Below are 72,089 nucleotides of genomic sequence, written 5' to 3'. Positions count from 1 at the left end.
TTCAGAGCCTCCCAAAAAACCACAGTACAGAAAGCAGTCACCCCTTTGTGATGGAAAAACCACTCACAGATTCAGTCTTAAGGTTTGGAGAGAAGTCTTCCTGATGCACCACCTCCAACCATTAACTGTCTTTATCTACTATTCTCTGAAGAGTTTATGGCACTAGATTGTAGCTCCAGAGAGGGAGATAGGTCTCTCAAGATCATATTCCATCTGAATCAGTCCACAGCTACAGAAAAATTTCATTTCCTAAAGATGATCCCCAAGAAAACACCTCAGATTATGATGTAACCTAAATGAAAATTTGCATCATATTTGCTTCATTCAGAAATAATAGCCTACTGTCTTATTTAACTCCTATTTATGAGTTCCAATATTCAATAAGCTTTGCAAACTGCCCCCCTTTCTGCAACTGGCCTGAAATGGTCACTCACAGAAGTAAATCTCATCTCTGTAATTGGGAGTTGAAGTTTTACTTTTGTAAGTCTATATATTTATATAAACACACAAGCATTAATATAAAAATGAGTATTCACTTATTAGTGTGTGCATGCAAAGATGGGTGGTAGAAGATAGTAAAAAAACAATAGCAAAAAGAAAACAGTGAAGAACGGCTCTTTGAACATTGATACCTCAAAGACTGATGAATTGAATGTAACTCAGGAGGGGAAGTTACTTTTTTCATATGTTTCAATTTATACATATGGGAGAAACGCCGCATAGGAATTTGGAAAGGGAGATCTATGGTTCACTCTTCACTCTAGATATTGTGGCCGATGGTACAGATTATCCTCCTCAAGGTAAGAGCTGAACCTCTGAAAGGGCCTGATGTCACACTCATACCATAGTTCTTCTCCACTTGGTTTATATATATAAAGCAGTCCTGAATAACAAAAAGAAAGACTGACCTGGATTTCTCGTTGTGGCACAGCGGTTAACGAATCCGACTAGTAACCATGAGGTTGTGGGTTCAATCCCTGGCCTTGCTCAGTGGCTTAAGGATCTGGCGTTGCCCTGAGCTGTGGTGTAGGTCACAGACATGGCTCAGATCTCGCGTTGATATGGCTCTGGCATAGGCTGGCGGCTACAGCTCCCATTAGACCCCTAGCCTGGGAACCTCCATATGCCACATGGGTGCAGCCCTAGAAAAGACACACACAAAAAAAGGCTGACCTAAGTCATCGTAAGAGATGTTATTTCATTATGATTCCAGCCTGTGTCATGGGAACAGTTAAATGTAGTGTCTCTTGCACAATCCAGAAAAGGTAAGTTTCACAAATATTTAAGTATAAACCTTTATTAATTATTATAATACCTACCTTTCCTAAATGTGTCTTATATTATCATTATAACAACTCATTCCTAATGTCTAACTTCATCAGCAAAAGAGGCTGCAGGGGAAAACACTTGTATTTAACCTTCGTAAAGCATCTTCTGGTCATTTTATGGTCACACCCACAACTTATGGAAGTTCCCAGGCTAGGGGTCAAATTGGAGCCATACTTATCAGACACAACTTAGAATAGATTTACAAGGAGATCCTGCTGAATAGCATTGAGAACTTTGTCTAGATACTCATGTTGCAACAGAAGAAAGGGTGGGGGAAAAATGTAATTGTAATGTATATATGTAAGGATAACCTGACCCCCTTGCTGTACAGTGGGAAAATAAAAAAAAATTATAAAAAAAATGCACAACCTGAAAAAAAACAAACAAACAAATTGGAGCCATAGATGCCTATGCCTATGCCTATGCTAAAGCCATGCCAGACCCATGCCCTGCAGCAATGCCAGATCCTTAACTCACTGAGCAAGGCCAGGGATAGAACCTGCATCCTCGGGGATACTAGTCAAGTTCTTAACCTCCAGAGCCACAGTGGGAATTCACTGTAAGCTATCTTCTTTTCAAATATCTTAGTCTATAACATCTCAAACAAACCAACGTTTCCAACAATTCCCAACATACCATTTTTCTGTAATGATTTGACTTAGTGTGCTGATCTAATAGTGTAGTTCATGTGCATAAGCATCAGTGACATTCTGCTAACCATGAAGGTTCCTGCTCAGTAAGATGGAATATCTCTTAATTCATTCTTCCAGCAGTTGCTGTGGGTCTGTCACTCACTCAAACTAAGGATCACTTTCTAGGGAAGGTTCTCTGTTTCTCCTGAAGCTTGCCCCTTACCTCTGTCCATTTCCAGTTCATATGTAGCTTAGCACACACAGGACTTGGGCATTGAGCCTTAGAAACTTAAAAACTACTGAGGTGTTCTAGTCCGCATGGTAATGTAGAAAATAGAGCATAATTCTGGCTGAGGAAAAATTTGTGATATAACAGAAAGAATGAAAAAAAAAGAGAAATCAGAAATCTTATGATTTTTGACCCAGCTTTACCATGTGTTTTCTGTATCAGCTCAGAAAATAGAAGAGAAAGGGCCTCAGAGGTTAGTTGCGGGGCAGAGGAGACCTTCGAGCATGACTGTTCTGGGCCCCAAAGCAAAGTTCTGTGGATAGGAAGTGTGAAGCAGTGCACAAGAGCAAAGCTGTCTCTGTTATGCAGATATAATGCACATGATATGCCTGGCCTGGCCAGGTACTCTCAGTGCAGACTAATCTTACCTGTCATTCCTCCACTTTAATACCTGGAATTGATCCCTCTTGCCCATTTAATTGTACAATTAAGATTCCTTAGCTCTACACAGTGCTCTTTACTTTATGAAATTCAACTCTTCTGTCTAGTTTTCTTTACACCAATATCCTCTCTTCCTGCCATGCATGACCATGTGGAGTTGTTCACCACCCTCTGATTGGCAAGTACTTCTTAGTACCTCTGCCCAACATTTCTTTCATTTTGTCTATTCCATGATAGATAGTGTTCATCATTAAGGTTCTGACTCTCATGTAAGTTTTCCTGCAAAGCCTTCCTAGAGCCCTCAAGGCAGAATTCATACCTCATGGCTCTGAGCTCTTATTGCATCTGTGTGAATGTCACAGATACAGTTTTATGATGGAATGGTTAGGAGAAGTTCATTAAAGTCAGACTGACTGGACTCTAATTCTGACTCTGCCTTTCCTACATGTGTGGCATTTAAGAAGGTATTTAACCTCTCCATGCCTCTGTCTCCTCATGTGTATAACGAAGATATTAATATCTACTATACAATTTAGTTATGAGAATTAAGTATATTAATAAATATGTTTCAGTTAATGCCTCACACATAGTAAGCTCCATGTAAGTGTTTACTATTGCTATCACTATACTTTATTATATAATTCTATATGTGTCTGGTTCTTCATTAATTAGTGAACTTCTATAGGTTGAAGATCATGGCTGGGTTGTCTTTATAGAATTAATGATGAGCGTTATGTCTGAAACAAAGTAGGCAACTAGTAAAATGATTTTAAAATGATGGCTTTTTTCATAAGTGATCTGAACAATTTGGTTCATCTTTGACCAAATTGTAATCCAGAGCGAAACGTGTCTTAGATATTTTCTCTTCTGCATTTGTGGTACTCCTCCTCTCTAAAACATGAACAGAGACCTTTTTTTCCTGGGGAAATTATTTCACTTTTTCTCTAATAATTTGAATTTGAAATGAGGTTTTAAAAGCTATAAACACATTATTTTGTAAAGGCAGAATTCAGACATTCATCTGTAGAGCTCTGACCTACCCAGTCTCCATCTCCCTTGGTCCACTAGACTAGGAAGAACAAAAATAAGTACCAATGATGGAGTTACCATAACTGTAAGTTTTTAGGCCATGCTTCATGTTTTGCATGGCCTACTGTCAGAGCTTAGTCCATGTCTTCCTCTCAGCAAGCATCAACTAATGTGGGCATACAGTAATAAGATGAAATAAATGCTAAATGAATTAAATAATTGGCCTTATCATCATTTTTTGTTGTTGAAGAAAATCTGAAATATTTGTAAAATTTTTAAAAGTTTGTCTTTTTAAAGAATTTTCAGACTAGAATTAGATAGATTAGTGTGTATGTGGAATAGGAAAGAGTTTCTGTGAACAGAAACTCCTGTGAGATTCTATAATTAGCATTTCTTTTGTATATACATGTATATGTAAAAGAATAAATATATATGTGCATATGTATATTACACATATAATTGATTTATTCAACTTAATGTGTGTGTGTATGTGTGTATAATGGCAATTATTGTAGAAACTCTTTTCCCAAAAGTGAAGAAAAGAAGAAATGAAAACATGGTAAACTACCTATAGATTTGTCTCTTTTTAAATAACTAGAAGAGCTTAAATCAAAGATTTTCTATTCTGCCATTTTAAAGTTTATAATCAGATATGAATATAAGTATAAAATGAGAGCATATTAGAATGAATTAGGAGATAAATGGATGCTTTTAGGTTGAAAATAACAATTAATTGAAGTTCCTTGACAAGGGATTTTTAATGTAGTTAATACTGGAAAGTCTTCTACATCCAGTAATGCAATTTATACGCTTTTTTTCTACAGAGGATTGCACATTAAAACAAATAAACAAAAAAAACAGACTTAGCTGAATTAGTGATCAAGATCTCTAGCAATAAAATGTACATAATAAATAGCTTTCAATCTATTTTTTATTTAAAATGCACATCACTTTTTTAGCTGAAATTTATTGTGCTTTATTGAGATACAATAGAAATACAATTATCTGTTCATTTTAAAAATACACAACTTTGTACATGCTATCTATATCTATCTATCTCTGTATCAATATATATATGTGTACAGAGAAATACAAGTGCATACACTTAGCTAAAACCATTACCACAATCAAGCTAATGAGCTCATATTCCATAAACTTTTTTCCTGTTTCTTTGTAATCCCCCATTTCTGTCCCCAGACAAACAGTTTTTCTCCTTTCTGTCATTATAGACTAGTTTGATTTTTCTAAACTTCTATATAGATGGAACCATATAAGTGTATTTTTTTGGAGGATGAATTGTCTGGCTCCTTCTCCCTAGCATAATTATTCTGAGATATACCCATGTTGCTTTGTGTATCAACAGTTCATTGTGTTTATTGATGAGCAGCATTTCATTTGACAATAAACCACAAAATATTTTCTATTGATGGACATTTGTGTCATTTCCAGTATTGGGCTTTTATGAATAAAGCTACTATGAATCTTCATATATAAATCTTTGTGTAAACTTACGTTTCATTTCCCTTAGTTATGTGCTATGGCAAATGGAAGTTCCCAGGCTAGGGATTGAACCCCCGCAGCAGCCCAAGTTGCTGCAATGCTCCTTGCCCACTGCACCCCATCGGGATCTCCTATTCAACATTTTAAGAAAATGTATAAATGTTTTTTTAATTAACTGTAACATTTCAGATTGCTCCCAGAAGATTACAATAGTTCCAGTCAATCCACATCCTTGCTCACACTTTTAATGTTACTCATTCTATGGGTATGTAGTGATAGCTTTTAATATATTTATTGGTATCCATATCTCTTCTGTGGTAATTCATATTATTTTGTCTATTTGAGGGGTTGCTTTTTAAAATTATTCTTGAGTTTTGACAGTTTATGTATATTCTAGATACAAAACTTTCATCAGATACATGGCTTACAAATAAGTTCCATGACTGTCTTTTATTCTCTTAAAATGTCTTTGGGGGAGTTCCTGTTGTGGCGCAGTGGTTAACGAATCCCACTAGGAACCATGAGGTTGCGGGTTCGGTCCCTGCCCTTGCTCAGTGGGTTAATGATCCGGCGTTGCCGTGAGCTGTGGTGTAGATTGCAGACACGGCTCGGATCCTGCGTTGCTGTGGCTCTGGCATAGGCCGGTGGCTACAGCTCCGATTGGACCCCTAGCCTGGGAACCTCCATATGCCGCGGGAGCGGCCCAAGAAATAGCAACAACAAAGACAAAAAAAAAGACCAAGAAAAAAAAAAAAAGTTAAAATGTCTTTGAAAAGCAAAACTTTTTAAATTTTTTATGAAATCACATTATAAAATTTTTTTATGAATTACGCTTTTGGAATCATACCTGTATTTTATGGGGGTAGCCCAAAGTTGGTTGTCAATACAATTTTTTTATTTTTATTTTTTTAATTGTTATTTCCCCAATACATTTTTTTCCTACTCTACAGCATGGTAAACCAGTTACACATACATGTGCTGGTTCACATTATCATGTTCCATCATAAGTGACTAGACATAGTTCCCAGTGCTACACAGCAGGATTTCATTGCTAATCCATTCCAAAGGCAATAGTTTGCATCTATTAACCCCAAGCTCCTAATCCACCCTACTCCCTCCCCCTCCCCCTTGGCAACCACAAGTCTCTTCTCCAAGTCCATGAGTTTCTTTTCTGTAGAAAGTTTCATTTGTGCCCTATATTAGATTCCAGATATAAGTGAAATCATGTGGTATTTGTCTTTCTCTTTCTGACTTACTTCACTCAGTATGAGAGTCTCTAGTTCCATCCATGTTGCTGCAAATGGCATTATTTCGTTCTTTTTTATGACTGAGTAGTGGTTGTCAATACAATTTAATGACTTGAGAAATCAGACTGTCACAAGTTACCACATCTCTGTTAGAATCTGCCAGAGAAAGAACTCAGGATCAGTAGTTTCAACCCTTGTATAGAAACATTTTATTAACTATCTTAAAGATCTTTGAGGAATTCTCCAACTTGCACTTAATCTGAACTAAAACCCAAAAAGCTATTTATAGAACTTGAAGGGGTTAAGGATGAAGGCTCCATTGGATACATAGTAGTTTTCATATAAATTTATCAGAGGAAAATAAATATCAAGAAGATTTTCAAGGTCATACTAAGTAGCAGACATTCCTCTACCTGGAGATATGGCAGCAAATCATTTGTACAGGAGGCTACCTTGATGGAGATTTCAGTCCATTGCGGATTTTGACAATGAACAGTTACAAACTAGAATAATAGATGTCAAAGAGAATGATATTGAATTGGGCATAATAACAACATATATGTTAGTAGGAAGTAGAGGAAACAACTTAGAAAATGAAGATATGTTAAAATAATGCCTTTTGCAGCAACATGGATGCAACTAGAGATTCTCACACTAAGTGAAGTAAGTCAGAAAAAGCAAGACAAATACCATATGATTTCACTTATATCTGGAATCTAATATAGGGCACAAATGAAACTTTCCACAGAAAAGAAACTCATGGACTTGGAGAATAGACTTGTGGTTGCCAAGGGGGAGGGGGAGAAAGTGTAACGGATTGGGAGTTTGGGGTTGGTAGATGCAAACTATTACATTTACAATGGATAGGCAGTGAGGTCCTATAGTTTAACACATGTAACTATATCCAGTATCTTGCAATAGAACATGATAGAAGATAATATGAGAAAAAGAATATATATGTATGACTGGGTCACTATGTTGTATAGCATAAATTGACACAACATTATAAACAACTATGCTTTAATCAAAATAAAGAAAATTAAAATATGGAGTGGGATATGGTGGGGAAGAGACTTTCCCAGACTAGAGATGTGAAAAAGATAAAGATTACAATTATCATACTGCTATGGCCTTTATTTTTTAATGGATAGAAGAAAGGGGATTGAAATAACTGCTAGAAGATATTTTCATTGAGGATTTTTTTCAATTGTATGGAAGAAAGGGTGAGGAGGTAATTAATATTGATGGCATTAGAGGGGATATGTATCCAGGTCATCCTTAGTATTTTAATCTATGTCTCAGTGATATTTATCAGAGAAAAATCTGGAGGGAAATGTCATTAAAGGCCATAGAAATAAGAAATGATGTCAATAAAATTCCACTAAGTATGTGGATATATATTTATAGATAGATATTGACATATGAGTTAAAATTAAGCATAACAATTCACACAATATAACAAGTAATAACTTAGATGAGTAAATCATATTATATCTGATCACAAGAATATTCTTCTCTCTAGCATTTTTTTTAGGGCAACAGTGACATCTTTATTCCTTAGGCTGTAGATCAGGGGATTCAGCATGGGCACAGCAATAGTATAAAACACAGAGGACACTTTCCCTTGGTCCATGGAGCTCACAGATGATGGCTGCAGGTACATGAATGCAGCAGATCCAAAGAAAACAGCAACAGCTAATATGTGGGAGCTGCATGTACCAAAGGCTTTGGACCTGCCCTCGGTGGAGCGAATGTGGAGGATGCTAGCTATGATGAAAATGTAGGAGCTTAGGATGGTCAGGCTTGGGGCAAGGATATTAATTGCACTAAAGATTAGAATCAATAATTCATTGACATATGTGCTAGAACAGGAGAGTTTTAAAAGTGAGAGAAGATCGCAGAAATAATGATTGATCACATCACATTTACAGAAATGAACCCTAAATATGCAACCTGTATGAGAGAAAGCACACACCAGGCCCACAGTATACACTCCCACAATCAGGGAGAAACAAGTCTGATGGGACATGATGACATGATAAAGCAGAGGGCTGCAGATGGCAACATAGCGGTCATAGGCCATTGCAGCCAACATGTAACACTCTGAGATAGCAAAAAGGAGGAAGAAACAGAGCTGAGTCATGCATGCAGCGTAGGAGATGATGTTCTTGTCTGTCACAAAGTTCAGCAGCATTTTGGGGGTAATGACGGTGGAATGACAGAGGTCAATGAAGGACAAGCTACTGAGGAAATAGTACATGGGTGTGTGCAGGTGGGAACTGACCCCAATCAGTAAGATCATGCCCAGGTTGCCCACCACCGTGACCACATAGATTCCTAGGAAGAGGAAGAAAAGGGGCAGCTGGAGCTCTGGCTGTTCTGTTAGCCCAGCAAGGATGAACTCAATCACTGAGGAATGATTTCCTACTGCCATTTCCCTCTGGGTAGTTCCTGAGGGAGAGACAGAAAAACATGATTGTTAGAGGGACTTCATTTTTTTTTTTCTATTTAGAGTAAGGTGCTCCTTATAAATGGTTCATGGTTTAGGTATCCTATTGATCTACATGATCACTTAACTCTGGCTCAGTTGATGTAAGCAAAATTCATCTCAAATTTAATATTTAAAGCCTCGTTTTCAAATATAATAAATGTATTTTGTATTAAATAGTTTAGCCATGTTTATAATCATTGAAACTAAGTGTCTATTCCTATTTTGAACATTTTAATGTTCCTCAAGCGATATTTCTAAGTAGAGACTCACAAGATTAAGTATTTAGAAAAGCCAATGTAAATGAGTAAAACTAGCTGAGTGACAACTTGGGGAGAGCAAACCCTGCCTAATAGTGGTAGCCTTTAATAACTGGAATTAATTTCTGGCAGTGGGGAACAGAGACCTTATTGTTTTTATTTTATTTTATTTTTTTGCCTTTTTGCTATTTCTTTGGGCCACTTCCACGGCATATGGAGGTTGCCAGGCTAGGGGTCGAATCGGAGCTGTAGCCACCGGCCTACGCCAGAGCCACAGCAACGCAGGATCTGAGCCGCGTCTGCAACCTACACCACAGCTCACGGCAACGCTGGATCGTTAACACACTGAGCAAGGGCAGGGACCGAACCCGCAACCTCATGGTTCCTAGTGGGATTCGTTAACCACTGCGCCACGACGGGAACTCCCTGAGACCTTATTGTTTTTAGACCTTTCAAAATTTAAAATAATTATCCTGAAATCTGAACTAGTACACAAAATCTTTAGGTGTTCAAATATTATTATTAAGGTGAAACAATACACACAGCAATCATTGTGCAATCTAGTAGCAGCTGGGTTGGCCCACATTTAGTGTGTTATGGTATGTGGACCAAGTACTTCTGCCTTTGCTGAGAAAAGCAGCATGAGTAATGGTTAAATGGACAAGCCTTAAAGTCAAAGTGTCTGTGTTCAGATTTTGACCCCATAATTTACTAGCTGATAGACCCTTGAACAAGCAATGCAACCTCTTTGTGTCTTGATTTCCAGATCTATAAAGGAGAAATAATAGTATTACCTTTTAATGGATTTGGGAGGGACTTATCAGTCAGAAGGCCAGCATGATCATTACTGTGTTATTGCTGCGACCTGATAATATTTTATCTATTGGAAAATAAAGTATAAAATTGCTCACTTAAAATTACAGAAACAGAAATCTTAATATCTCAATCACCCTTTCTCCTCCTCCATCTTTTGTGCAGAGCAGAAGCATAAAATTAGGAAACATACAATTACAAATGTGGGTTCCTACTGTTAATTAGTCTATTCACTAATATCTATTCTAATTTAATCATGACAAGAACCAAAGTAAAATTTTCAAATGGGTTGGAGTTGAATTATAAAAATATATACAAAATATAGAAAATCTAAAAATTTCTCATTCACCAAAATCAACCTAAAATGGTGGATTTGACAACAAACCCTCAACTATGAAACATCTGGAAGAAAACACTAAAGAAAATATTTTATTTAGATCATAGAGTAGTTTAAGATGTTTTATAAAAGACATACATGCACACACAAAACTAAAAAGAAAAGCAGAACAAATAGACAAAAAACATTTTAAAAAGGTTAAATTATACTTCTAAAAATTAAAAACTGCCCTTCAAAAATACTATTAAGAAACTAGGAGTTCCTGTTGTGGTTCATCAGGTTGAGAATCCGACACAATGCCTGTGAGGATGTGGATTCTCTCCCTGGCCTCACTCAGTGAACTAAGGATTCATGGTTGTGGCATAGGTCATAGATGTGGCTCAGATCCAGCGTTGCTGTGGCTGTGGCATTGCCCAGAACCTGCAACTCTGATTCCCAGCCCAGCAACTTCCATATGCCACAAGTGCAGCCCTAAAAAGAAAAAAAGAAAGAAAGGGAGAAACTGAAAAAGTAATTATCTGACAAAGGGGTTTCATCTAAAATATGTAGGAGTTCCCATTGTGGCTCAGTGGGTTACAGACCTGTCTAGAATCCATGAGGATGTGGGTTCAATCCCTGGCCTTGGTCATTGGGTTAAGGATCTGGTGTTGCTGTGAGCTATGGTGTAGGATACAGATGTAGCTCAGATCCTGTGTTGTTGTGGCTGTGACATAGGCCAGTAGCTGCAGCTCCAGTTAGACCCCTAGCCTGGGAACTTCCATATTCTGCATATGTGGTCCTAAAAAGCAATCAATCGATCAATCAATATGTAAATAATTATAATTTTAATATACATACGGGCAAATTTTAAACTTTTAAAATATATGAAAAGAATATATGAATAATAAATGACTCAATGCTGTCAGTCATCAAGAAAATGAAAATTAGGAAGTTCCTGTTGTGGCACAGCAGGAATGAATCTGACCAGTATCCATAACGATACAGGTTTGATTCCTGGCCTCGCTCAGTGGGTTGGGAATCCAGCATTTTCATGAGCTGTGGTGCAGGTCGCAGATGTGGTTCAGATCCCATGTTGCTGTGGTTGTGGTGTAGGCTAGCAGCTGTAGCGCCAATTTGACCCCTACCCTGGGAACTTCCATATACAGCAGGTGTGGCCCTAAAAAGAACAAAAAGAAAAGAAAATGAAAATTAACACCATAATAAGACACATATGTAGGAACAAGTAAAGCAAACAAACCAAAAAGACCCCTGGCAATACTAATGTTGATGTGAAGCAATTGTACTTATCCTACAAAGGTAAGGGAGATGTGAAATTGTTCAACCACTTTGGAAAACAGCTTGGTAATTTCTTACACATTTCTTACACATTTAGACATTTAATCCAACAATTCAGTTGTACTCAACACTGTAAATCTATTATACCCTAATAAAAATATATTAAAAAAACAAATTCAAATTGATCTACTTAAACCAATAATTCTTTTTTCTTTTTTTTTTTTTTTTTTGTCTTTTTGCTATTTCTTTGGGCCACTCCCGTGGCATGTGGAGGTTCCCAGGCTAGGGGTCGAATTGGAGCTGTAGCCTCCAGCCTACGCCAGAGCCACAGCAACGCAGGATCCGAGCCACGTCTGCAACCTACACCACAGCTCACAGCAATGCTGGATCGTTAACCCACTGAGCAAGGGCAGGGACCGAACCCACAATCTCATGGTTCCTAGTGGGATTCGTTAACCACTGCGCCACGACGGGAACTCCTAAACCAATAATTCTTGTCCTCAGTATTTATCTGAAAAAATGTAAACATTTGTATATAGAAAGTCATTTATTCAAACAATCCAAAATTGGAAATAATCAAATGTATGTTCGTCAACTGATAAATAGATGAATAAGTTGTATATTTACATACATACATACATATATATATATATATATATATACACACACACACACACACACACACACATACACACACACACATATACACACACACTAAAAATATATCTCAAAAATATTGTGGGTCTTTTTTAGAATAAATTACACAAAATTTACCTTGAAAGTTTAAAAGTATTTACCAAAGTAGTCACCTAGATGGGTGGTCTTCTTTGTATGAGAATTTTTAGTTAGGGACTGGATTTATGTAATAGATTTCTCTGATTCAGGTTTTATCTTCTCAGCTTTCCTAAGTTGAAATTTCAAAACATTTATCCATTTTTAAAATTATTAAATGTGTTGTACAGGTTTTTTACGCTGATTTCTTTAATATTTAAAATAATATTTATAGAATACATAGAAGTTTCTGTTTATTCATTGCTAAAATCAATAAATTGTGGTTCTGCTTTTCTCTTGACATCTCTATACTATAAATTTTCAATTTTATATTGATTTAAGTAAACTAACTTTTAGTTACATTGATTTTTATAAATTATTTATTTTCTATTTAAATTATTTCTAATAATTATTTTATTCACTTCTTTGGTATGACTTTCTGTTCTTTTCCTAACTTCTTGATATGAAAGCTTAGATCAGTGTCTCTATTGTTTTTTCTAATATATACATATAAAGTATAAATTCTCTCTAAGCTCCACTTCAGCTGCATCTTACAAGTTTTGATATATCAAATTTACATGTCATTTATTTTAAAATATTTTTAAATTTCTGTTTCTTTTTTTTCATTGTCCATGGATTTATGGAAGTAAATTTGTAACTTTCCAAAAGCTGAGCTTTTGAAAAATTTATTTATTCACTTATTTATTTATATATGTTTTTATTTGTTATTTGTTTTTAAACATCTGTCTTAATCTCATTGTAGTCAATAAACATACTCTGATTTATCTAGATTATTGCAAATTGCTAAGAATTCTTTATAATAAAGCATAGATCAATTTTTTAATAAGTATTGTATTAACGCATCTTAAAATGTACTTTTCAGCTTTGAGGGTTCTATCATGTATATATCTGTGGGCTGGTTGCTTTACAAAAAAAAAGTCAGATATAGAACATGCGTGAACACAAAGAGTATTAATTCAGGGATTTCTCAGTACGTTTGATTACCAGAGTCATCTAGGGAGATTACAGTATTTACAAAAAAATGATGAGTATAAAAATATAAACATAATGATAATGAAAAACAAAAGTTCCTGAATCACTCCCCCCAAGCTCTTAGTCTTGTTCCCTAGAGGTAATGTAATCTCTGCAGACTAGTTCTAAAATATGGGTTTTTTTCTATTTCTTCTGAAGGTTACCTCCACAATTCTAATTACCTTTCCCTATTTCTGTTTTTAGAATTATCAACTTTGAACATTAAATAAACTTTTCAGATTACCTGTGGAGTACTTTAGTTAAACTGGTATCATCACCTCCTCTGTGATTCTCATACTTGGTAGTTGTTTATCAACTCATCTGAAGAATTTTTTTTTGTTTAATATAGATTTCTTACCCCAAACTCGACATGTGAATCAGAATCTCTGAGGATGTGGTTTTGAGATCTGAACTTTCTAAAAATAAAATAAAAACAAAATTATCAAGTAATTTTGATGACTGTTTTGGAACAACTGGATTAAGAAATTAAAACCACTTTAGTGGTTCAAGCAGAGAGCTTCAGGACTCAATCTCTTTGTGTGCGTGTGTGTCTCTCTGTCTCTATCTCTCTCTCGTTGAGCAAATATTGAGACAACAAAGTGCCAGACAATAAGATGAGGTATAGAGATATAAAAAGTAAAATGACACATTTCCAACCACAGTATAAATAAAAATCTAAGTTCTATACTGCTACATATTTTCCAAAACTTTCTAAAGTTTAATATGTAAATGTTGTGATCATCTAATGATTTACAGAGTAAATAAAATTGGAAAGAATACCAATATGATCAGTAGTTGAATTAATACAATACTAATACAACCCAATAGTCCTGAGTTAAGAAGTAGAGAAATATTATTGTGTAGAGACTTGATTTTTAAAGAGGTCTAATATTTGTTATAAATGAGGCATAATGTGGCAATAAGATCAAAGTGAAGTCAGAGAGGTATATACAAGTTTTTGAATGGTTACTCTGATTCAGAGTTTTGAAGCTAAATACATTTAAACTTTTATTTATTTAAAAACATCTTTTCTGTTATTTGTATGCCATTACCTAATGTCCAGAGGATCAATATGAGGCTCTGAAAAAAATATCTTTGCTTGTGAAACAAACTATGTTCCCCATTAAGATAAAGACAACTTAAGCATATAGGGCTCCCTGTCTGTTATATTCCATTTGGTAGTTAAGAATTGGATGTATATGACCCTGGCAATAAAAAGTCTGGCCAGAGCCAGTTAAGTGGGATTATAAATCATGTACTATCAAAGAATGGCATAATATTACTGAACATCATAAATATCAAAAGCTTTTCTTTCTACACTTTTACTTACTTGAATTGTAGTGGTCATGTAGAGAGTACAGCTGGAAAGAGTCATATGGAGTTGAACTGTCAAATTTTCACTTGATATACCTTGGATATAGAGATTGCCAATCCCCCATGGCATGGTGTACTCCCTGAAGTCAACAATACTCCCATATTATTTTAACTTCAGTCCTAAAGAACTACAACAACCAGGAAAATGAATCCAGACACTGAAAATAGTTCAAACAAACAAGTTAAAATTTAGGAGAGAAAATAGTTAACTTCTAATATGACTTAAAAAATAATTTCCACATACAAGATATCTAGTTTGAATACAATTCCTATAAAAATGTAAAATAAGTATCTCCTTTACTGTTAACTCAATGAAGCCCATAAAATAGTGGATGATGAAAAAAAGCAATAGATTTTTACTTCATCTACAAAATACTAGTCTGTGATGATCAATAATCTGCATAAGATATATAACATAGCTTCACAATGCATCTGTTGTGGAACTGAAATGTCATTAATGGATCACAATAGTACTGAGGTATTGATTCTTAGCCTTTGGGGTCATAAGGTTAAGCCTGTGACATCGAGTCTCTTAGCTGGTCACTGTCTCTCTTATCCACTTACCCTATTATGCCATATCAATATTATCATTTCTGTGTGTGCCATGAGGTTTGGATGGACTGTGTTAGACTTATATCTGGAATTCTATATTTAGTTATGGATATCTTTTTGGAAAAGGGACAAAATGGAAGACATATTGAAGCTGTCAAAGCTTGGAAAATATTTGAAGGTAATGGGATAATTTCCAAACATTTTCATATATCCTAAGGTAAGCCAAAATGGAGAGAGTTTATTCTGTGTATGGTGTTTGAAAGTTTTACAAACACACTCTTTAATAAAAGTAAAAAATATTTTAACATTTGAATGCTTAGAAGTGGAATGAGCTATTCTTTTCATAAAACATACTCAGCTGCAAACCAGATGATGACCCATATTCAGGGATGAAGGGGGAAAGATTTTCTTAAATGGTTTTAGAATAACGTACAGAATTCCACACTCTACCCCCTCCATTGTTTTTTTTTTGTTTGTTTGTTTATTTGTTATTTATTTATTTTTGTAATCATATTCCTCTAGTACAGAAGATGTGGTTTTGTTCCGTTCCTGGAATATGTCATGTTGTTTTCTCAGCTGTCTGTTTTTTCATTTGCTCTTTTCACATGAACTAGTCTTACCAACAACCTTATTTCTATTGACTAGTGAATATGTTCCTTTTTCTTTTCAAATCTTATTTTAGTTAAAAGTCATCCTGAGGGGAGTTCCTGTCATGGCTCAGTGGTTAACGAAACTGACTAGTATCCATGAGGATGTGGGTTAAGGATCTGGCGTTGCCGTGAACTGTGGTGTAGGTGGCAGACGTGGCTCATATCTGGTATTGCCGTGGCTGTGGTGTAGGCTGGCGGCTACAGCTCCAATTAGACCCCTAGCCTGGGAACCTCTATATTCCGCGGGTGCTGCCCTAAAAGGACAAAAAAAAAAGAATTCATCGTGAAAACATTCTCCAAAATCTTGTAATTGACTGGAACTTCCTACTTCACGTTCAGAAAACTGTCATTTCTAAACAGTGCATTTTTAGATCTGAGCTATACTTGTATTTAGGGAGATAAAAAGAGTATTTTATAATCAATGCAATACGTGAATGTATTGAGGAATATTTTGCCTGAATTTTTACAGTATTATATCCACACATAGTCATCTCAAACACAAATGACAAATGAACACACTCACATTTCTTTTTCTTGGAAACTTCAATGCCATTTTTTGCAACATCCTTTCTTTAACTCAGAGAACAGTGTTATATTGGTGTTGGGAAAGATAGGTACCTAGCATTCTGCTATCTTTAGTTCTGAGAGAGCAGCCACAGCTCTCACAGAGTTACTTTTGAAGCTGGTCTGCATCATAGGTCAACAACTACATTTGTAAAATTTCAGTTTATGTTTCTCCAGCTTCAGGGTAGCAAACATCCTTACCTTTCATAGTTCTCTCCTGAGCAGCTGTGATTGCTGTGCTATGAAGGTTTGTCCTGGATCTAGATATGCCAGGCAACAAATAATGTGAAGTCAGATATTCTCCAAGGATTTCCATTTCTCAGGGAACGAGCTCCTGAGAAATGATGAAATTGCAGTTGATATATCCCATTTGTATTTTTCCTTCAAGAGGAATTCTTTGTCAATCCTGAACTTAGTAATTAGTGATAAAAATCTGTTCACAGGAGTTCCCGTCCTGGCTCAGTGGTTAACGAATCCGACTAGGAACCATGAGGTTGCGGGTTGGATTCCTGGCCTTGCTCAGTGGGTTAAGGATCTGGCGTTGCCATGAGCTGTGGTGTAGGTTGCAGACGCAGCTCCGATCCCGTGTTGCGTAGGCCGGTGGCTACAGCTCCGATTTGAACCCCAGCCTGGGAGCCTCCATGTGCCACGAGAGTGGTCCAAGAAATGGCAAAGAGACCCCCCCCCAAAAAAAAATCTGTTCACAGAATCATCTGAGGATTTTTTTAAAAATGCAGATCCTGATCCAGCAGCTCTGAGGAGCAGTTGAGATTTTAAGATTCCGTATTTCTTACAATGTGATTCCCAGACCACACTGTGAATAAAAGGTTTTAGAGGGTCAGGGCACATCCTAACATGTTATCTTCAAGTTAATAGGGCTACAGAGTTTAAAATAATGAAGTAAATCACCTTTTCCTGTATAAAATATAGTTGGTTCATTTTATATGTAAATAGGTAATGTAGATACTTAATATGAAAGTCAAATCTATATATAATTGGATTTAAAGTCATGGGGTAACAATTCAGAATGTTGATGTAATATTTACTTCGTTGAGGTCCTTGCTATTAATAATTCTAGTTGCTAAATTGTATATATAAAGAAATATTTTATTAGGAACCCATGTTTCATATTCCTTCTATTTTCTTATATGTTTTACTTCTTTTTTTCCAAAATAGGAAATTTGGAAATAGTCTTAGGTTTTATTGAATCAGGGTAAATTGTACACTCAAGTCAGAAGAGATCTTATAAAATATAGTTAGGTATATCAGGTTCAATTATTTTCACCGGGTTATACTTGCATTACATTAGTGTTCCTCAGTTTTTGATACTCATGTAAAATCATCAAGTTTTGTTTTTAATTTCAATACCCAGGGTGCAGCCTATGTCAATTAAATCAAAATTGTATTATGTGAGCTCAGATTATCAATACTTCTAAAAGCTTCACAATCTTTAATGTGCACAGGAATAACCTAAGGATCTTGTTCAAAAGCAGATTATGATAGTAAGACTCCTTATGGCTTGAGATTATGCATTTTAAATAAAATCTCTCAGGTTTTGCCTGTGCTGCTTATCTGAGGACTACTCTGAGAAACAAGGTGTTAGAGGATCTCTTGTTGTCTCTGGGTAATTTCTGAAGGGGAAAGAGAGAGGCATCAACTTTGGAGACATATCCTTGTTATTCCTCCCTTAATAAAAGGTACCTCATGTATAAAATTAATCATTTAGGTATCCTCTTGCTTTCTGTGAATAATTTTAACTCTGGAAAAGTCTACTGGAGTAATATTTATCTTAATTAAATGAAGCAAATCTGGCTTTCCAACAAAATCCTCTAAGTGGACAGTTTACGTTTGCCAAAGTCCATGAATAATAGAAACTATAGGTGGAGTTAACATTTTGTTCATTATCTGGTGGAGGTTTTCAAAATACTACTCTACTTTAGTAAAATACTGCTCCTCTAGAGATATCAGTACAATTATAACACTTCATCATTTTTATCATTTACCTACCTCCAATCTTTTCAGAGAATGAAGTCCACTATCTAAACAGTAGATCATGCTTAGAACTCACCACTCCCTGGGTCAGGTTTACTGAACACTACATTCCTTTTTCATGTATCTTTCTTCTTCTATAGCCACATTCCCTAGTTACTATGTTTTTCCTGATGCCTGGGGTATTTCCCAGTGGTTCAAGATTCATTGTTCCTGCGACTATATATATATATATATTTTTTTTAATATATATATATATATATTATGCATAGTAAATTAATTTGCTTTTCATAATCATCTTCATTGATGCTGTATTATCGTTAAAATAAAATGAAGACTCTGTTAAAATCCACAAGAATTTTTATTTTATTATATATTTTCCATACACAATCACTGTATTATAATCTCAAGTAAGTATCAAAGAAGAGAATTTTGCAGATGTATTTTTAGGGAAGTGTTACTAGAAACTACAAAAATTTCAACAATAAGCCTAATTTATTGCATATCTCAGAAAACCACATGACTATGACATCACAATATAAATTCTATTCATGAATATTTTCTACTGTCTAGAATTTTCTTCAGAGAAAATTTGACATCTTTATTCCGTAGACTGTAGATCAGGGGATTCAGCATGGGCACAATGCAGGTATAAAATACAGAGGACACTTTCCCTTGGTCCATGGAGCTCACAGATGATGGCTGCAGGTACATGAATGCAGCAGATCCAAAGAAAAGAGAAACACCTAAGATGTGGGAACTGCAGGTGCTGAAGGCTTTGGACCTGCCCTCAGTAGAGTGGATTTGGAGGATGGTGGAGAGGATGAAGATGTAGGAGGCAAGAATAGTTAAGGAAGGAATTAGAATGTTAAATGCACTCAAGAATATAACCAATAATTGATTGATGTAGATGCTGGAACAGGATAGCTCCAAAAGTGGAAAAAGATCACAGAAGTAATGGTTAACCACATTGGCCTTGCAGAAAAGGAGTCTCAGGATAAAGCCTGTGTGGATTGTAGATCCAATGATGGCCAAAATATAAACTCCCACTGTAAGCTGGAAGCACTTTTGATAAGACATGGTGACATTGTAAAGCAAGGGGTTACAGATGGCAACATAGCGGTCATATGCCATTGCAGCCAACATGTGACACTCTGCAATAATAAAAAGGATGAAGAAATAGAGCTGAGTCATGCATTCAGTGTAGGAGATGATGTTCTTCTCTGTCACAAAGTTCAGCAGCATTTTAGGGGTAATGACGGTGGAATGACAGAGGTCAATGAAGGACAAATTACTGAGGAAATAGTACATGGGGGTGTGCAGGTGGGAGCTGAGCCCAATCAGTGTGATCATGCCCAGGTTGCCCACCACCGTGACCACATAGATTCCTAGGAAGAGGAGGAAAAGAGGCAGCTGGAGCTCTGGCTGTTCTGTTAGCCCAGCGAGGATGAACTCAGTTATTGTGGAGTGATTTCCTTCTGCCATTTTCCACTGCGTAGTTCCTAAAGGGGAGAGAGAAAGTGATAGTTTTTAGAGATATGTCCTTACTATTTCCCATTTTCTGAAGCTACCTCATATAGAAAATCAATCATTTAAATATTCCCTTGGTTTATGTGAATAATTTTTACTCTGGATATGTCTACCTAAGTAATATTTTCTTAATTAAATATTTTACATCTTTATATCAAATGTATTAAATTATTTTATTTAAAAGTATTTTAAATGGTGAACATTTTATAGTTTTGAGTGGCTACTTTCTATTTTAAGTATTTCACTTTAAGCATTTTCTTTCCTAAAGTGAGTCTTGCAGAGTGAAAACTTAAAGGGCTCCCCAAAAGGTCAGAAGCTGACTGAGCATCAACTTGTAGAGATCAGATCCTGTATAAGGGCACAATCCTTTATTAACCAACAACTAACTTCTGCCAGCAGTGCAAAGAGACACATTATTACTAGGTTTTGGAATTATTTTTCTGATAATAAGAAAACTTGCATTTCTAAGTAAAATCGTCATATTTTTAATATTGTTGTTGAAATAAAACAATACAAACAGCATTCATTGTGCAGATGTGATAGCTGAATTGTTCCACTTATTAGCCTGTTTGTGGACCAAATGCCTCTGCCTTTGCTTGAGGGAAGAAATAGTACTTAAGTGAGTCTGCCTTAAAGTCCAAGCGCCTTTGTTTATCTACTAACCAACATTGACTACTTGATAAAGTTTAATGAGTGAAATAACATCATTGTATAATTACAAGAGTTAGCACTCTGAAAATGGTAATAGTAATAATAAACGTTCTTATTGTTACAGCATGCTATCAGTTAAAAATAAGGGATAATTGCACACTTAAAAATACTGAAAGAGCAATCATTATGTTTAATCCTTTTATTTTTTATGTTTTAAAATTAGAGGGTATTGAAAGTCGTATAATTAGGTGATACAGAATTATAAATTCAGTCCCCTCTTTTATTAAGTAGTAAACTGATTATTTTATCATCATTATATGGATCTCATTTATTATTTATTTTTTCTTAATCTAATCTCCTTTGTGTCTACCTCTGAGGGTCTGAATGTAATATTTTCTTGTAAAACAAATTATTATCCCCTGTTTATATAAGGATAAATTAAGAATAGAGGTTTCTCTAATATTATATGTAATATAGAGAATGAAATATTGCAAATGCCTATTTAGTAGCCATACCCACTTAAATGGGATTGCAAATCATTTATCAGAACATGAGACGAGATCACTGATTATTAAAAACATCAAAGATGCTTATTACTACCCTTTAGTTTTCTTGAATTTTAAAGGACATAGGAGAGAGTATAGGTAGAAAAGAGCAGCTGAGACTGAAACTCTTAAATTTTTCTTTTCTCCATTAATCTTGGGCTTGGTGATTGTCAGTCCCTCCAGGGTATAATGCACACTCTATGGTCAACAAAATTTTGCAAGATTCTGTAACCTATACCCAAAGGAAGGACAAAATTGGAAAAATGAATGTAGATACTGAAAACACTTAAATTGAAATTAATCAAGGCAAAGATGTGTAATATTTGAAATTTAAATTATAATAACTCAATATATTGAATACTGGATGTAGCTTCTGGTTATAACTCATATGAAGTAAAGTAAACAGTTAATTCTTTGTTATTTCACTTAAGCTCATAAAATAAATGGCTGGGTAATAAAGTCATTAGGTTCAGACTGCTTTTGTAGAGACACAATGTCTAGAGTATGATTTGTAGTAATCCCCATAAGATCCATAATATGGCTTCCCAACTCGAGTTTTGTGGAACTACAATTCCATGGATGATTTATAAAGGCTTTGAGGTCTTGGTCTTCTTAAGCCTTGGGGGATTGAAGTGGAGTCTGTGGCATCCAGACTCCTAGTTAGTCACCACAGGCCACACATAGCCTGATTGACTTAACGTGTTGCAGCATGCAGATATTAAGATTTTTTTGTCTGGCATAAGTTTAGGAAGCACTGTGCTACAATTAAATTACACCTGTAGTTTTGTGTTTATTTATGAATATTCTTTTTAAGGAGAGACATTGACAAGATGAAAAGCAAATAAAGACTGTGAAGAACTTAGACAATATTAGAAGGTAATGAGATAATTAGCATATATCATCAAATATCTCAAAGGACTGTAAAAGGAAGAAATATGTATATTAAATATGGTATTTAAAAGATCTAAGAATAAACCCTTTACGAGGTATAAGGGTATTACTCTAACAACTCAAATTCTTAGAAATGGATTGAAGTAGTTAGTTTCTATCATTGAATATACTCAACCACAAATCAGATGATGATCCTCTTTCAGGAACACTGGAGAAGAGATTTCCTTCACTGCTTTAGAGATAAAGTGAAAATATCCATGTTACCTCTTGCTACTCTCCAGACCCAGTAAACATTTGGTTCCTCTCAATTTCAAAAAGTTTGCTTTCAAATTCAGGAAATTTTCAGTTTTTGAAATAGCCCACGTCTTCTCAACTATCTGGATTTTCATCTGCTTTTTTTTTTTTTTACAAGAAATAATAGCCTCATTTATCTCTGTTATCATATTTTTTTTTCTTTTTGAATCTCATTTGCAATTGATGTCAATGTGGAAACCTATGATTAATTGGACCTACTTACTACATGTTAACACCAGAAGCCAGATGATGAACTAAATCAGACTTATTTTTCTCAGTATCTAAGTAAATAGCATTAATCTGGAACATCATAACAAGTTAAAATTATTTTATAAGTAAATGAATACTTAAATGAATGAATGAAAGTATTGTACATTATTTGTCTGAATTCCCAAGGTGGTTGCTTTCAGTCTTAACAGTCTCAAATCACAAGTGTAAAATCAACACAATTATTACCTTTTTTTTTTCCTGGAAAGCTCAATGCCACTTTTTTTTTCTTCATAAAGAATAGCACTAATGTTGACATTGGGAGTGATAGACACCCAGTATTCTGTTATCGTTAGTGCTGAGAGGGCAGACACAGCCCTGGGTCTCAGAGCCACTTTTGAAGCTGATTTGCATCAAGGTCAGCATCTCCAAACACAAGTCTTCAGCTTGTGTTTCTCTAGCTTCGTGGTAGCAAACATCATCACCACAGTCCCCTGAGCAGTCCTACTGTTGTACTAGGAGGGTTTATCCTGGATTCAGATTTTTCAGGGCAATAAATAACATGGAGTCATATACTCTCCAGGGATTTCCATTTCTCAGGGAACAAGCTCTTGAGAAAAGATGCAGTTGCATTGATGTTTCCCCAGTTGTCTAAATCTTTCCTTTCAAGAGGGATACTTTGTCAATCTTGATCTTATCAATTAGTGGTAAAGACTTGTTTACAGGATCTCCAGGGAATTTTTTAAAAATGCAGATCCTGATCCAGCAAGACTAAAAGATATTGGAGATTCTGTACTTTTTAAAAATTTTTATTAGAGTGCAGTTGATTTACAGTGCTATGTATTTCTTATAAGCTCCTAATCAGTGTTTTTGGTTCAAAATTCACAGTGGGAATAGTAAGTTTTAGAGGATCAGAAAGCATTCTGATGAATTATCATGTTGTTAATAAGGCTAGAAATTTTTTAATAAGGAATAAAATATTGTTTAATGTAAAATATATTTAATTCATTTTATGTATAAATAAGTAATATAAATAATTGATTCAAAATCAAATATCAATATAATTGAATTTTAGATTATGGAATAACCATTCAAATTATCAATGTAATTTTTTTTACAGAATAAAATACATATATTTAAACACAATTACATTCACACAGATTATTATATCATGGATCTTAAGAAACAGATTAAGTGACTCCCTCTGGAGAAGTGGAATGGAAAATATGCTGAGACAAACAGGAAATTTATTCTATAATTTATCCCATTTTGTATGGCTTTCATCTTTACTATTTAGTATTATCTATTACATTTCAATTTTTCCTTAAAAATTAACATTATATTAAAATTGTGTGTATTACGCAACTAAAGTTTATAAAGAAGAAAGCCTTATATACCATTAAATATTTTATATAGCATAATACAAAGAATAACTTAACTGGTAAGAATAACAAAAATAATACACCCTCTGAAAATAAGTAAAATATAAAATGCATAAATTGGTTAAAAAACAGTGTAACTATAAATATGTCCTCACAATTTGTTACATCTTATTGATTCTTCAGTGTAGGCATTACACTATTCTAGGTGATGTGATAAACAAGACATTATAGACCTTAAATTATACCATGGAGAGAAATGGTTATTAATAATACAATTGTAGAACTGTATTATTTAATTGTACAGTTGCATTATTTAATTATAATTATCATAAATTCTTTGATGGAGAGGAAATCAGAATCAGATCTAAGAAAGACTTCAGCATTCCAAGAATGATGTCAAATGACCCCCTTCATGGTGGATTATGCACTTATTTGCTATGAGATATATTTCTTCTCCAGAGATTCCTTGTTTGTGTATCAATTGTAGATGTTTGGTTTGCAGTTATTCTGAAGTTTTGATGTAAGAGTCTATATGTATGTGAGATTGTTTTAAGTTGTTGGTCTCTTAATTGCAAGTTCATCTCCAGTGTCCTGCATTTGTACTCACCTCTTCTCATGATTTCTGATTTTGGTGGTATAATTGTGCATGGATGATTTTGCATCTTTGCTGTATATACACCTTTACTGGTGAGCCTTGTCGTTTGTGGAATTTTTGTTTCCTGTTGCTGTCTTGTCTTTTCTGCCTAGAGAAGTTCCTTTAGTATTTGTTGTAAGGCTGTTTCAGTGTTGCTAAATTCTCTCAACTTTTGCTTATCTGTGAAGGTTTTGATTTCTCCTTCAAATCTGAATGAGAGCCTTGCTGGGCAGAGTAATCTTGGTTGGAGGTTTTTTCCTTTCATCACATTAAGTATATCATGCCACTCCCTTCTGGCCTCCAGAGTTTCTGCTGAAAAATCTGCTGATAACCTCATTGGGGTTCCCTTGTGTGTTATTTGTTTCTTTTCCCTAGATGCTTTCAAGATTTTCTCCTTGTCTTTAATTTTGGTTAGTTTGATTAATATGTGTCTCGGTGTATTCCTCCTTGGGTTTACTTTATATGGTACTCGTTGTGCTTCCTGGATTTGAGTGAGTGGTTCCTTTCCTATGTTAGGGAAGTTTTTGGCTATTATCTCTTGGAATATTTTTTCTGTCCCCTTCTCTCTCTCTTCTCCTTCTGGCACCCCTATAATACGGATGTTGGTGCATTTAATGTTGTCCCAGAGTTCTCTGAGACTCTCCTCATTTGTTTTCAATCTTTTTTCTCTTTTCTGTTCTGCACCTGTAATTTCCACTAATCTGTCCTCCACCTCACTTATTTGTTCTTCTGCCTCCTGTATTCTGCTGTTAGCTGTTTCTAGTGAATTTTTTATTTCAGTTATTGTATTTTGCATCTCTTCTTGTTTAAGTTTTATATCTTGTATCTCTTTGGCCAGTGTTTCCTGTAAGTTATCCATCTTTGCCTCCAGTTTATTTCCAGTGTCTTGCATCATCTTTATCATCAACAGTCTAAAGTCTTTTTCCTGGAGGCTGAGAATCTCCTCCTCAATTAGCTGTTTTTCTGGGGTTTTTACTTTCTCCCTCATCTGAGTTATAGTTCTCTGTCTTTTCATTTTTGTAGGTTTTTGGTGTGGTGACCTTTTTACAGATACTAGAGTTGTAGCCTCTCTTACTTCTGGTGTCTACCCCTCTTGTGGCTGAAGTCAGTATGGGGGCATGCTGTAGGCTTCCTGATGAGAGGGGCTGATGCCTGCCCACTGGTAGGTGGAGCTGATTCTAATCCCTCTGGTGGGTGGGGCTTAGTCTCTGGATGGGATTAGGGGCAGCTGTGTGCCTCAGGGGTCTTTAGGGAGCCTGTTTACTGATGGGTGGGGCTATGATTCCACCTGGGTTGTTGTTTGCCCTGGGGCTTCTCAGCAGCTGACTGATGGGTGGAGCCATATTTTCCCAAAATGGCCACCTCCAGAGACAGGCAAGCTGCTGAATATTCCTGAGAGCTTTGCTTTCAATGTCTGTCCCTCACAACAAGCCACATTCACCCCTGTTTTCCCTGGATGTCCTCCAAGAACTGCAGTCAGGTTTGACCCAGATTCCTATGGAGACCTCGCTGTGCTCTGGGACCCAGGGCATGTGAAAGTCCATGTGCACCTTTTAAGAATAGGGTCTCCATTTCCCCCAGTGCCATGGAGCTCCTGTGCACAAGCCCCACTGGCCTTCAATGCCAGATGCTCCAGGGGCTCTTTCTCCAGTGCCAGATCCCCACATGTGAGGTGGGGCTTAGAACTCTCACTCCTGTAGGTGAGTCTCTGTGAACCAGTTTTCAGTCTGTGGAGCTTCCCACACCAGAGGTATGGGGTTGTTTATATCAAGAAATTGCCCCTCCTACCTCTTGATGTGGCCTCCTCTTTTTCTTATGGAGTAGGGTATCTTTTTTAAGGTTTCCAGTCCATTTCGGTGGAGATTGCTCAGCCTTTAGTTGTGAATTTTTTTGTTTTTAGGAGAGAAGCTGGGCTCCAGTCCTTCTATTCCACCGTCTTAATCCCAGAATTCAACATCATATTTTTTGAGGCACTCACTCATAGTACTCACTTCCATTTGCTACATTGCATGTTTAATGAAATATTTTATCATTAGGCAACTGTGTTTCACATTCCTTCTTTCTTACATACTTTAATTTTTTTCTAAAACTGAAATCGATGGAGGCAGTCTTAGATTGCAGCATGATTCAACATAAATTGGAAACTCCTATCAGGGAGCTCTTATAAAATATGGTTTAAGGTTATTAGGCTTAATTCTTAAAAAAAAAAACTTTGCAGTTGAGTCTTATAGTGTTTCTCAAACATGGCTGCATATATTAAGTCATCAAGGGATTTTTTTAAACCTCATTATCCACGTTGTACCCCATATTAATTGATTCAAAATCTTAGATTCAAAGTCTTAAATTTAGTTTGAGAAATAGATGTCAATATTTTTAAATCTTTAATAATGACCACAGGAATAACCTGGTGATCTTGTTAAATGTAAATTAGATCTGTTTTAGTTAAGTCTGGTGTATGGCTTGAGCTTATGTATTTTTAACAAACTTTGAGGTTTTACCCTGCTACTAGTATATGGACCACTCTGAGAAATAAGATATTAGATGATCTCTTCTTTTGAATCCCATTCACTACAATTCCTTCAGATTCAAACAGGGCCCCCACATGTGCATACATCAGAAAGCTTCTTTTAGATTTAGAATCTCAGCAGCTGCAGGATTCTTGGATGATTACTGGGTGTCTGAAGTGATACATTATTGATGAGCAGACTGTGATTGACATTTACTTCAGGCCTGAAGTAAAGGATGAAGATGTAGGAATCAAATGAAATAAAGGTGAAAATAACATTTAAGGTTTCTAGAGGTAAAAAAACGCAGTCTTATAGGAAAAGGAGGATGCTTGACGTGTGGAAGAGAATTCTCATAGAGGCATTAGACCTACACAATCTTCTGGTCCCAAAGTATCAGTTTGAGTAAAATTATAGATCCTGGGCTCTATCATTGATTATGTTTGGTATTTACTGGAATGAAGTTTTAATTTCTTCCTCTTTCAAAGGAAAATGATACTATAGCTTGCTGAAGGCATATAGTTAACATTAGTTATCCTTTTAAGTATTGGGTATAGTGCTTTAAATTCATAAAATCTTGATAATATACATTACTATTTTCATCATAATCATCATAATAATAATCACTGCCGTGGTTCTTCCTGATCATACAAACATTGACCATACAAACATTGAAAATAAAACTTAGGCTACATTACGTATTCAGGAATTTAAAATTTTTATTCCTATATTTCTTGTTACATAATCATTGGAATATACATTAAAAGAAGTGACCAGGAGGAGAATTTTGCTGATATGTAATATAGAGGAGAGTTACTAAATTTCTAAAAACTTGAATGATGAACCTAATACATTGCATATCTCAGAAAAACTAAATGGCTTCTATAACATCATGAGACTGATTCTGCTCATGAACATTTTATACTCTACAGAATTTTCTTCAGAACAAATTTGACATCCCTATTCCGCAGACTGTAGATCAGGGGATTCAGCATGGGCACAATGCAGGTATAAAATACAGAGGACACTTTCCCTTGGTCCATGGAGCTCACAGATGATGGCTGCAGGTACATGAATGCAGCAGATCCAAAGAAAACAGCAACAGCTGAGATGTGGGAACTGCAGGTGCTGAAGGCTTTGGACCTGCCCTCAGTAGAGTGGATTTGGAGGATGCTGGAGAGGATGAAGACGTAGGAGGCAAGAATAGTTAAGGAAGGAGTCAGGATGTTAAATGCACTCAATAATATAACCAGTAATTGATTGATGTAGATGCTGGAACAGGATAGCTCCAAAAGTGGAAAAAGATCACAGAAGTAATGGTTAACCACATTGGCCTTGCAGAAAAGGAGTCTCAGCATAAAGCCTGTGTGGACTGTAGATCCAGTGATGGCCAAAATATAAACTCCCACTGTGAGCTGGAAGCACCTTTGATAAGACATGGTGACATTGTAAAGCAAGGGGTTACAGATGGCAACATAGCGGTCATATGCCATTGCAGCCAACATGTAACCCTCTGCAATGATAAAAACGATGAAGAAATAGAGCTGAGTCATGCATTCAGTGTAGGAGATGATGTTCTTCTCTGTCACAAAGTTCAGCAGCATTTTAGGGGTAATGACGGTGGAATGACAGAGGTCAATGAAGGACAAATTACTGAGGAAATAGTACATGGGGGTGTGCAGGTGGGAGCTGAGCCCAATCAGTGTGATCATACCCAGGTTGCCCACCACCGTGACCATATAGATTCCTAGGAAGAGGAGGAAAAGAGGCAGCTGGAGCTCTGGCTGTTCTGTTAGCCCAGCGAGGATGAACTCAGTCACTGAGGAATGGTTTCCAGGATCCATTATCCTCTCAGTCATTTCTAAGTTTAAAAAAGAGACAATGAGGAGTTCTCTTATGGCATAGAGGTTTAAGGATCTGGCATTGTCGCTGAAGTGAATAGGGTTGCTGCTCTGGTGCAGGGTTAAACCCTGGCCTGGAAACTTCCATATGCTGAAGGCAGATTTAAAAAGAGAGAGACAATGAGTATACTCTGTGTGTGTGAGTGAGTGTATACACTTATGTATTTGTGAGTGCATATTACATGTGAATAATTCTGCAGGTATCATTATTTTATCCCTCTTCAGAGAAGATTCATAATACAGGGATTTCTTGAGTATCTCTTGCTACTCTGGGACAGGTAGTCATTCTGAGTGAACCAGAATAGAAATTTAGACTTCAAGAAACTCATGGTTAATATACATCATAACACTTTAAGAGAAAACACCAATTGCTGGATATGTAAAGTCAGTCCAAAAGTACTGCTTACTACGTTACTACTTCTATTTCTGAGGACGTTTTTTCCTTACTTCCATAGTCTATGCATATGTTAATATAGTTCATGTCAAATGACCAAAATTTTCAATTCACTCAGAATTAGTAACAGCAGTGTATGTTCTCTGTGATTTGTGTAAAAAAAAAAAAAAAGAAATTTACAAAAATCTGTGAAAAGTAGTCATATTAGTCTGAGATTTTCTCTTACTAGAAATGCAACTCAGAATTTCAGAAGGACTGGACAACCACCAGTATCATGTTACCCAAGATCTACTGCTTTACATGTCCCACCTTCCCCCACCCAGGACTATGATCCCCAGAAGGTAGAAACATAACTGCTTGGCAGACATTGTGCTTGTCTCACAACTGCTTTCCAAGTCCCAAGGAACCTTTCTCCTTGTTTTAATTTGGATAATCTCAGGGAATGTAACATAATGACCTAACTTTTTGTTGTTGTTGTTGTCTTTTTGGGGCTGTACCCATGGCATATGGAAGTTCCCATGCTAGGGGTCAAATAGGAACTACAGTTGCCAGCATCCACCACAGCCACAGCAACTCGGAGTCCAAGCCACGTCTGCGACCTACACCTCAGTTCAGGGCAATGCCGGATACCCGACACACTGAGCAAAGCCAGGGATTGAACCTGCATTCTCATGGATACTAGTAGGATTCATTTCTGCTGTGCCACAAGAGGAACTCCCTATAATGGCCTAAATTTAAGTCATGCATTCCACCACTGTGCCCAAAGGGGAGCAGTATACTATGATTGATCTATGCAACTTGGACTTCATGGTTGAAGTGCTGGTGGTCAGAAAATTATTCATGTTTCCAAAAATAAAAGCTTTTAAAGACAAACACTAGACAAACTATATACTGTTTCTTAACAGTAATCTTGTGTTTTGCATGTGTTTTCAATAGACTTCAAGAGGGCAGAGATACGGATTAGTAAAGTACATGTAAAATACAGTTAGAGACTTTATTTTTTTTTTTTGAGGTTGGCAAAGCCGGAATTTATTTATTTATTTGTAATTAATTAATTTATTTATTTATTACTCAAATGAATTTATCACATCTGTAGTTGTATAATGATCATAACAATCCAATTTCACAGGATTTCCATACCATAACCCAAGCACATCCCCCACCCCCCAAACTGTCTCCTCTGGAGACCATAGTTTAGACTAGTACCACTCAACAGTGTATTTTTCAAAAGGCCAGTGTGTTTTTCGTTTAGACTTTCCAAAAAAAAAAAAAAATGTGAGTGGTTCTTAGAAAATGGAAATTCATGTTCTTAACATGAATCCAGTAGTTGGATTAGTGTGTTCAGTTTGATATACACTATTTTATGTGATAAGGAAACACTGGATAATTTAAGCAAAATGGTCTAGAAATCTGTCATTTGAGAATGGTTGAAATAACAGGATATTTTGTAAGCAAAGCAGTAATTCATGTGGCATCTGCCAATTATGTCAATGTTAAACATATTGCTTTACTTAAGAGGTATATCTTAGTATGTTTTAAGAGATTATGGTTAAACTAACTGCTTGAAACTATTGGAAGAAATATTGGTTTCACAATAAAGATGAACATTCCAACAATCAGATATATCTACATCTTATAGTCAAAATGTTTGCTGTCAGCTGGAATAACCAATTACTTAGCAGGTGTTGTTTAAAGAACAAGCAGGTGATGGGTGGTTGGATCAGATAATCTTTAGCATTTATTCCAGTTCCACTATTTCATGATTTCATTATTCTTGTAGGTCTTGATATTAAGTTAGACAGTAGCAGATTGAAACATTAACCCAACCTCATGCTTGCTGTGTGAACTTGGGATAATTCCATCTCCTTTTCAACTCTCTGAAAAGTGAAAACTTTAATATCTGTTTTATTTCAAAATTACACTGATGCCTACACATTGCTTAGCACAGTTCTTGGCTCTTGGGAAGAACTAAATACTGGAAATCTTATTTTAATTTGAATCTATTTAGTGTCTCTTTGTTTTATATTTTATTTGACCAGCATTTTCCTTCATTAATTATGGCACAGTTTTAAATTTCCTTTAGCACATCATCTTGTTGCTCTTTTATACATAAATACATGCAGTAAAAGAGAGATTTGAAAATGTTTAATTATCTCTCTAAATGATCAGTATTTTCCATGGCCTCCAAATGACTGCAATCAGTTTCTCTGTCATTCAAAGATGTGTATAGAAAGCTATGCATAGAACTACCATACGACCCAGCAATCCCACTCTTGGGCATATATCCAGACAAAACTTTCCTTAAAAAAGACACATGCACCCACATGCTCATTGCAGCACTATTCACAATATCCAAGACACGGAAACAACCTAAATGCCCATCAACAGATGAATGGATTAAGAAGATGTGGTATATATACATAGTAGAATACTGCTCTGCCATAGAAAGAACAAAATAATGCCATTTGCAGCAACATGGATGGAACTAGAGACTTTCATACTAAGTGAAGTAAGTCAGGAAGAGAAAGACAAATACCGTATGATTTCACTTATATCTGGAATCTAATATAGGGCGCAAATGAACCTTTCCACAGAAAAGAAACTCATGGACATGGAGAATAGACTTGTGGCTGCCAAGGGGGAGGGAGAGGGAGTGGCATGGACTGGGAATTGGGGGTTAATAGATGCAAACTATTGCCTTTGGGATGGATAAGCAATGAGATCCTGCTGTATAGCACTGGGAACTATATCTAGTCACTTATGATGGAGCATAATAATGTGAGAAAAAAAAGAATGTATATATGTGTGTGTGTGTGTCACTAGGTCACCTTGCTGTACAGTAGAAAATTGATAGAACACTGTAAAACCCGCTATAATGGAAAAAATAACAATCAGTATAAAAAAACAAAGATATATATCGTCTAACAACAAAAAAACATTTTCTTTTTTATGTTCCAAAAAGTAACACATGATTTTGTTGTTTGACCAAAGAACATGGTTGACTCGTTTATGATCCATATTTCTTTAGCGTCTCTCACTCTATTCCGTCTATCTATGAAGTATATTTAATAGTTAAGGCCCTTTAGTTTGGGGTTTTAATAGTGGAACATTCAATAAGATCTTATTTCGTGTGCTCATGAACGTGTTTCTTTTGGTTACTTTACACACATAATTCCATGTAAATTATTATGTGATTTTTGTTGGTTTTCCTCTTTTACTAGACTGAAAACTCCATATGGTGTTTGGCATAGTTCTGGACATATGGCATGCATCAATAAAAATGAGCATAAAATTACTGAAAGAAGTTTAGTGATAAATTTCAGATTAACACAAGTGAGTGAAGGTCTCACCCTGCCTAAGTTCAAGTGAGTAAACAAAGGAGTGTTTGCGGTAATTTTATTCAGCAAGGAGAAGCAGATGATAAGGGAATCTCTGTTCCTGAGGAGAGAGAAGATTAGAATGAGGACAGATGGAGATAGGGAAATGACCATGTGTATCTCTAAGTGCTCTGGGAAAGACCTAGAGTAAAGGACTCTAAATTGTAGTACTCAAGGGTTGGGATTCAGACACACGCTTCCTGCTCTCCAAAACTTCAGTACCCTGTATTTTCCTCCCCTGTTTCTCTGAAGGAAAAAAAAAATGATTCTGATGATGATAGTGGCTAGTTCTGAGTACTGACCTTGCAGGACTCCTTGGTGTTGAGTGTCACAGCCTAATAGTCTCTGTGGTAATGAGCCCCTGGTTCAGACTTCTGATGAAGCCAGTGGCCTTCTGCAAAGGTTGGTTGATATGAATGATGATGTTATACTCTGGGTATTGGTGTTATGAGTTTGATGAGGGGCAGACAGTGATACTGATCTCCCTCTAGCATCTTATCCCACAAGTATCAGCTCCTGGGAAAAGAAACAATTAGCATTTCCCTTTCCCCCCATTGGTTCCCTAGTGTTTAATAGTGTCACAAAGGTGTGGTACATTGCTCTTGTTTGATTATGTATTGTAAATAAGGATGTGATAAATTTTGTTAGAGCTCCAGAGCATTTCTTGTCAAGCTAATTAGAAGTTCAGAATTTGAAGACATTTTTAAAGGCATTACACTAAAGTATTTTTCTAAAGTGATTGCCCACAAGGAGTAAATAGAAAATCAGGAGTGAAAGCTTTGTGTGTAAGATTTGAAAGATTTTATTATCCTTGACCTCTATTAACTCTATGATGACTATCATAAACTTAGCTGACATTATCATCATGTCACATTAGTAGCATTCTTTTTTTTCTTGTCATGAGAATGCTTGTTAAATACTTGATGAATATTTTATCATTGGGCACTGATGCTTCATATTACTTCTTTTTATATACTTGTACATTTTCCCCAAAGCGGGAATAATTGGAAGAGGTTTTAGATTTCAGTATTATTCAAGGTAAATTGGACACTCATATCAGGGAGCTCTTATAAAATATGTTCGAATGTGTAAGGCTCAATTATTTTCAGAGAAGTTACAATTTGATTATATTAGTGTTTATTATGGTTTCATATTGTAAATTATTAAGGTTTTTTTTTCCCTCAAATCTCAATATCCAGGCTGTATCCCATATCGACTGAATCAAAGTCAGGTTAGCTCTCAGCGACTTTTTAAAAATTGCTTAAACTTTCATGTGCATAGGAATAACCTGATGATCTTGTTCAAAGGTACATTCCGATCTAATACATCGGATGTATAACTTGAGACTATGCATTTTTAACAAACTCTCAATTTTTCCTAATGCTGCTGGTCTCTGGACCACTCTGCAAAGTAAGGTATTGGATGATCTCTTGTTTTGAATCCCTTCCATTGTAATTCTTTCAGATCCAAGCTGTGTCCCCATGTGCATACATCAGAAAGTTACCCTTAGCTTTGGAATCTCAGTGGCAGCAGGATTCTGGAGTCATTATAACAGAATACTAGGTGCCTGGAGTGGTACCTTGTAGATGGGCAGACCGTGATTGACAGTTACTTCATGGCTGAATAAAAGACGTGAGAAAGAGAGTTGGAGCTTGGTTAAGGACTGAAATGGGAGGAATATAAATAGGTCTTTAATAAATGATCATACAATAATAAAAATTATTGCGATTCATAGGAAGAGAAAGACAAATATCATATGATATCACTTACAGGTGGAATTTAAAAATACTATGTAAATGGGGAGTTCCCATTGTGGCTCAGCAGTAGTGAACTCAGTTAGCATCCATGAGGATGTGGTTTCGATCCCTGGCCTCACTCAGTGGGTTAAGGACCCTGCCTTGCTGTGAACTGTGGTGTAGGTTGCAGACACAGCTGGGGTCCCACATTGCTGTGGCGTTGGCCGGCAGCGACAGCTCTGATTCCACCCCTAGCCTAGGAACTTCCATATGCAAAAAAAAAAAAAGAGCTTATTTACAGAACAGAAACAGACTCATAGACTTTGAAAACAAGGGAGTGGTAACCAAAGGGAAAAGGGGGGTAAGGGATAGATTGAGGGTTTGGGGACGGCCATTATACATACTCGTTTATGTGGAATGGAGGTTCAACAGGGACTTGTATATAGCACAAGGAAATCTCCTCAGTGTTCTTTGATAGCTTATATGGGAATGAATATGTGTATATGTACAATCTTGTAAATCAAATATACTTCAATAAAATTAGTTTTAAGAATTTAAAAATTACGAAAAAGAGATTCATAGGGCTGTACTTTCAATTCTGTCAGTGTATATTACTGACAGGACATGTATGTGTGTGTGTGTATATGTATGAATATCTATGGATATATTGAGAGACACACAGAGAGTTTGAGTTTTACACTGACTTTGACCCAGTTGCTCTGCTTTGGCTTCTTACCTAGAGTTAGTGAGCTTCGTCTTGTGGGTTCAACTGTCCTCCATCCTTTTATTTACTATCCCAAGGTAGAAGCTTGCAATCATTGTCATGCTCTCTTGTAATTCAACTCACTTCACTCAGCCATGTCCAAACAATCTAACTTTTCAAAAATCTCCCCTCTCACTGACATGTTATATCTTGCATAGAATAAGAGAGAGGCTCCTGACTGGTCACTTTGATTTCAGCCTCATTCTCTTTCCATCCGTCTTCTCTGCAACTTAACTGTGATATTACTAACATGCAAAACGGTGTCGCTCTCCTGCTTAAAAAACATTTACGGCTCCCTTCACTAAAATAAGGGTAACGTCTTACAGTGACCAGCCCATGGTTCATGAACTGACTTCTGTCCACCTTTCTATCCTTGTAACTTGATTATGTTACCTGGAACACAACCAGATTTTTCTGGTTCTGCATAAACTTTTCTTCTCTAATGAGACCATTTCCTGTCACTTAAGCTGTATTTCATTTAGGGGCTCAAGTCCCAGTAATTTAAGGGTCTACCCACTAGGTACAAATTATGCTTGTCCTCTTTTACCCCATTTGTGTCACCTGGGCTGGGAATCATGCCTAAGACAAGAGTTGTGACTGTAGCCATTTTCCATTCCGTTCTGGAACTGATGAACATTAAATCAAATAACAAATATAAAGGCTTTTAGAAAATGAATGTCTGACATCAATGAATGAATGGATATTGGAATAAAAGGATGGTAAAATTATGTTATATGTATTTGTCCTATATCTAGATACTACAGGTACAAGGCGACTTTTTATATCATATGAGTAAGACAGCACAATAGCCAAAGAACATTGATCTGCCAATAATGAGTAAGTTAGTATGAATTGAGAAGGGACAGAAGACAACTGAGTATTTAGATATCATGTGAAATCATAGTTATAAGACGTTAAATGCCCAGAAGGAGAAAAGGAAGAATACAAGTGGGGAGAAGAGATGTTTAAAAGATAAAATTTATATGAAATGGCAGTTATTTGTAAATCATGGTGTGAAAGAGCATGAATCACATCAGAGTGATAGAAGTTAGCAGGAATTTGGCCTTTACGAGCAGTTGCTTCATAAATAGGAAAAGCATTACTGGTCCAAAGATAAGATAATATTCTTGGGACTGCTTTTATAAAAATTATTGCTATAAAGTATAATATTTTGGAGTTCCCGTCGTGGCTCCGTGGCTAACGAATCCGACTAGGAACCATGAGGTTGCAGGTTCGATTTCTGGCCTTGCTCAATGGGTTAAGGATCTGGCATTGAGGTTTGCTGTGGTGTAGGTCGCAAATGCTACTGAGATCATGTGTTCCTATGGCTCTGGCATAGGCTGGAGGCCACAGCTCTGATTAGACTCATAGCCTGGGAACCTCCATATGCTACGGGTGTAGCCCTAGAAAAGACAAAAAGACAAAAAGATAAAAAATAAATAAATAAAAAGTAAGGTATAATATTTTGTCTCATATGAGACAATGACTATTTTTATTGCTTTGGATAGTTAAATATGAATTTTTTTATTTTTTATGATTATCAGGAGAAATAAAAGTGAAAATAATATTGACAAAGTCTAGAGGAAAGCAATGCAGTCTTATAGGGAACTGAGGTTGTTTGATGTGTAAAAGAAAATTTCCTAGGGAAGCCTTTGACCCACCCACAATTACCTGGGGCCAAAATATTACCTGAGGAAAATCGTGGGTCCTGGATCCAAACCCTCTAGGCTCTACTATTTGTTATGTCTGAGACCTTGGGTGTTTACCTAAGTTAAATAAGCTTAGATTAGGCTAGCTATAAATATAAACAAAGCTAACCATTTAAAGTGCTGGACATCGTGCTTAGTAGTTCATAAAATTTTAATAACAAATAACTATGATTATCTTCAAAATTCTCTTCCTATTCTTCAATGTTGTTCTTCTTGTTTGGATGCATTATTATTAAAAATAAATAAGACTCCTTGAATCCTCAGGAGTTTTTAATATTTTATTCATAGTCATAGTTTCTGATTTTATAAATAATCATGGTTATATAGGTTTAAGAAGTGGCCTAGAGAAGAATTTTGGGCAAGGGTAATATAGGCCAGTGTCAATGATTTTCCAAAAGCAATAAAACCAATATATAACATATGTCAGGGAACCAAATGACTGATATTTCAACATGATGTTTTTTCTGTTCCTATACATTTTGCACAGTCCACAGTTTCTTCAGGGCAAATTTGACATCCCTATTCCGCAGACTGTAGATCAGGGGATTCAGCATGGGCACAATGCAGGTATAAAATACAGAGGACACTTTCCCTTGGTCCATGGAGCTCACAGATGATGGCTGCAGGTACATGAATGCTGCAGATCCAGAGAAAACAGCAAAAGCTGAGATGTGGGAACTGCAGGTGCTGAAGGCTTTGGACCTGCCCTCAGTAGAGTGGATTTGGAGGATGCTGGAGAGGATGAAGACGTAGGAGGCAAGAATAGTTAAGGAAGGAGTCAGGATGTTAAATGCACTCAATAATATAACCAGTAATTGATTGATGTAGATGCTGGAACAGGATAGCTCCAAAAGTGGAAAAAGATCACAGAAGTAATGGTTAACCACATTGGCCTTGCAGAAAAGGAGTCTCAGCATAAAGCCTGTGTGGACTGTAGATCCAGTGATGGCCAAAATATAAACTCCCACTGTGAGCTGGAAGCACCTTTGATAAGACATGGTGACATTGTAAAGCAAGGGGTTACAGATGGCAACATAGCGGTCATATGCCATTGCAGCCAACATGTAACCCTCTGCAATGATAAAAACGATGAAGAAATAGAGCTGAGCCATGCATTCAGTGTAGGAGATGATGTTCTTCTCTGTCACAAAGTTCAGCAGCATTTTAGGGGTAATGACGGTGGAATGACAGAGGTCAATGAAGGACAAATTACTGAGGAAATAGTACATGGGGGTGTGCAGGTGGGAGCTGAGCCCAATCAGTGTGATCATACCCAGGTTGCCCACCACCGTGACCATATAGATTCCTAGGAAGAGGAGGAAAAGAGGCAGCTGGAGCTCTGGCTGTTCTGTTAGCCCAGCGAGGATGAACTCAGTCACTGAGGAATGATTTCTATCCTCCATTATCCTCTCTGAAGTATCTATGTTTAAAAAAAGAAAATGAGTGTTCTTTAGTGCTTGTGTGTTTTTGTTTGTGTATGCATATGTGTATTTGTGATTGTGTGTTATGGGGAGAGTATTCCATGCAGATCATTGTTTTATCCCTCATCTGAGGAGATTCGTAATGCAGGGAACTCTTGAGTCTCTCCTGCTCCTCTGAAAGAAGCAGTGATTGTGGTTGAACTGGAGAAAAAAATTCAAACTTCACAAACCTTATAATTAAGATACTTCATAACATTTTAAGAGAAATGATTACATCTACTTTTCATGGTTATTTCCGATGACTTTTTCTCTCCCCCCCCTTGTCCTATATCTGTATATTAAAATCATGCATGTCAATGATGTAATATTTTCATTTCACTCATAAGTAATAGTAGAATACGCTTTGTATAATTAAGTAAGAGAGGGTTCAAATTTCTATGAAAAATAATAATATTAGTCTCAACTATTTTCCTTACTGGAATCATAACTTCAAATAGCTGAAGGACTAGGAGTCTACCAGTATCATTCTACCTGATAACTGCTGCTTTAATGTCCCACCTTCCTTCTCCCAAGACTGTGATCTCAGAAGGTAGAAACATAACTGTTTGGCAGACATCATGCTTATATATCAATAGCTTTTTCAACCCCAGGAACCATCCTCCCTTGTTCTAATTTGGATAATCTCCATGACAAGAATATTATGACCTGAACTTAGACCGTGTATTCCAACACTGTGACCAGGGTAACAGTGTCTTAATGTTGCTCTATGCAATTTATACTTCATGGTTTATGGTGAAGATGAGAAACTATTCATATTCCCAAACGATTAGAATATGAGAAGGATTTTTGAAGACAAACCGAAGGTTTAATTTATGCTGGTCATTTTTTTTATAGTCATGTATTTGCTTGTACTCTCTATAGAATTCAAAGATGGTAGAGATGTGGGTTAGTAGAGCATGTGTGAAATACAGTTAGAAATTTTAGTTTGAACTCAGTTCTGAATACTACTGGTTAACTGTGTGATGTGTCTTTTTAAAGACCAATGCATGTTTAGTTTACATTTGCAAAGAAAATGAGTAGATTCTAGAAAATGAAAGCTCATATCCTTACTTTAAAGTCAGGCAATAGTTGATTAGTGTGTTCAGTTCGAGGTGTAATACTTTATGTGGTAGAGGACAACTGGACAACTCATAAAAATGATCTAGAAATCTGTAATTTTAAAATGGCTAAAATAACAGAATATTTTTGTAGCAAAGCAAAAATTCATGTGGCAGAGGGCAATTATTTCATGGTTCAATGTATTGCTTTATTTAAAAGATGTTGAGCTCATTTTACATGTCACTAAGAAAATGACGTAAAACTAACTGCTTGAAACTATGGTAGAAATATTTTGATTCATAACGAAACAAACATTACAACTGTCAGCTACCCCAATCTTAGTTAAAATATTGATTTCAGGACTTCCTGTTGTAGCTTGGTGGGTTAGGAACCTGACGTAGTGTCCATAAGGATGCGGGTTCAGTCCCTGGCCTTGTGGGTTAAGGATCCGGCATTGCATAGGTTGCGTATGTAGCTCAGATCTGACATTGCTTGGCTGTGGTATAGGCCTCAGATAAAAGAACTTCCATGTGCCGCAGGTGCAGCCCTAAAAAGAAAAAAAAAGATTTCAGCCTGAGTAACAAATTATGTAGCAGTTATTCTTTAATGACATGTTGTTTAAAGCACCAGATGGCTTGTTGTATTAAATAATCTTTATCATCTCTTTTGGTTCCACTGTTTCATGATTTTATAATTCTTATAAATTTTGATATTTAACAGTAGTGGACTGAAACCTCACCTGAACCCTATGCTTGCCATGTGACCTTGGGTTAATTACCTCCACTCTCCAATACCATGAACAACTCACTACTATCTATTTCAAGTTAACTGGCTCTTAGTAATATCAATGTTCAAAAATTCAATATTATTTTAATATTAATCTATGAATTTCTCTCTGTTATGTTTTTTACTTGATGAACATCTTTATTCCTTAATGATGGCTGCAGTGTTATAATTTATTTTCCTTAGTACATCTTCTTGTTGCTTCTTTCTACATTAACACATGTGGTAATGCAGATTTGAAGATTTTACCCAATATTAACTTCTTAAATTATCTGTATTTTCCATCATCACCAAATAAGTTCAAACCAATTTCTTTGTCATTCAAAGATTTATATCATCTGACAACTAAAGCAAAGTTTTCTTTTTAATGTCCCAACAGCTATCATATGATTTAATTATTTCACAAAAGAGCATAGTAGACTCTCATTTTTGTCTCTTCAGATTCCTTTAGCTGTTCTCCCTCTACCCCTTTATCCTATGAAACCTATGATAGTTAGGACTCTTTAGATAAGTGTGGAAGCTCCAGTTAATAAGACCATTTTCTATTTGCCCATGAATGCATTTCTCATGTTACATTTAGCACATACTTAAATATGTATTAATTAGTATGAATTATTTAATGGTTTTTCTTGTTAAAACAACATAGTATTTAGCATGGTGCCTTTATAGAGAAAGTATCAATAAATATGTAGTTTCATTAAAATTTTTGAAAGAAGTTTAAGAGATGTTAACATTGACTCCACATAAGTGAATGAAGCTCTCACAATGCCTCAGCTGAAGTGAGGAAAAAAACGAATATTTGTCCTAATTTTATTCAGCAGGGAACAGATAAATGAGGAATCTTTGCTCATCAGGGAGTATGAATATGAGAGTAAAAACAGGTAGAGCTAGAAAAATGACTACATGCATCTCTAAGTGAACTGGGAGGAAAGTAGTGTAGAAGATCTAAAATTTTTAAAGTTGGGACCAGGATTTAGACACATACTCCTTGCTCCCCCAAACTTCTGAGCTATGTTTATCTCCTGTTTCTCTGGAGGTAAAAGTGATTCTGATCATGATGGTAGGTGATTCTGAGTACTAACCTTGCAGGACTTCTTGGTGTTGAGCATCATAGCCTAATAGTCTCTGGAGCAAGGATTTTTGTCACTTGTCCTGATTTCTGATGAAGCCAGTGACCCTCTGCAAAGGTTGGTTGATATGAATGATGATGTTATATCCTAGGTATTAATGCTATGAGCCTGAGGAGGAGCAAACATTGATAACGATCTCCCACTAGCATCTTATCCCACAAGTATCAGCTCTTGGGAAAAGACACAATTAGCATTTCTCCTTTTGCCCCATTGGTTCCCAGTGTTTAATAGTGTCACATAGGTGTGGTTCATGTCTCTTGTTAGGTATATGTTGTAAACAAGGATGTGATAGATTTGGTTAGAGCCCAGTGAATTTCATGGCAAGATAACTAATAGTTCAAAATTACATAACAGGATTTTTTAAGTGATTTCCCACAAGAGGAACAATAGAAAAATCAAGGGAAACTTTATATGTAAAATTTGAAAGTTTTTGTTTTCATATATATTACAAACTCTATTTAGCTATCATGATGCACTCATAAAGCAAAATACTTGGAATATTTTAACTTGGGGGCTGACACAAAGTATTTGCTAGATATTGCCATGAACCCATGAGAATTTCCTAACAAGTCTAAAATGGATGGACAATGACTAATTTCCCTGAATATTACAAAAGATATGTTAAGGAAGAATATAGAGAAACATGTGTTACAGAGATTACTTTAGTTCTATATAATACTGAATTGTATAATTTTTTAATAAATAAAAATTATACTCAATATTTTTATTTAAAACATTTATTGAATGTTACATTATTTGAGGGAAAATTAAAATATAATTTTTAAGCAAGTTTACTTTTTTCTATCTATATACAAAATTGATATACAATATTGTGTAAGTTTAAAGTGTATAAGATGTGAGACAGGATTAAGATGGTGGAATAGTGGAACTGGAGCTCAACTTCTCTCATAAAAAAAAAAACAAAATTACAACCAAAGGCTGAGCAACCTTCAAGAAAATGGACTGGAAACTTTCAAAAAGATAGCCTACTCCAAAACACAAAGAGGAGGCCACATCGAGAGGTAGGAGGGGCAACTAACTACATGATATGAGCAACCTCCTGGGTGAGAAACCCCACAGCCTGAAAAGTAACAGAGACTCACCTATGGGAGTGAGAGTTCTGAGGCCCCTGTAAAATTCCCCACTCCTGGGGATCTGGCATTGGGAGAAAGAGCCCCTGGAGAATCTGGCATTAAATGCTGGTGGGGCTTGTGCTTAGGAGCTCCACAGGACTGGGGGAAATGGAGACCCCATTCTTGAAAGGTGCAGACAGATTTTCACATGCACTGTGTCCCATGGCAAAGCAAAGGCTCTATAGGAATCTAGGTCGGACCTAACTGCAGTTCATGGTGGATCTCCTGGGAAAACAGGGGGTGAATGTGGCTTGTTGTGGGGGAAGGACATTGGAAGCAAAGGTCTTGGGAATATTCATCAGCAGGTGTTTATCTGGAGGTGGACATTTTGGGGAAATTTGGCCCCACCCATCAGCACTGAGAAGCCCCAGGCCAAACAACAGTCCAGGTGGGATCACAGCCCCACCCATCAGTAAGCAGCCTGCCTAAATCTCAACCGGAGACAAAGCCCCACCCACCAGAGAATAAGAATAAGCCCCACCTACCCGTGGGCAGGCACAAGTCCCTCCCATCAGAAAGCCTACAGCAAGCCCCCATACCAAATCCAGCCACAAGGGTGGCAGACACCAGACATAAGAGAGGCCACAACTCTATTGTCTGCAAAAAGGAGACCACACCAAAAACCTATAAAAATGAAAAGACAGAGAACTCTAACTCAGATAACAGAGAAAAAAAAACCCCAGAAAAAGAGCTAAGTGATCAGGAGATCCTCAGCCTCCAGGAAAAAGACTTTAGACTGTTGATGCTGAAGATGATGCAAGAGACGTTGGAAATAAAGTGGAGGCAAACATGGATCATTTACAGGAAACACTGAGCAAGGAAATACAAGATATAAAACTTAAATGAGAAGAGATGCAAAATACAATAACAAAAAATTCAGTAGAAGCAGAATACAGGAGGCAGAAGATCTAATAAGCGAAGTGGAGGACAGATTAGTAGAAATTACGGATGCAGAGCAGAAAAGAGAAAAAAGATTGAAAACAAATGAAGATAGTCTCAGAGAACTCTGGGACAACGTTAAATGCACCAACATCCATATTATAGGGGTGCCAAAGGAGAAAAGAGAGAGAAAGGGACAAAAAAAATATTCCAAGAGATAATAGCCAAAAACTTCCCTAACATGGGAAAGGAACCACTCACTCAAATCCAGGAAGCACAACGAGTACCATATAACATAAACCCAAGGAGGAATACACTGAGACGCATATTAATCAAACTGACCAAAATTAAAGACAAAGAGGAAATCTTGAAAGCAGCTAGGGAAGAGAAACAAATAACATACAAGGGAACCCCGATAAGGTTATCAGCAGATTTTTCAGCAGAAACTCTGGAGGCCAGAAGGGAGTGGCATCATATACTTAATGTGATGAAAGGAAAAAACCTCCAACCAAGATTACTCTGCCCAGCAAGGCTCTCATTCAGATTTGAAGGAGAAATCAAAACCTTCACAGATAAGCAAAAGTTGAGAGAATTTAGCAACACTGAAACAGCCTTACAACAAATACTAAAGGAACTTCTCTATGCAGAAAAAAAAAGGCCACAACATGAAACAAAAATTCCACAAACGACAAGGCTCACCAGTAAAGGTATATATATATTAAAGATATGAAATCATCCACACACAATTATGCTACCAAAATCAGAAATCATGAGAAGAGGAGGGTGCAAATGCAGGACACTGGAGATGCACTTGCAATAAAGAGACCATCATCTTAAAACAATGTCGTATATATATGTAGACTCTTATATCAAAACTTCAGAGTAACTGCAAACCAAAAATCTACAATTGATACACAAACAAATAAGAAAAATCAACTCAAATACAACACTAAAGATAGTCATCAAACCAGAAGAGGGGAGAACAAGAGAAGAAAAAAGAGCAACAAAAACAAATCCAAAGCAATTAATAAAATGCAATAAGAACATACATGTCAATAATTACCTCAAATGTTAGTGACTAAATGCCCCAACCAAAAGACAGACTGGCTGAATGGATACAAAAACAAGACCCATATACATGCTGTCTTCAAAAGACCCACTTCACTTCTAGGGACACATACAAATTGAAAGCGAGAGGATGGAAGAAAATATTCCATGCAAATGGGAATCAAAAGAAAGCTGGGATACCAATACTCATGACAGACAAAATATACTTTAAAATGAAGAATATTTTAAGGGACAAGGAAGGTCACTATCTAATTATCAAAGGATCAATCCAAAAAGAATATATAACAATTTTAAATAGCTATGCACCCAACATAGGTTCTCCACAATATATAAGGCAACTGCTAACAACTTTAAAAGGACAAATCGACAATAACACAATCATAGTGGGGGACTTTAACACGCCACTCACAGCAATGGATAGATCATCCAGGCAGAAAATCAATAAGGAAACACATACCCTGAATGAAGCATTAGACCAGATGGACTTAATAGATATTTATAGGACATTCCATCCAAAAGCATCAGAGTATACATTCTTCTCAAGTGCACATGGAACATTCTCTACGATTGATCACATCCTGGGCTACAAATCCAACCTTGGTAACTTTAAGAAAATTGAAATCATATCAAGCATCTTTTCCGACCACAACACTATACAACTGGACATCAACAACAAGGAAAAAAACTGCAAAAAACACAAACAGGTGGAGACTAAACAACATGCTACTAAACAACCAGTGGATCACTAAAGAAATCAAAGAGGAAATTAAAAAATACCTAGACGCAAATGACAACAAAGATATGACACTCCAAAACCTTGGGATGCAGCAAGCCCACCTCAGGAAACAAGAAAAAGCTGAAATAAACAAGCTAACTTCACATCTAAAGCATCTCCAGGGAGAAGAACAGACAAGACCTAAAGTTAGTAGAAGGAAAGAAATCATAAAGATCAGAGCAGAAATCAATGAAGTAGAAACAAAGTAAACCATAGAAAAGATCAATGAAATGAAAAGCTGGTTCTTTGAAAAGATCAACAAAATTGATAAACCCTTTGCCAGACTTATCAAGCAAAAAAGAGAGAGGACTCAAATCAAAAACATTAGAAATGAAAAAGGAGAAGTAACAACAGACATCACAGAAATACAAAGGATCATAAGAGACCACCATATGCAACTATACGCCAATAAAACAGAAAACCTAGAAGAAATGGACAAATTCTTAGAAAAGTACAATCTTCCTAGACTAAACCAAGATGAAATAGAAAAGATAAACTAACCAATCACAAGTGCTGAAATTGAAACTGTGATTAAAAACCTTCCAACAAACAAAAGTCCAGGACCAGATGGCTTCACAGGCAAATTCTATCAAACATTTAGAGAAGAGCTAACACCTCTCCTTCTGAAACTATTTCAAAAAATTGCAGAGGAAGGGACAGTCCCAAACTCATTCTATGAGGCCACCATCACCCTGGTACCAAAACCAGACAAAGATACCACACAAAAAGAAAACCACAGGCCAGTTTCACTGATGAACATAGATGCAAAACTTCTCAATAAAATACTAGCAAACCGCATCCAACAATACATTCAAAGGATTGTACATCATGATCAAGTGGGATTTATCCCAGTGATGCAAGTGTTCTTCAATATCTGCAAATCCATCAGTGTGATACCCCACATTAACAAACTGAAGAATAAAAACCATATGATCATCTCAATAGACGCAGAAAAAGCCTTTGACAAAATCCAACGCCCATTTCTGATAAAAACCCTTCAGAAAGTGGGCATAGCAGGAACCTAACTCAACAAAATAAAGGCCATATATGACAAACCCACAGCGAACATCATTCTCAATGGTGAAATGCTGAAAGAATTCCTGCTGAGATCAGGAATAAGACAAGGATGTTTGCTCTCGCCACTACTCTTCAACATAGTTTTGGAAGTCCTAGCCACGGTAATCAGAGAAGTAAAAGAAATAAAAGGAATCCAAATTGGAAAGGAAGAAGTAAAACTATCACTATTTGCAGATGACATGATACAATACCTAGGGAATCCTAAAGACTCTATCAGAAAAGTATTAGAGCTCATCCATGAATTTGGCAGTTTCAAGATACAAAATCAATACATGGAAATCGACTGCATTTCTACATATTAACAATGAAAGAGAAGAAAAAGAAATTAGGGAAGCAATCCCATTTACCATCACATCCAAAAGAGTAAAATACCTAGGAGTAAACCTACCTAAAGAGACAAAAGGCCAGAGCTCTGAAAACTATAAGCCACTTATGAAAGGAATCAAAGATGACACAAATAGATGGAAAGACATACCATGCTCTTGGATTGGAAGCTTTGGTATTACCAAAATGACTATACTACCCAAGGCAATATACAGATTCAGTGCAATCCCTATCAAATTACCAAGGACATTTTTCATAGAACTCGAACGCAATATTTTAAAGTTTGCTTGGAAGCACAAAAGACCCAGAATAGCCAAAGACATCCTGAGAAAGAAAAATGGAGCTGGAGGAATCAAGCTCCCAGACTTCAGACTATACTACAAAGCAAGAGTCATCAAAACCATATGGTACTGGAACAAAGACAGAAATACAGATCAGTGGAAGAGGATAAAAAGCCCAGAATTAAACCCACACACCTACAGCCAACTAATCTATGACAAAGGAGGCAATAATATGTAATGGAGAAAAGGAAGCTTGTTCAATAAGTGGTGCTGGGAAAACTGGACAGCCACATATAAAAGAATGAAATTAGAACACTCCCTAACACCATGCACAAAAATAAACTCTAAATGTACTAAAAACCTATACATAAAACCAGATACTGTAAAACTCTTAGAGGAAAACATAGGCCAAACACTCTCTGACATAAATGACAGCAACATCTTCTCAGATCTACCTCTTGAGTAACTACAGTAAAAACAAAAAATAAACAAATGGAACTTAATTAAACTTCACAGAAACTACCCACCCATCAGAACATACAGCTTTCTAGAAGATCCTAATAGTGTATAAAAATATTAGTATATTTTATATATTCATTATACATTTTATTTTAATCAGATTTCACATTCTTCTTTGATATAATTCTAAATTCAAATGTTAACTCTAGAGAGAACCACATAGAATTGTCTACAACTAAATACAAATACTTGAAAGAGTTATACAGCCTGCTAGTTACTCTAATTTTTATTCTCCCTTTCTTCCTCAATTCCAAATGCCCTGAATCTTAGTTGGGAACATGGTATTTCTTAGCCCCTCTTCTTGACCATATGACTATGTTGCACCAAAGGAAAATAGGAGGAGGTGAGGTCTGTCACTTCCAGGTAGCATTCTTCAAGTCAGGGGATATTGCCTTCTCCTTCCACATCTTATGTTCTAACAGCTGAGTGGTGGAGATGAAGGATAGATCTGGAGGTATTAACTGAGACCAAATGATTGAAACTAGATGTAGCAGAGTAATAATTTAAAATGGCTCATATGCCACATGAGCTGAAGTATCAGCCCTGAATTGCCTTCAGGTTTAGGCATCATGGTACATGTATACATCGGTGTGTGTGTGTGTGTGTGTGTGTGTGTGTGTGTGTGTGTGTATGATGCACAGTCAGACCTGGTTGTAATTAAAATACTAAAATTGAAAATTAAAAAATGATTGTTTAAAGTCCTCTTCTAGACTTGTGGCTGCCTGATGGGAGGGGGAGGGAGTGGGAGGGATTGGGAACTTGGGCTTATCAGACACAACTTAGAATAAATTTACAAGGAGATCCTGCTGAATAGCATTGAGAACTTTCTCTAGATACTCATGTTGCAACAGAACAAAGGGTGGGGGAAAAATGTAATTGTAATGTATACATGTGAGGATAACCTGACCCACTTGCTGTACAGTGGGAAAATAAAAAAATTATAAAAAAAAATAATAATAATGTCCTCTTCTGTAACATACAAACTGTTGATTCTAGAGCATGTTAATTGTACATCAGGATTTTTTCTTTTTTTTAAGAAATTAATATATGAAATTAACATTAATATATTATTAATACATTTCAAATCTAAATTAGTTAAGTCAAACTCTGAATGGGCACATTAATCAAGTTTATCATACATAGTGCCTACTCAGAATATATTTACTAGATTATGCTATTTTCAGGTATTAAAATATTTGAAAACATATATCCTTCTGTAATTGTGCTTAACAAATCCTATATATTTATAAATTTGTTGCTCATTTGGACTAGCTCTCCTACTTCAAGGACCTTTATCTCTCTTTTTGTGGTAAAGTTCCATCTTCATTTTGGAAACACTCATATCTATTCTAAGGTTTCAGTAGAATGTGGTCCACCAATTCTCAGATGGATATAGATAGTTCAGACGTTTTTACCCTTCTTAACACTAACAGTTTTAGTCCTAAATACCCACTTCTACCTATCTCCCATCAATGTGAAAAAATTTACTAGATGTTGTTTACTGTGTAGAGTCATAAAATAAAGTTATGCATGGGTGTTCAGCTTCAAGATGGCAACGTAAGAAGATCCAGAACTCACCTCCTCCTGTCAACACAGTGAATCTACAGCTACATTTGAAACAATTTCCTGCAGGGGGTGAAAAATAGCTGAGCAAGTCTTAGACACTGGAAAAATGAGAAAAGGCCACATCGAAGTAGATAGGAGAGACTAAGATACAGTCGGTGCCATAAATCACATCCCATTGTGGCACCCACAATTGGGAAAGAACTCAAACTGTTGAACTTCTCCCTGAGGAGTGAAGTTTGAAGCAAGCATCTCGTTCCCCAGTCATTAAGACCTGTACCTGAGAGACAAGCCCCCAAAACATTTACCTTGAAAGCCAACAAGATTTGTGTCCATGAGACCCACCAGCCTAGTGTGATCCGAGAAACAGTTCTCGAAATGCTCTCTTAGTGTACCTTCCTACATTAAGGCCAGCTGACTGAAGAGTGCCTGGACTTTCTTTGAAAGAGGCTTTCCCCCCTTATTTTAAAGCATGAGCAAGAGAAGCAGGTACCTAATTAAACACCCATTGGGGGCCTAGTGAAATAGTCTCTGGAATGGAGGCCAGAGGGCACCAAGTTGGCACTCTCCCTGCAAACCCTGTCAGGAACCCTGATTTTTGTGGTTGCTACCCAGAGGACATCTCTTGGTCAAATGGCTCAATGGGCCAGTAAGTCTTGTACAGTTGAGTCCCATAGGATTAAACCAACAGAGAAAGTTTTCTTAACTGGAAACTACTCCTAGGGCGCAGCAAAAGGCAACAGACTTCAGGGCCCAGTCTTTCTGTGAAAGAGGCCTATAGCTTAATTTCGTAGATGAGGCCTGAGGGGAATCCTTCTAATTAAACACACATCTAAGGGCCAACTGTTGTCCTCTCCAGAGACCTCAATATTTTTTTATTCTCACTCAGCCACTCCCCAGAGTTCCAGTATGTCTTGGAGACTGATTTGGGACTGTGTGATGCTATGGTTTTTAGTTCTGATCCCTGTTTTTGTGGCTGCCAACCAGGGATGTCCCTGGGTGCCCTGGCTCAGGTGTCCCATGGTAGTAGTGTCTTGCGTCCTATGAGACTATAACAATCAGAGACAGAGTTCTTAGCTGCCACCCTCCCCCTCAGTGGTACAGTACAAACAGCCAACTGAAAGATACCCTGAGTTTTTCTGGGAAAAAGGCCTATTTGATTGCCCTGGAGGTGCAGCCTGAGTGGCAGGCTTCTGGTTTGACACATATCTAGAGGCCTACAGAGCTGTTCTCCAGGGATAGAGGCCAGCAGATACCATATTTATGCTCTCCCTCTGCCTCACTCTAGGTGCCCTCTGTCTCCAAAGAGTAGTCTGTTTCTTTTTCTAGCACCTTAACTTTTGTGGATGCCATCCAGGGGATCCATACCTCTGGTTCATCTGACTCTGGTGGCCAGCAGAACTTGCACTCACAGCTGCATAGGACTGTATATGTTTGCATATTTTTTTTAAATTGTTATTTCCCCAATACAGTTTCTTGTTCTGCTGTAAAGCATGGTGACCCAGTACACATACATGTACACAATCTTTTTTCTCACATTATCATGCTCCATCATAAGTGACTAGACATAGTTCCCAGTGCTACACTGCAGGATCTCATTGCTAATCCTTTCCAAAGGCAATAGTTTTCATCCATTAACCCCAAGCTCCCAAACCATCCACTCCCTCCCCCCCACCTTGGAAACCACAAGTCTATTCTCCAAGTCAATGATTTTCTTTTTTGTGAAATGGTTCACTTGTGCCCTATATTAGCTTCCAGATATAAGTGATATATGGTATTTGTCTTTCTCTTTCTGACTTACTTCACTCAGTATGAGAGTCTCTAGTTCTATCCATGTTGCTGCAAATGGCATTATTTTGTTCTTTTTATGGCTGAGTAGTATTCCATTGTGTGTATATACCACATCTTCCTAATCCAGTCGTCTGTCAATGGACATTTGGGTTGTTGCCATGTCTTGACTATTGTGAATAGTGCTGAAATGAACACGTGAGTGCATTTGACTTTTTAAGGAACATGTTGTCTGGATATATTATATGCCCAAGAGTGGGATTGCTGGGTCATGTGATAGTTCTATATATAGTTTTCTAAGATACCTCCATACTGTTCTCCATAGTGGTTGTACCAGCTTAAATTCCCACCAACAGTGCAAGAGAATTTCCTTTTCTCCTCACCCTCTCTAGCATTTGTTATTTGTGGACTTATTAATGATGGACATTCTGACTGGTATGAGGTGGTATCTCATGGTAGTTTTGATTCGCATTTCTCTAATAATCAGGGATGTTGAGCATTGTTTCATGTGCTTGCTGGCCATCTGTATATCTTCCTTGGAGAAATACCTGTTCAGGTCTTTTGCCCATTTTTCCATTGGGTTGTTGGGATTTTTGCTGTTGGGTTGTATAAGTTGCTTGTATATTCTAGAGATTAAGCCCTTGTCAGTTGCATCATTTGACACTATTCTCTCCCATTCTGTAAATTCTCTTTTTGTTTTCTTTTTGGTTTCCTTTGCAATGCAAAAGCTTGTCAGTTTGATTAGCTCCCATTGATTTATTTTTGCTTTTCGTTCTGTTGTTGTGGGAGACTCTCCTGAGAAAACATTTGTAAGGTTGACGTCAGAGAATGTTTTGCTATGTTCTCTTCCAGGAGTTTGATGATATCTTGTCTTACGTTTAAGTCTTTATGCCATTTGAGTTTATTTTTGTGCATTGTGTGATGGTGTATTCCAGGTTCATTGATTTACATGCAGCTATCCAGGTTTCCCAGCAATACTTGCTGAAAAGACTTTTTCCCATTTTATATTCTTGTCTCCTTTGTCAAAGATTAATTGACCATAGGTGTCTGGGTTTATTTCTGGGTTCTCTCTTCTGTTCTATTGGTCTGTCTGTCTGTTTTGGTACCAGTACCACACTGTCTTGATGACTGCGGCTTTGTAATACTGCCTGAGGTCTGGGAGAGTTACGCTTCCTGCTTGGTTTTTGTTCCTCAGGATTTCTTTGGCAATTCTGGGTCTATTTGTGGTTCCATATAAATTTTTGGATTGTTTTTTCTAGTTCTGTGAAAAATGTCATGGGTCATTTGATGGGATTGCATTGAATCTGTAGATTGCTTTGGGTAGTATGGCCATTGTTACAATATTAATTTTTCCAACCCAGGAGCATGGGATATCTTTCCATTTCTTTATATCTTCTTTAATTTCTTTGATGAATGTTTTATAGTTCTCAGCATATAAGTCCTTTACCTCCTTGGTCAGGTGTATTCCCAGGTATTTGATTTTTGGGGTGCAATTTTAAAAGGTGTTTGCATACTTTTTACTTTCTTATTTATTTTATTTTATTGTATTTATTTATTTTGCTTTTTAGGGCCACATATGTGGCATATGTAAGCTCTCAGGCTAGAGGTCTGAGCAGAGCTACAGCTGCAAGCCTACACCACAGCCACAGCATTCGAGGATCTGAGCCACATCTGTGCCCTTCTCTGCAGCTCACAGCTATGCTGGATGCTTAACCCACTAAGCAAGGCCTGGGATCAAACCTGCATCGTCATGGATACTAGTCATATTCCTTACCAATGAGCCACAGTGGAAACTCCTGTTTGCATATTTAAAATCTACTGCCTGAGGGAGTTCCTATTGTGGCTCAGTGGAAACAAACCAGACTTGCTGTGGCTGTGGTGTAGGCTGGCAGCTGTAGCTCTGATTGGACCCCTAGCCTGGGAACTTCCATATACTGCAGGTGAAGTGCTAAAAAAAAAGAAAAGGCTACTCGCTGAGGGTCTGGTTTCCACTCAGCTTGAATCTAGTTGCTGAGGACTCTTCTGCCCTTTGCAGTAATAACTGGTATTGGCACACCTTCAACCACCAAGAACCACTAAAAAGAAGGTAGGCTGGTTGGCTAATCACAAAAGTTTTCGAGACAACCAAAAGCTAGGACCATATTATAAGTTTCATCTCTTACATGAGGTCACTCCTTTGAGACTAAGAGAGATGGCTGTTTTGTTTAATTCATGGATACCAACAGGGGCTTCCTATGCTCTGATTAGTAGAGTCCATGGCTCATTGAGATCTTGCTCAGGCGAGGAGGTCCAGACCACTTAGTATGCTCAACTGGATATGTGACACAGTTTTAGGGTTCCCAGAGGACTTTCCTATGGAATTATGGCCCATTCACCTACCACCCCTTCAGCTAATGACCTGACAATTTGGATCACCCATGAGTCTGTCAATAACATGTATAGATAAAATAGACTGTTTAAACTTGCATCTGAGCAAAGAACATAACCAGCCTCACCAAAGAAGGACAAAGATATTTTCTCTGGCAGCAGCAATAGGGGTTATTATATTCACCTCTTTTAGTGTTCTCTCTCTCTCTTTTGAAATTAATTTTATTGAAATATTATTTTACATGTAGTAAAATTCAGTCAATATCTACACAGCTAAAATTTTTCTCAATGCCAGTATGGGTGAAGTTATTTTCTCCTCTGGATATGAGACAGTATTATTTGGGTTTCAGATACTACCCTACCACTAGATTTGCTATGCTGACCAATTAGATATCAAATGTACTTGGTATGTTTCACTGCCCTTATGCTGCATGCTTGAAAATTAAGGGGAAAAAAAGTCTTGCTTCAGAGACTTATTTATTACTGACAAGACTTAATAACTTAATAAATCACCTGTTCACAAGTTATCACACTTGTACTGGGGTTCGACACAGAACAAACTCAGGACTATTACTTCCAAATTCTTGTATAGAAATAAGTCAGCATGTCACCAATCATCGTGCAAATCTTTGAACAACATACCAAACATCAAAACATCAACATAGTTGATTTGAGCAACAACAAAAATATGTAGATAATATTATATTTTTATTTTTTGATATTAGATTGATTTAGATGAATAGATGACTCTAAGAGAGATGTATGTTTTTCTTATAAGTATATTAGAAGAGGGAATGATTAACAAGGAAATTACCAAGGACCTTCTAGCTGACAGGATCCATACTACATCCTGGAGATATGTGAGTGAAACATATAGGGGTTTGCCTTCATAAAGATTACAGTCCAGGATTTTTTGCACAATAAGCAGGCAAAACAGTAAAGACAAGGGGCTTGAGGTATATTTCATTGAGCTCTATCACAATAAATGAATGGGTTCTTAACTCAGTTTTAAGTTCTTATTGGATTATAAAGAAAGAGATGGAAGAAATAAATCAGACAAATAGGATACATAGAGATAAGACAAACAACAACAACAACAACAACAACACTATTCCAGGCTGAAAAAAAATAGAGATTGTGGCCATCACATTGCCAATATTTAAGCTGTTTCTTGACTGGATAGCATAAATAAGTTAGGTTACCACTGTTGGAGGATGGTATTTTCACTATGATTGAGGAATTGGTTTTTATCCCTTATATGAAAGAAAAGAGGGGAGGTGACAGTGATGGGATTAGTTTGTCCTTGTACCCAGGTTATCTATAGTATTCTAACCTGTGTCTCAAAGATCTTATGAGAGAAAAACCCAGAGAAAATAGCATCCAGAGGGATGTGGAGAAAGTAAATGTCAATAGAATACCACCAAATGAAGAAAAATGTTAACAGATGGACTAAAATCAAACATCCATTCAAATAATGTAATATTCAGTGACTTTGACCTAAGAAATCATCCTCATATCATGTCAGATCACAAGAATATTCTTCTTTCTAGCATTTTGTTTAGGGCAATATTGACATCTTTATTCCGTAGGCTGTAGATCAGGGGATTCAGCATGGGCACAACAGTAGTATAAAACACAGAGGACACCTTCCCTTGGTCCATGGAACTGACTGAGGATGGCTGCAGGTACATGAAGGCAGCTGATCCATAAAAGAGCACAACCGCCAACATGTGGGAGCTGCATGTGCTGAAGGCTTTGGACCTGCCCTGGGTGGAGTGCATGCGGAGGATGCTGGCTATGATGAAGGTGTAGGAGCTCAGGATGGACAGGATGGGGGCAAAGATATTAAGGGTACCAAAACATAAAATAAGTAATTTGTTGACATAGGTGCTAGAGCAGGAGAGCTGTAGGAGGGGAAGAAGATCACAGAAATAATGGTTGATCACATCCCATTTGCAGAAATACACCCTGAGCATGCAGCCAGTATGAGAGAAAGCACCCACCAGGCCCAGAGTATACACTCCCACACTCAGGGAGAAACAAGTCTGATGAGACATGATGACATGATAAAGCAGAGGGCTGCAGATGGCAACATAGCGGTCATACGCCATTGCAGCCAACATGTAACACTCTGAGATACCGAAAAGGAGGAAGAAACAGAGCTGAATCATGCATTCAGTGTAGGAGATGATGTTCTTGTCTCTCACGAAGTTCAGCAGCATTTTGGGGGTAATGATGGTGGATTGACAGAAGTCAATGAAGGACAAGCTACTGAGAAAATAGTACATAGGGGTTTGGAGGTGGGAACTGAACCCAATCAGTGTGATCATGCCCAGGTTGCCCACCACTGTGACCACATAGATTCCTAGGAAGAGGAAGAAAAGGGGCAGCTGGAGCTCTGGCTGTTCTGTTAGCCCAGCAAGGATGAACTCAGTCACTGAGGAATGATTTCCTGCTGCCATTTCCTTCCGGGAAGTTCCTGAAGGGGAGAGAGCAAGGCACAGCTTTCAGGGATATGTCCTTGTTATTATACATTAAAAAAGCTACCTCGTGTAGAATATTAACCGTTTTGATATTACTGTGGTTTCTGTGAATAATGGTAACTCTGGATATGTTAACCTAAGTAATACTTATGATGATTAAGTGCTTGTACACCTTAATAAAAATATTGTTAATTTGGTAGAACAGCACAAACAACATTCAGTGTGCAGATGTGGAACCTGAATTGGTCCACTCTTCCTCAGTTTGGGGACCAAATTCCCCTGTCTTTGCTTGAGGAAGAAAATATAAACTTAACTGAGTATGCCTTAGAGTCCAAGTGCCTCTATTCATCTACTGACCCAGCATTTATCAGTTGATAAACTTGGACAAATGAAATAAGCTCACTGTCTAATTAGCATAGGTATAACACTCTGAAAATAGCAGTAATGATAATAATTATTATTGTTATAATGTGCTAGTAATTAGAAATAAGGGGTAATTACACCCTTCAAAATATAGAAACAGCAATTATAATGTTGAAAACATTCATATCTTTTGTCTTTAAATAATTTTAATTAAGAAAATATGAAAAACAGTCATAAAACAAGAGAAAATAGAATTATAAATGCAGTCCCCTATTCTGTTAGGCAGTAAACAGACTATTTTATCATTACATGCATCAAACTAAAATTTAAATGAAGTTCCAATTGATTAAAAGTTAAAAAAAGAAGAAACAGGAAATCTAAAATGTTTACCTAACAGCTAAGGAAAAAATAAATTTGAAATGAATCCTGCATACAAGCATGAAGGCTAAACTATTAAACTTCTGGAAAAAATAATTAAAATAATCTAACATATTGGAGTGATTTGAGAATTCTTGGGAACTTTATTCTTCGAATGAGTGTATATATTCTTAATGTGATCTTGATAAAATTATATCTTGACATAATCTTGATAAAATATTAATATAATAAAATAGAATTTAATTAATAGCATTAATTTTAAAACAGAATCTAATAAAGAATCAGGATAAAGAAGATTTCAACAAGATCATGAATTTTAATGTAGATATAATTTCATAGCATGTAGGAACTAAATGATACATATACTCCTTAAGGGCACATAGATCCTGATGCAGCAGTATCCTGCTGTCTTATTGCTGAGAGGGCAGGCACAGGCCTGGATCTCAGAGCTGCTTTTCAAGCTGGTCTGAATCACAAGTCAGCACCTTTAATTGTAAATTTTCAATTTGTGTTTCTCCAGCTTCAGGCAGCAAACACCCTCCCTTTCACAGTGCTCCCCTGAGCAGTTCTGACTGCTGTTCTATGAAGCTTTGTCCTGGATTCACATATGCTAGTGAGCAAATAAGGTGAAGTCAAATACTCTCCAAGGATTTCCATAGTCTTACCTAGCCCATTTATCTTTGTTATATTGTATTTTTTTTCCTTTTTTAATATCATTCACAAGTGATATCCTCATGGTACCTGGAATTCCTTGTAATTGATTAGATCTTCTTACAGTATGCTCAGAAAACTGCTTATCTGAAAGGCAATTTTAAGAATTGAGCTACACTATACGTCAGACAATGGACCAAATCAGACTGATTCTCCTCCACAGCAAAGTAAATAGCCCACTTCTGACATATCATAGCAAGTTAAAAAATTTTATGAATAAATGAATCCTTAAATGAGTGAATGAAGGTATTGCAGAATATTTGATCACAAGTGTAAATTCAACATACTTACCTTCCTCCTTCCTGAAAAACTCAATGCCAATTTTTTTCTACAATGTTCACTCAGAGAAAAATAGCCCTAATGTTGGTGTTGGCAGAGACAGGTACCTAGGATTCTGCTCTCTTTAGTGCTAAGCGGGCAGGGACAGCCCTGGGTCTCAGAGCCATTTTTGAAGCTGGACTGTGTTACAGGTCAGCACCTCAAAACGTAAATTTTCGGTTTGTGCTTCTCCAGCTTCAGGATAGCAAATGTCCTTACCTTTCATTGTTCTCACCTGAGCAGCTGTGATTGCTGTGCTGTGAATGTTTGTCCGGGATTTACATATGGCAGGCAACAAATAAAGTGAAGTCAAATACTCTCCAAGGATTTCCATTTCTCAGAGAACAAGCTCTTGAGAAATGATGCAATTGCAGTTAACATTTCCCCAGTTTCCTAACTTTCCTTTCAAGAGGGATTTTTTTGTCAATCCTGAACTTATGAATCAAGGATAAATATTTGTTCACAGGACCTCTCGAGGATATTTTTAAAAAGCAGATCCTGATCCAGCAGCTCGGAGTGAGATTTGAGATTCTGCATTTCTAATACACTCCTAGCCAATGCTATTGGCTCCTAGTCCACACTGTGGATGGCAAGTTTTAGAGGACCAGGACACATCCTGACAAGTTATCTTCCCATGAATAATGCACTTTTAAAAACTGATATAATTATTTTCCCTGTACAAAAATATATTTAGTTTATTTTATGTGCAAATGGGCGATATGAATATTTATCAAAAGTCAGAGATATATGCATTTGGACTCTAGGATTATGGTGTAAGAATATTGATGTAATATTTGCGGTTTTGAGGTCCTCACTAATAATTCTACCAGCTAAAATGTACATCAAAATGTTTATGTTTCATATTCCTTCTCCTTTTGTATGTATACATTTTTTCTTTTTATGGCCACACTTGCAGCACATGGAGGCTTCTGGGCTAGGGATCACATGAGAGCTGCAGCTGCCAGCCTATGCCACAGTCATGGCAGTGTGGGATCCTACCCACATCTGTGACCTATGCCACGGCATGCAGCAACGCAGATGCTTAACCTGCCGTGCAAGACCATAGATCTAACCTGCATCCTCACAAACATCATGTCAAGTTCTTAACCACTGAGCCACAATGACAACTCCCTTATATATTTTTACAACTTTTCCCAATGCTAAATTGGGTTACATTAGTGTTTCTCTAATTTAACACATTAAGGGAACTTTTTTCAAATCTCAATGTCCAGGCTATGCCCTGTATCAATTGTATCAAAGTCATTGGGTCTGAGGTTAGCTATTGGTATATTTTGAAAATCTCTTCAATTTTAATGAGCACAGGAGTAACCTGATGATCTGGTTCAAATTCACATTCTGACATAGTAAGTCTGGTGTATGGCTTAAGCTTATGTGTTTTAAACAAATTCTCACATTTTGCTGATGTGATGGTTTATGGAACACTGAAAAATTAGGTGTTAGTGATCTCTTGTTTTGAATCCCTCCCACTATAATTCTTCTAGATTCAACAGGGACCTCATGTGCCTAGATCAGAGAGATTCTTTTAGCTTTGGAATCACAGTGGCTGCAGGGATCTGGTATGGTTAAAAGAGAACACCAAGTTTCTGGGGGTGGTCCCTTTAGGTGAGGAGTGTATTATTGACAGTTACTCGAGTGCTGAATGAAAGATGTGAGAAAGAAATTGGAGCTTGGTTAAAGACAGAAATGAGAAGAATGTAAACAGGTAATTTAATAAAATGACTCTACAATTATGAAAATGAAAGAAATTCATGCGAGCCATTGTTTCAATTCTGTCATTCTATCAGTGTATCTGTACTGACAGGAGAGAAAAAAATACACACACACACACACACACACACATATATGTGTATATATATATATATATATATATATACACACACACACACACACACACACACACCAGAGACGAAACAGATAGACAGAGAGTTTGAATTTTCCACTGACTCATGTGACCCAGTTGCTCTCCTATGACTTATTACCTGGAATTAGTGAGCTTCCTCTTGAGAGTTCCAGTTTCATCCATCCTTTTATTTAGTATTCCTCACTAGAAACTTCATCCTCATGCTTATTTATACCTTCAGCTCACTTTTATTTACCATGTCTGATCAATCTAACTTTTCAAAAATCTCCACTGTCAATGACATGAAATATTTGCTAATTTGGCCTCTGACTGGTCACCTTGATTTCAGTCTTATTCCCTTTCCATCCATTTTATACACAACCTAAATGTGGTATTATTAACATGCAAAACTGTGTACCTTCCCTGCTTATAAAACATTTAGTAGTTAGAATGGTCATCATTAATAAGTCAGCAAATAGCAAATGCTGGAGAGGGTATGGAGAAAAGGAAACCCTCCTACACTGTTGATGGGAATGTAAATTGGTACAACCACTATGGAAAACAGTATGGAGGTACCTCAGAAAACTAAATATTGAACTACCATATGACCCAGAAATCCCACTCTTGGGCATATATCCAGACAAAACTCTTCTTGAAAAAGATACATGCACCTGTATGTTCATTGCAGAACTATTCACAATAGCCAAGACATGGAAACACCCTAAATGTCAATTAACAGATGAATGGATTGAGAAAATGTGATATGTATACACAGCACAGCCATAAAAAAGAACAAAATAATGCCATTTGCAGCAACATGGATGGAACTAGAGACTCTCTTACTAAGGGAAGTCACTCAGAAAGAGAAAGACAAATACCATATGATATCACTTATATCTAGGATCTAATAAGCAGCACAAATGAACCTTTCTACGGAAAAGAAACAAACTCATGGACTTGGAGAACAGACTTGTGGTTGCTGAGGGGGACGGGAGGGAGTGGGATGGGCTGGGAATCTGGGGTTAATAGATGCAAGCTATTGCATTTGGAATGGATAAGCAATGAGATTCTGCTGTATAACATTGGGAACTATATCTAGTCACTTGTGATAGAGCATGATGGAGGATAATATGAGAAAAAGAATGTATATGTATGTGTTACTGAGTTACTGTGTTATGCAGTAGAAAATTGACAGAATACTATAAACCAACTATAACAGAAAAAATAAAAATCATTTTAAAAATACATTAAAAATAAAACATTTAGTAGCTAGCTTGTTTCACTAAAATAAGGAGAGACTTACAGTGATCCTCACGTGATTCATAAACTGTCTTCTGTCTGCTTTTCTATCCCTGTAGCTTGATTATATCACCTAATATATGACATGATTTTCTGGGTCTACATAGGCTTTCCTTTCAAATGAGACCAAGACCTTTCACTTTGTCTATATTTTATATAGGAGCTCAAGTCCCAGTAATTCAAGTGTCTACCCACCAGCATTCTTCGTATTTGTATAAGAAATAGTCCAGTTATGTCTGTTGGGCAAAGAACTGGCCTGGAATCATGTCTAAAATGAGAGTTGTCATTGTCACCATTTTCCTTCTCTTAATGAACTGAGGAAAATTTAGTCAAATAGTAAATTTCAGAGCTCTTCAAAAATGAAAGTAAATGAATGGATAATGAAACATAAGGGTGGTAAATTTACCTTATACATTTTTCCCTATTTGGGGATATAACAGGTTAACACTAACTTTTTATATCAGGCGAATAAGACAGCATAGTATGCAAAGAAGATGGAACTGGCAATAATGAGTAAGATAGTTTGAATGGGGAAGAGGCAGAAGATAACTGAATATTTAGAATATCATGTGATTTCCTAATTATAAGATGTTTGGAGTGGTGAAGCAAAAATAATAAAAATACAAGGTGGAGAAGAGATCTGTCAAAGATAAAATTGATATGAAATAACAACTAATTGTAACTAGTAGGCAAAAGGGTGTGACCCACATGACAGTGACACAACTTAGCAGATATATTGGCTTTCATAAGCAGTTGCTTCATAAATCCTACAGAATTACTGGTATAAAGGTAAGACAATATTGTTGAAGCTGCCTTATAAAAACTATTGCTTTAGGAGCTCCCTTGTGGTGCAGAAAGTTAATGATCCAGCGTTGTCAGCACAACATCGCTACCGTGGCATGGGTTCTGTCCCTGGCCTGGGAACTTCCACGTGCCACAAGTGTGTGACCAGAAAATATTATTGGTTTATATTGCTATATAATATCAGTATAATAATTTTTAAGTTTTTGATATGATACTGAAATTAGTCTTTTTTCTTTGCTTTGATTCAACCAGATTTGAAAGTTTTATTATTTTCATGATATCAAAAGTAATAAAAAGAAAAGCAGTGTTGAAGAAATCTGGAGGAAAGCAACACAGTCTCATAGGGAACTGAGGTTACTTGATGTGCAGAGGAAAATTCCTAGGCAAAACTCAGACCCACCCACAATTACCTGGGGCCAAAAAATCACCTTGAGTAAAATCATGGATGCTGTAATTAAACCCTCCAGGCTCTACTATCTGTTATATTTGAGATTGTGGGCATTTTTTCAAACTAAATAAGCTTAGATTCCTTTCTCTTTCAAAGGAAAATAATAGTAGGACTTATTTATATAACACTGTAAATATTGAATACAGTTATCCATTTAAATACTGGACAGTGATGTATATTTAACACAATTTTAATGACATAGGTTACTCTGATTAACTTCAAAATCTCCATCTCTTCCTTAATGTTCTTCTTCCTGTTTGGATTCTTATTAAAAGTAAAACTAAGACTCTTCCTATCTGCAGGATATTTTTATTTTATTCATCATCACAGCCTATAATTTTATACATGATTTTTGTACTATAGGTTCATAAGTAGCCTGAAAAAGAATTTTGGAGATGTGTTATATGGACAAAAATAATAAACCTAATACTAATATATCTCAGGTAACCAAATAACTGATATACCATCATATATTGATTCTGTTCCTATGTATTTTGCACAGTCCAGAATTTTTTCAGGGCAAATTTGACATCTTTATTCCGTAGACTATAGATCACAGGATTTAGCATAGGCACAATGCAGGTATAAAACACAGAGGACACTTTCCCTTGGTCCATGGAGCTCACAGATGATGGCTGCAGGTACATGAATGCAGCAGATCCAAAGAAAACCGCAACAGCTGAGATGTGGGAACTGCAGGTGCTGAAGGCTTTGGACCTGCCCTCAGTAGAGTGGATTTGGAGGATGCTGGAGAGGATGAAGATGTAGGAAACAAGAATAGCTAAGGCAGGAGACAGGATGTTAAATGCACTCAAGACTAGGATAAATAATTCGTTGATGTAGATGCTGGAACAGGATAGCTTCAAAAGTGGAAAAAGATCACAGAAATAATGGTTAACCACGTTGGCCTTGCAGAAAAGGAGTCTCAGCATAAAGCCTGTGTGGACTGTAGATCCAGTGATGGCCAAAATATAAACTCCCACTGTGAGCTGGAAGCACCTGTGATAAGACATAGTGATATTGTAAAGCAAGGGGTTACAGATGGCAACATAGCGGTCATATGCCATTGCAGCCAACATGTGACACTCTGCAATAGCAAAAATGCTAAAGAAATAGAGCTGAGTCATGCATTCAGTGTAGGAGATGATGTTCTTCTCTGTTACAAAGTTCACAAGCATTTTGGGGGTAATGACAGTGGAATGACAGAGGTCAATGAAGGACAAATTGCTGAGGAAATAGTACATGGGGGTGTGCAGGTGGGAGCTGAGCCCAATCAGTGTGATCATGCCCAGGTTGCCCACCACCGTGACCACATAGATTCCTAGGAAGAAGAAGAGAAGAGGCAGCTGGAGCTCTGGCTGTTCTGTTAGTCCAGCGAGGATGAACTCATTCACCAAGGAATGATTTCCAGTGTCCATTATTCTCCCAGTCAGTTCTGTGTTGAAAAAAGAGAAAATAGCAGTTCCTTCATGGCTCAGCGGAAATGAATCTGAATAGCATCCATGAGGATGTGGGTTAGTTCCCTGGCTTCATGCAGGCAGTTAAGGATCTGGCATTGCCATGGGTAATGTAGGTCACAGATGCAGCTTGGATCCTGGGTTGCTGTGGCTGTGGTGTAGGCCAGCAGCTGCAGCTCTGATCCGACCCCTAGCCTGGGAGACTCCATGTGCCACAGGTGTGGCCCTAAAACGACAAAAATGTTTTTAAAATAAGAGTAAAAAAAAGCTAAAATGAGTGTTCTTTTGTGTGTGCGTGTGTGTGTGTGTGTGAATGTTTATGTGCAATTGTTTGCTAAGAGGAGAGTGGTTATGTGAAGGCCAGTATTTTATCCTTCTTCAGAGAAGATTCACAATGCAGGGATAGCTTGAGTCTCTCCTGCTGCTCTGGGACAAACAATGGTTGTGATTGAACAAGAGAATATATAATCTTCACAAAGTTTTTTTTTTGTTGTTTGTTTGTTTGTTTGTTTTGTTTTGTTTTTGCTGCACCCATGGCATATTTAAGTTACTGGGCCAGGAATTGAATCCAAGTTGCAGCTGCAATCTATGCCACAGCTGCAGCAATGCCAGATCCTTTAGCCACTATGCCATAGCAGAAACTCCCATAAAATTCACAAACCTTATAGTTGAGATACTTCATCACTTTGTAAGAGATAATATCAATTTCTGGATTTTTAAAATCAGTCAGAACGGACATTACAATTCTTATTTCTGAGGAATTTTTTGTTTCATCCCATATTCTAAGTGTATATATTAAAAATATTCATGTCAAATGGCTAATATTTTTATTTCATTCAGAAAGTAATAGTAGTGTTATGCTGTCTATAATCAATTAACAGAAGATTCATAAACCCATGAAAGGTAATTGTATTACTCTCAACTATTTTTCTTACTAGAATCATAACTCCAAATATATGAAGGATTGGGCAGCTACCAGTATCTTTTCACCTGAAATTTACTGCTTTAATGTCCCAGCTTCCTTCACCCAGGACTATTACTCCAGAGGGCAGAAACATAACTGCTTGGAAAACATCGTGCTTATATCTCAATAGCTTTTCCAACCCTGAGAAACCCTCTCATCTTGTGCTAATTTGGATAACCTCATAGGACAGAATATAATGACCTAAATTCAAGTCCTGTACTTCATCAGTGTGATCAGAGGAGTGGTGTACTATGACTGGTCTGTGCAATTTGGACTTCATGTTTGAACTGGTGGAGGTGAGAAAACTATTTATATTCCCCAAAGAGAGGAGTTTTAGAGGACATATACTAGGTGTCATTTATTTTTTATAATTATGTATTTTACAAGTTCTTACTATAGAATTCAAAGATGGCAGATATGTAGGTTATCAGAACATGTACCAACACAGAAATTTTGTTTAAATCCAATACTTGTCAACTCTGTGATGTGTCTTTTTAAAGGCTAAGGTATGTTTAACTTACACTAGCAGAGAATATGAATAGATTCTAGAAAATGGAAATTCATATTCCTACTTAAAACTCAAGAAACAGTTGGGTTAATGTGTTCAGTTCGAGGTACAACACTTTATGTGACAAAGACAAAGATAATTTCAGAAAAATGATCTAGTAATCTGTCGTTTTAGAATGGCTGAAATAACTGAGAACATTTTTCTAGCAAAGCAAAAATTCATGTGGCATAGGACAGTTATCTCTTTTTCAGTATATTGCCTTGTTTAAGAGTTATTGGGCTCATTTTACATGTCAAAGGAACTAAAGTAAATTTAATTGAAATTGTAGGCAATACATTTGATCTCACAACAAAAAATGATTTCAATCATCAGGATACCCAATCCTACAATCAAAAGTTGATTTCAGGCTAAATCACTCATTACTTACAGACATTTTTAATGACGTAAGCACCTGATAGTTGGTTGGATTAAATTATCACTTATTTCTATTCTGATGTTTCATGATTTTCTAATTCTTATAAGTCCTGATTTTAAGTTGGATTCAACCCTATACTTGCTATGTGACCCTGAGTAATTAATCTACTCTTCAACACGCTGACAAAATAAAAACACTAATGTATGTTTCATGTGAAATTAAGTTAAATGATTCCCACGAGGAGGTTAGCAGGGTCACTGTCTCCTGGTTAGAAAATGTCATTGTTGGAATTCCTTTCTTGGCTCTGCAGAAATGAATCTGACCAGTATCCATGGTTTGATCCCTGGCCTTGCTCAGTGGGTTAAGGATCTGGTGTTGTCTTGAGCTGTGCTGTAGGTTGCAGATATGGCTCAGGTCTGGCATTGCTGTAGTTGTGGTGTAGGCCAGCTGCTGTAGCTCCGATTTGACCCCTGACCTGGGAATTTCCATATGCCGCAGGTGTGGCCCTAAAAAGCAAAAAAGAAAGAAAAAAAGGAGGGAGGGAGGGAAGGAAGGAAGAAAGCAAGCAAGTAAAAAAAGAAAGAAAAAAAAAAGAAAGGAAGAAAGAAAATGTCAATGTTATTTTAATTTTAATCTATTGAATTTCTGTTACATGTTTTATTTAATCAACATTTTCATTCCTTAGTGATGGTGAGAGTTTAAAATTTTCTTTTCCTTAGCACATCTTCTAATTGCTCCTTTCTACATTAACACAAATGGTAATATAGAGATTTAAATTTTTTTACTGAGTATTGCCTTCCTAAATTATCAATATTATTTATCAATGATCAGTGTCAATTTACAATATTTTCCATTGTCTCCAAATTAAGTTCATAGTAATTTTTTCTCACTTAAAGTAATCTAACAAAATAAAAGTTTTATTTTTAATGTCTCAACAGCTATCACATGATTTAAATATTTCACATAAAAAAAGTATTATAGACTGTCTTTTTTGGCTCATCAGATTCCTTTCTTTTTTTTTTTTTTTTTTTTTTTTCCTTTTTGTCCTTTAGGGCCGCACCAGCGGCATATGGAGGTTTCCAGACTGGGGGTCGAATTGGAGCTGTAGCCGCCAGCCTACACCACAGCCACAGCAACGCGGGATCTGAGCTGCATCTGCAATCCACACCACAGCTCAGGGCAATGCCGGATCCTTAACCCACTGAGTAAGGCCAGGGATCAAACCTGTGTCCTCATGGATGCTAGTTGGGTTTGCCGACCACTGAGCCACGATGGGAACTCCTGACTCATCAGATTCCTTTAGCTTTTCTCTTACATTTTCCCCTTGATCCTATGAAATCTGTTCAATAGTCAGGACCCTTTAATTAAGAGAAGCCTCAGTTAATAAGACCGTTTTCTATGTGCCTATGGATACATTTCTTATGTTTACATTAAGCATATACTTAAAATTTTAAACTATTATTAGTTATTTAATGGTTTTTCTTCTGTGCTAGACTGTTAACTAAATACATTGTTTGGCACAATGCCTTATGTATAGAAAGTATTGGTAAATACGATATTCTAATAAAATTGTTGAAAGAAGTTTAGTGTGGAGTTGACATAGCTCAGCATAAGTGTGTGAAGCTCTGAAGATACCCAAGTTGAAGTTAGGAAGCAACAAAGTGCTTGCCATAAATTTATTTATTGGGGACAGGTAGATGATAAGGAAATCTTTGCTCATCAGGGAGTGTGAATATTAGAGTGAGAACAGGGAGAGATAGAAAACTAACTATCTGCATCTCTAAGTGCACTGGGAGGGAGCTAAAGAAGACAGTTTTATTACATTTGGAATCAAAAAGCAATGAGGTCCTGCCATGTAGCAATGGGAACTCTGTGTAGTCACTTGTGATAGAGCATGATGGAATATAATGTGAGAAGAAGTATATCTGTGTGTGTGAGACTGGGTCACTTTGCTGTATAGTAAAAAATTGACAGAACACTGTAAACAAATTACGATAGAAAAAATAAAAATCATTAAAAAAATAAAATTTTTAAAGTCAAAAAAAATTTTAAGTCAGGGATTTAAACACGCTCTCTTCCTCCCCAAAACTTCAGAGCTAAGTTTTTTCTCCTCCATTTCTCTGAAGGGAAAAGTGATTCTAATGATGCCGGTAGATAGTTCCCCTGCACTGACCTTGCAGGACTCCTTGGTGTTGAGGGTCATAGCCTCACAGTCTCTGTTGTAATGATTTTGAGTCACTGGTCCTGACCTTTGTTAATGCCAGCAGTCCTCTGTAAAGGATGGCTGATATGAATAATGATTTTATAATCTGGGTATTGTTGTTAAGAGACTTATTAGGAACAAATAGTGATTATTACTTCCCTCTAGAATCTTATCCCACAAGTATCAACTCTTGGGAAAAGAAACAATTACAATTGCCCTTTTCCCTCATTGGCTCCCAAGTGTTTAATAGTGTCACAGAGGTGTGGTTTATTGCTTTTGTTAGATTATGTGTTGTAAACAAGATTTTGTTAATGGTCCAGTGAATTTAATGTCAAGCTAATTAAAAGTTCAACATTTCAAGAAATTTTATTTTATTTTATTTTATTTTATGCCTTTTTCTAGAGCCTCTCCTGCGGCATATGGAAGTTCCCAATCTAGGGGTCTAATAAAAGCTGTAGCCGCCAGCCTACGCCATAGCCACAGCAATGCCAGATCCAAGCCGCTTCTGCAACCTACACCACAGCTCACAGCAACGCCGGATCCTTCACCCACTGATCAAGGCCAGGGATCAAACCCGCAACCTCATGGTTCCAGCTCACAGCAACGGCGGATCCTTAACAAACTGAGCAAGGCCAGGGATCGAACCTGCAACCTCATTGTTCCTAGTCGGAATCGTTAACCACTGAGCCATGATGGGAACTCCAAAAAATTTTACTTTATTATTATTATTATTATTATTATTTTTGTCTTTTTGCCTTTTCTAGGGCCACTCTCGCGGCATATGGAGGTTCCCAGGCTAGGGGTCTAATCAGAGCTGTAGCCACCGGCCGCGTCTGCAACCTACACCACAGCCCACGGCAAACGCCAGATACTTAACCCACTGAGCAAGGGCAGGGATCGAACCTGCAACCTCATGGTTCCTAGTTGGATTCGTTAACCACTGAGCCACGATGGGAACTCCTACTTTATTTTTTTAATGAGTCCTTCTAGTTTTATTTTTCAATGAAAACTATACTTAATTTTAAAGCATTTTTTTTTCTTTTCTTTCTTTTTTTTCCCCCCAGAGGCTGTACTTTTATTTATTTTTTATTTTATAATGATTTTTATTTTTTCCATTATGGCTATTTTACAGTATTATGTCAATTTTCTACTGTACAGCAAGGTGACCCAGTCACACATACAAGTATACATTCTTTTTTCTCACATTATCATGCTCCATCATAAGTGACTAGACATAGTTCCCAGTGCTATACAGCATGATCTCATTGCTTATCCATTCCAAAGGCAATAGTTTGCGTCTCTTAACCCCAAATTCCCAATCCATCCCATTCCATCCTCCCTGGCAACCACAAGTCTATTCTCCATGTCCATGATTTCTTTTCTGTGGAAAAGTTCATTTGTGCCATATATTAGGTTCCAGATATAAGTGATATCATATGGTATTTGTCTTTCTCTTTCTGACTTACTTCACTCAGTATGAGAGTCTCTAGTTCCATCCATGTTGCTGTAAATGGCATTATTTTGTTCTTTTTTATGGCTGAGTAGTATTCCATTGTGTATGTATACCACATCTTCTTAATCCAATCATCTGTCCACGGACATTTAGGGTGCTTCCATGTCTTGGCCATTGTGAATAGAGCCACAATGAACATGTGGGTACATATGTCTTTTTTTAAGGAAAGTTTTGTCTGGATATATGTGCAAGAGTGGGATTGCTGGGTCATATGATAGTTCCATGTATAGTTTTCTAAGCTACCTCCATGCTGTTTTCCATAGTGGTTGTACCAACTTACATTTCTACCAACATTACAGGAGGGGTCCCTTTTCTCCACACCCTCTCCAGCATTTGTTATTTGTGGACTTATTAAGGATGGCCATTCTGACTGGTGTAAGGTGGTATCTCATGGTAGTTTTGATTCGCATTTCTCTAATAATCAGGGATGTTGAGCATTTTTTCATGTGCTTGCTGGCCATCTGTATATCTTCCTTGGAAAAATGTCTATTCAGGTCTTTTGCCCATTTTTCCATTGGGTTGTTGGCATTTTTGCTGTTGTATAAGTTGCTTGTATATTCTAGAGATTAAGCCCTTGTCAGTTGCATCAGTTGAAACTATTCTCTCCCATTCTGCAAGTGTCTTTTTGGTTTCCTTTGCTGTGTAAAAGCTTGTCAGTTTGATTAGTTCCCATGGCTTATTTTTGCTTTGATTTCTGTTGCTTTGGGAGACTGACCTGAGAAAACATTTGTAAGGTTGATGTCAGGGAATGTTTTGCCTATGTTCTCTTCCAGAAGTTTGATGATGTCTGGTATTATATTTAAGTCTATAAGCCATTTCGCATTTATTTTTGTGCATTGTTTGAGGGTGTGTTCCAGGTTCATTGATTTACATGCAGCTGTCCAGGTTTCCCAGCAATACTTGCTGAAAAGATTGTCTTTTTCCCATTTATGTTCTTGCTTCCTTTGTTGAAGATTAATTGATCATAGGTGTCTGGGTTTATTTCTGGGTTCTCTCTTCTGTTCTATTGGTCTGTCTGTCTGTTTTGGTACCAGTACCACAGTGTCTTGATGACTGTGGCTTTGTAATACTGCCTGAAGTCTGGGAGAATTATACCTCCTGCTTGGTTTTTGTTCCTCGGGATTGCTTTGGCAATTCTGGGTCTATTTGTGGTTCCATATAAATTTTTGGATTGTTTGTTCTAGTTCTGTGAAAAATGTCATGGGTCATGGGATTGCATTGAATCTGTAGATTGCTTTGGGTAGTATATCCATTTTTGCAATATTAATTTTTCCAACCCAGGAACATGGAATATCTTTCCATTTCTTTGCATCCTCTTTAATTTCCTTGATTAATGTTTTATAGTTCTCAGCATATAAGTCCTTTACCTCCTTGGTCAGGTTTATTCCCAGGTATTTGATTTTTGGGGGTGCAATTTTAAAAGGTATTGTATTGTATTTTTGTATTCCTTTTCTAATATTTCATTGTTAATATACAGAAATGTGACTGATTTCTGAATGTTAATCTTATATCTTGCTGCTTTGCTGAATTTGTCGATCAGTTCAAGTAGTTTTTGAGTTGAGTCCTTAGGGTTTTCTATTCACAAAATTTTAAAGACGAACACTAAAGGAAATTTTCTAAAGTGATTGCCCTCAAGGGGAATAATAGAAAAATCAGAGAAACAACCTATACATGTGAGATTTTAAAGTTTCTGTTTTCATTTCGTTTACTAACTGTATTTAGCTATCATGATACACACATAAAACAAAAATACTTGGGGTATTTTAACTTAGGGGCTGAATGAAAGATTCTGCTAGATATTGCCATAACCCCATGAGGAATTCCTAACAAGTCTAACAAGGAATGATAATGACTTATTTTCCTTTAATATTATAAGAAGTATGTTGAGGAACAATATAGATATATATAAGGTATAGGGATTATTTTTGTCCTATATAAATTCTGAATCATTATATTTATTAAAAAATAAAAATTCTATTTAATGTTTTTATTCAAAATACTTTTAAATGTTATACCATTTTGAGGAGAAATTACAATAAAATTTGATGGTAAAGTTTACTTTTTCCAAAAAATAAAGTTTACTTTTTTTCCAGATTTGAGATATAATTGGCATACAACATTGTGTAAGCTTAAGGCATACAAGATGTGGATTTGATATCATTTATTATTGGAAATTGATTACCACCATGGCTTTAACTAACACCTCCATCATGTCACATAATTACCATTTCCTTTTTCTGGTGAGAACTTTTAAGATTTACTCTCTTAGAAACATATAATGCAATATTATTAATCCCAGTCACCATGCTCTATATTAGCTCCCCAGAGCTCATTTTTCTTATAACTAAAAGTTTGTTCTCTTTGACCTGCATCTCCCCATTTCCTACCTGACTGTCATGTAAAAACCATTCTACTCTCAGTTTATATGAGTTAAGATTTGTTAGATTGCACATATAAGTGCTGTTATACAGTATTTGACGTTCTTTGTCTGACCTATTTCACTTATCCTAGTGTCTCCAGGTCATTGCATGTTGTCCCAAATGGCAGGACTTCCTTCTCATGGCTGAATACTATTCCTTTGTGTATATATCCCACATGCCTTAGGCTGTTTCCTTATCTTGGCTAATGAAATTTATCTTGAAATGCTTTATACTACTGTGGAGTGTGAGATTTTAATTTTCTTTTCTTTTTAAAAAGCCCGTGTCCTCATGGATATTAGATATTTTTGAGGTATTTTTGCAAATTTCTATGAAAAGGGTAAAAACCTAGAACAGAATAATCCAAAAACCAATAGGAAAATATTCATTAATAATTATCAAATCTTAGAACAAGAAATATGGCACAATGTAAGGCAAAATAGCTGTTCTAAACATTCTGACAGTTTTGAAAGAATATCCACAGGCATATATTAACAATAAACAATGTCATAAATGGAATTCCCATTGTGGCTCAACAGGTTTCTAACCCAGCTAGTATCCATGAGGATGCAGGTTCAATCCCTGGCCTTGATCAGTGGGATAAGGATCTGGCTTTGCAGTGAGCTCTGGTGTAGGTCATAGATGTAAGTAACTTGGATCTTACGTTGCTGTGGCATAGGCTGGTAGCTGCAGCTCTGATTTGATCCGTAG

The 72,089-nt window shown here is 36.6% G+C and overlaps 6 protein-coding genes across 6 annotated transcripts; all 6 read right to left on the bottom strand.

Annotated features, from left to right (window-relative positions):
- LOC100516990 (olfactory receptor 8G1-like) lies at window positions 7,906-8,865 on the bottom strand. The gene has a single exon (XM_003130000.1). The coding sequence runs from the start codon at window positions 8,839-8,841 to the stop codon at window positions 7,906-7,908; it is 936 nt and encodes a 311-aa protein (XP_003130048.2). The 5' UTR covers window positions 8,842-8,865.
- LOC100623188 lies at window positions 19,062-20,021 on the bottom strand. Its single transcript, XM_003357340.1, has one exon. The coding sequence runs from the start codon at window positions 19,995-19,997 to the stop codon at window positions 19,062-19,064; it is 936 nt and encodes a 311-aa protein (XP_003357388.2). The 5' UTR covers window positions 19,998-20,021.
- On the bottom strand, window positions 28,077-28,994 carry LOC100625943. The gene has a single exon (XM_005653715.2). It carries the CDS (start codon window positions 28,992-28,994, stop codon window positions 28,077-28,079), a length of 918 nt encoding a protein of 305 aa, XP_005653772.2.
- LOC110255559 lies at window positions 37,501-38,460 on the bottom strand. Its single transcript, XM_021063953.1, has one exon. It carries the CDS (start codon window positions 38,431-38,433, stop codon window positions 37,501-37,503), a length of 933 nt encoding a protein of 310 aa, XP_020919612.1. The 5' UTR covers window positions 38,434-38,460.
- Window positions 54,763-55,722, bottom strand: LOC100625852 (olfactory receptor 8G1-like). The gene has a single exon (XM_021102685.1). It carries the CDS (start codon window positions 55,696-55,698, stop codon window positions 54,763-54,765), a length of 936 nt encoding a protein of 311 aa, XP_020958344.1. The 5' UTR covers window positions 55,699-55,722.
- Window positions 62,387-63,319, bottom strand: LOC100625762. The gene has a single exon (XM_003357347.1). It carries the CDS (start codon window positions 63,317-63,319, stop codon window positions 62,387-62,389), a length of 933 nt encoding a protein of 310 aa, XP_003357395.1.

This window comes from Sus scrofa, chromosome 9 (genome assembly GCF_000003025.6).
Source record: "Sus scrofa isolate TJ Tabasco breed Duroc chromosome 9, Sscrofa11.1, whole genome shotgun sequence".
NCBI lineage: Eukaryota > Metazoa > Chordata > Mammalia > Artiodactyla > Suidae > Sus > Sus scrofa.
Note: the sequence above shows the minus strand (reverse complement) of the source record. Positions and strands in the feature narration are given on the sequence as shown.

Excerpts from the sequence above, each read along its gene's own strand:
- LOC100516990 (XM_003130000.1), bottom strand. The coding sequence starts at position 8,841 with ATGGCAGTAGGAAATCATTCCTCAGTGATTGAGTTCATCCTTGCTGGG.
- LOC100623188 (XM_003357340.1), bottom strand. The coding sequence starts at position 19,997 with ATGGCAGAAGGAAATCACTCCACAATAACTGAGTTCATCCTCGCTGGG.
- LOC100625943 (XM_005653715.2), bottom strand. The coding sequence starts at position 28,994 with ATGGATCCTGGAAACCATTCCTCAGTGACTGAGTTCATCCTCGCTGGG.
- LOC110255559 (XM_021063953.1), bottom strand. The coding sequence starts at position 38,433 with ATGGAGGATAGAAATCATTCCTCAGTGACTGAGTTCATCCTCGCTGGG.
- LOC100625852 (XM_021102685.1), bottom strand. The coding sequence starts at position 55,698 with ATGGCAGCAGGAAATCATTCCTCAGTGACTGAGTTCATCCTTGCTGGG.
- LOC100625762 (XM_003357347.1), bottom strand. The coding sequence starts at position 63,319 with ATGGACACTGGAAATCATTCCTTGGTGAATGAGTTCATCCTCGCTGGA.